Genomic DNA, 72,089 nt, shown 5'->3' on the forward strand with positions numbered 1-72,089 from the left:
CCTCTTCAACTTTCGCCTCCACAACCGCCCCTTTTCCATTGACACTCAATGGCTCTAACACCATTTCACTTTCCAAACGGAGGGAGGCAGATCTAGTTGGCCTGACGGCGTTGTGGCTCATGAGTTTTGGGCCTCCATTACGGGGTCCGATGACTATCACGTCTCCAACCTCCGCCCATCTCTCATCTGTGACCCTATCCTCCAACTTATCCACCGCTTCATTTCATTCTACTTATCGGGGAAGTCCGAGGCATCTAAGGTCAACAAACACGAACGGTTGGCCCTCTACTGTTGTGTCAATGGGCTCACCTATGACCTTGCCTATCACGTGGCTGTTCACCTCCACGCCACACCCGTCCGGAAGCGGGCCAAGCTCGGTTTTGGTCACCTCGTCACAATCTTCGCCCTCACTGCTCTCGGTGAACCTGCCCTCGATCGTCTCCCGAGCCTTTTGCCTCGGCCCGTGGATAAAAATGCTTTTAAGTCTCTTAACCATTCGACCTCCGACCCGGGCGAGACCTCGGGGGCAGCCAACTCAAATGCGGAAGGTGACTCGGACTCGAGCTTGGGTCTCAATTTTAGTCCTCCACCCCTTCACGACTTGAATGCCTTTTACGCTCGGTTGGATATCTTGGAGGATAACCAACATCATGATCGGGCCCATTTTGACACCCGCTTCGACACCATTGAGGCACAACAACGTGAGGACCGGGCTCATATCGACTCTCGTTTCGATGCCCTCACCGCTTCCTTCGCTTCCTACTTCAACCTCCATGGCAGTCCACCTCCACCTCAACCATACTTCCATTTCTTTTTGTTTTTCATTTTATTTTGATGTTTTGATGTTTTAATGTTTTGATGTACTCTCTTTTTATTTTCTAATATATTAGTAATTTCCGTTTATGTTTCGTGCTCTTTGTGCATTTATTTTTGCTGTTGATAATAAATCTACGCAGGGCGTACCTCATGGAACGCCCCGCGTACCCCTCATTTTTCATGCGTAAAAAAGTTCAGAAACTCAAACACGCGGGGCGTCCCCTGTTACACCCCGCGTATTTGAGTCTCTGACTCTAAATCCAATAAAAACACCACCTTACGTGGGGCGCCCTCCCTATTACACCCCGCGTCTTTGAGTCTTTGACTCAAAACGCATTAAAAATGCCGCCTCTACGCGGGGCGCCCCCCTGGGCACGCCTCGCGTAGGGCCCCTGACCACTAAGGGTCTTCTTCTTTCCCTTCCTTAGCTTTATTTTTGTTTTTTGGTTTAGTTTCTTTTTACGACGCCCTTGGAATAGGCCTCATTTTAAATAACGCGGAGGGACGTGCAATCCCGCACTTAACGTTTGTTATGCACTACCAAAAACAAAAAAAAAATTTAATAACAACAAAATAATTAAACTAATTTATTGACTCTTTTAAATTTTCCCAACACGTTATCCCTCCCTCGGAAATTAATCAAAGTTCCGTTATTTATCATCAAAAATAAAAACGTTGGAACATAAAGGAATGATTCGATTAAGAAATTTTAGTCTTAATCTTAAAGTTAGGGAATTTGTGCAAAGCTTAGGTTAGTACTAAACTAAGGCATTGAGTCTTAACCCAAATATTATCTCCATAATGAATTTTAAAAAGGCAATAAAAACGGGATAGTTGAGAATTTAGCGAAAACTTGATAGTACACAATTTAAACCTGAATCTTTGTGAGGTATTTTTGAGCCTAAAAGAGTTCGTACGAGAACTCTAATTCTTTCACAATTTTTCGAGAGCTTTGACTTCACTCGACTCATAGAATTTGCATCTAATACCGGGTTAAGTACACTTATTGTGGTAAAAAGGCAATAGATGATAAACCGAACCCACTTAGGCTAATTTTTCGTAATTTATTTTTCTCGTTTTCATTGAACATTAGGAAACCCCTTCGAGCCTATTAACCAACTTTTTTGTTAATACCCTCTTAACATTTAACCCCTTTTCCTCTTGTTCAATTACCGACATAATCAAATTGCACCCGAATTACCCGAAATGAGTCACGGCCTTAGCAAATGAGCACCATTAGTTCTCAAAATATTGTTTTTGTGCCTCTATCAAAACAAAGGATACAATAAAAATAAAAAGGCATTCTCAAGCTCCACCCGAGCAATTTTGAAGTATATTATGTAAAATTCGCCAAGGCCGAAATAAGCAATGATACGATGCAATCATAAAACGGTATTTTTGAACTCGAGTTTCTTTAAAATAACCACTAAAGAAGCCACCCACATTACAACCCCCCTCCGGGTTCATTTTTAATATTGCCTAACCATATTTTAGGAGGAAAAACCCGGATAAAAATGCAAATTCAACATGATCTCGAGTAAGTGCAAAGAAGAGTGCTAAAACACCGACCCACCTAAAATTGAGCGTAAGAGCGAAATCCCTTGGTGAGGTACTATCGGGTTCTCAAAAGATAATCAACCCCCGTTAATATTGCCTATTAAATCTTGATCATGGAGGTTCCAAACAAGTTTTTGTACTCAATTGTTTGCGTAGGTACTTACCGAAACCTTTGCACAAAACCATAAGTTTGAAATCACGCACTTGGCAAAACCAACCTTCGGTTTGTTTCTTAATTTTCTCAATCCCTTGTCTTTCGATTTCTTTTACTTGAGGACAAGTAAAACTTTAAAGTCCGAGGAGGTTTGATAGGGGTATTTTACCCCTATCTTTTAGCGTGATTTACGGGTTGATTTTGGATAAAATAAATAAGTTTAATTACAAAAATAAGGTGTTTTGATAAAATAAAGAAATAAAAATAAATCTCGTACTTTCAGTTAATTTTCCTCGTTTTTGATTAGTTTAGGAAATAAAAACGTCAAGCTAACTCGGCTCTCAAGATTTGTATTTCAGGTACGAGAAAGGAGCAAAAAAATCCACTCCATACGCGGGGCGTATAATCCTCTACGCGGGGCGTGAAACATGGTGTTGGTAATGATTGCCTTATCCGCAGAAGCCATGTGGAACTGACTCAGCATACGCGGGGCGTATGCCACTCTACGCGGGGCGTATGACACATGTCGGCAATAATTGGCCTAATCCTGAAAGTCAGACTGCATTGTCTCCCAGAGTCAACTCTCCATACGCGGGGCGTATCACCACATACGCAAGGCGTAAAAGGCAGTTCTTCAAACCTAAAAAGATCAGAGACTCTTTTACGCGGGGCGTACTTCAGCTACGCGCGGCGTAAAAGCACCAATTCAAGCAATAAAACTTCAGAGACTCAAACACGCGGGGCGTACAATCCTTTACGCAGGGCGTGCTTGAGACAACAAGACAACGAATTGGTCCACATGCAGGAGATTTCTGACGGAATGGGCATTTACGCGGGGCGTATCATGGGATTTCTGCACCAAATGATGTTGCTCCATACTTGTGCTTTGTGAAATTACAAGCTTGCCCTTTGCTTGATGTCAATAAATAGAAAGCTCTTGAACTTCATTTGATACCAAGAAATAATTACACACTAGAGAGCAAACTATACTTGTTTTGTTACTTGTTGTAGATTCAGTTTTTGTAGCTAAACTCTCCACCTCGAGAGCTTGTTCGGTTGTTCCGGCATTCCATCAAAGTTCCGCTCCACCATTCGTCACCAAGCTCGAGAGTTCCACCTCCACGACCTAGGAGACGGCTTTGAGTCCGGTTAGCTAGTTTCAAGGGCGGATTCTCCCCTTTTACGTGCTAATTAGCTTGTACTCTTCCTATGTACTAGGCTTGGTTGTATCCCATTTATATACATTTCATATTTATAATTTCATGATTTATGATCTCTACTTCCCTTTACGTGTTAGTATTTGCTACTTGTTTTGATATTGATAATTGACTATTGTGTAGGAGAACGCGATTTCCGACGCCATTCGGGTTATCTTTAGGGAGTTATATAGGTGTTGCCCTACCGGAAGTGACAAACCGGAAACCGTAGGAATTGACAAGCCACGGAACTTACGGGCCCTAGTTTCTAATTCCCCCGCATTAGACACGCCGTGACTAGGAATTACGTAGTCTAAGTGCTTCACGGGTCGGTCCTACTATACTTAGTCGTCTTTGCAAGAGTAAATTATTATCCGTATACATTTAGAGTCATTATTTATCGTGGTTATAACTTATCAATATTCATCCCACTTCATAGGGTTTTAGCTACACAAATCTGAGTCGCCAATAGTTAGGATAGTGTGTAGTTGTGTCTTACTTCACCCCCAAAGTAATCGCCGCCTAAATAACATACGAAACCGAGTCGTCTAATACTTGTAATTATAAATCCCATGGATTCGATACCCGGTCTTAACCGGATTATTACTTGATACGACGGGGTACACTTGCCCCTAAGTAGCCGTAGCATCTAGTAGAGTTAAGAACATTTGAAAGATCACATCCATATTCATAGCACATTCACCGCAATACACATTTAATCGTCATTAGAAAACTCTACCTAGGCGCCGCGCTATCAGTTCGAGACCCAAACAAGCTTAGAAACTGTTGATGATAACAGTTAGGACCCTCAACAAGAAACTGATGTTAAACTTGAGGGAGAGGCTGAGCCTAGAAGGAGTAAGAGAGCTATGGTAGAAACATCATTTGGCCCAGATTTTCTAACCTATATGGTAGAGGCGGAGTCTTATGCCTACAAGACAGCTGTAAGCTCAACGAAAATCCGTTTATAGAAAGAGGCTATAAAGAGTGAAATGGACTCCATCTTGCAAAACCATACATGGGAATTAGTGGACATGCTTCCGGGAACGAAACCACTAAGCTCTAGATGGATTTTCAAACGGAAAATGAAAGCAGATGGAACAATTGATAAGTATAAGGCCAGATTGGTTATAAAAGGTTATAGACAAAAAGAAGGTTTTGACTACTTTGACACGTACTCTCCCGTGTGTACGATAATGTCTATTAGGATGATACTTTTCAATCGCTGATTTGTGGAACCTTGAAATACATTAGATGGATGTTAAGACAACTTTCTTGAATGTAGATCTTGATGAAGAGATCTATATAGAACAACCTAAAGGTTGTGTAGTTCCAGGTCAAGAAAGAAAAGTCTATAAATTGGTGAAGTCTTTATATGGATTAAAGCAAGCACCAAAACAATGGCATAAGAAGTTTGATGGTGTCATGATGGCAAACGGCTATCAAATAAACGAGTGTGACAAATATATTTATGTCAAAACTAAAAATGAAGGATATACCATTTTGCGTTTGTATGTTGATGACATACTTGTTATTGGAAGTAATGACAAGATGGTAAAGAGTACCAAGGACATGTTAAACTCACGGCTTGATATGAAAGTTATGGGACTCGCAGATGTATCCAAATCAAACGTTCACCTAATGGTATCATCTTGACTCAGTCACACTATGTGGACAAGATTCTTGGCAAGTTTAGTAAGAGTGATTCCGGTATCGCCAGAACTCCAATCGACACTAGCCAACATTTGTGTAAAAATAAAGGTGAAAGCGTTGACCAAGTAGAATACGCAAGAGTTACAGATAGTCTAATGTATCTCATGAGTTGTACAAGGCCTGATATTACTTTTACTGTTAGCAGTTTAAGTAGATACATGAGTAATCCATGTGAAATCCACTGGAAAGCCATATTAAAAATACTTCGATATCTACGGTACACTCGTGATTATGAATTGCACTATGGAGAGAACCTTTTGGGTTAAGGATTCTCTAATGCAACTTGGATATCTGATATAAAAGATTCCAAAACAACGAGTGGATATGTGTTTACTCTAGCAGGAGGAGTAGTATCTTAGAAACCCTTAAGGTAAATGATTATAACAAGATCCACTATGGAGTCTGAGTTTGTAGCCTTAGATAAAGCAGGAGAAGAAGCCAAGTGGCTATAAAACTTCTTGGAGGATATTCCTTTATGGCCCAAACCTGTGCCCACAATTTGGATACATTATGATAATCAAACAATGATTAAGAGAGCACAAAATAAGATATATGACGGTAAACATCGACACATGCATCATCGATATAACTCCATTAGACAACTGATCTCAACAAGTGTTATTTCTGTTCATTTTGTTGGATCAAAGGATAACACATCGGATCCGCTACCCAAAGGGTTAAATAGAGATCAAGTTGAAAAAACATCGAAAGGAATGGGACTAAAGCCCATAAGAAAATGCGTTATGTGAAGGAAACCCCTACCTAGTTGACTGGAGATCCCAAGATCTAGATTCAAAGGGACAGCCTAATTGCATAAACCTTGTGCGTTCACTGTAGGGGTTAAACCCAAGTCCATTCCTAGATGTAAATAGTGACAAAAAAATGGGAAAAGGGTAAGCTATATGCTTTTAATGATACATTGTGCGTCAGTATTCTGAGCAAATAAATCACCTATGTTAGAGTGAAGTGGGGTCGCTTCAAATAAGATTGGTGGGGCCTAGTTTTCTAAAACTCTCACAGAACCAGGCGATGTTCATGACCATAACAAACATAACCATGAGAACATATATCGTGTTATGCTGGTGTCGGTGTGGATATATCATCGTTTACACAAACGGCGGAATGGTTCAAAGACATCGCGTCTACTAGTCTGCCAATAAAGTAAATATACTTTCACAAGAAAAGGTTCAAGTCACATTATCACCACGTCCTAATCGTTTACAATTTCATTTATGTGGGGGATTGTTGAAAAATTTATATATAAATGAAATTAGTATAAATTCCAATAGTCGTCTTTTTTCATGAACAGTTATGTTCATTCATGAATAATCGTGTCAGTTCGTGAATAGTCGTGTTCATTCGAGAACAGACATCTTCATTCAAGTTATATATATATGATGGAGCTGATAGATTTAATAACTTTGAAACATTACTCTCTGAAATATGTTTGCTCTCTGTACGTTGTTGTTTTGTTCTACTTCGGTGATATCTAATACACACTCGGTAAGAGTTCTCTTGCATAATCTGTTGTATCCTGGGAAACGATCGTCAATAGCGACGATATTTGTCTTAAGAAAACTGCTAATACAAGCCTCAGATTTTTCTAAACTCTATTCTTTATTTTCCTGTTTACTATTCATACTTCCTTTCTATGTTCATTTTTGTTTTTTGGATTAATCATTTCTAACAATTTCGACTATCACATATGGAATGTTAAGGGGTTGGCAAAAAAACACGCACTCCTCTATTGTAAATCGTCAAATTAACAATTCATCTACCTTCAGCTAACCTTAAAACTAATCAATTTATGGTTAGATCTTTCCTAAATTCCTATGCCGAAAACGATGACCGCACCACTGCATCAAAGAATTGCATCGAAGTGCTTGATAATTTGCATTATCCTCTATGATTGATGAAAAATGCTTTGATGCTCGAAAGAACAATGATGTTCGATCTTGGATGAGATTATGATTGCTCGAATTCTTTGAAGTACTCAACACGACGACTCGAATTCTTTAAATTCTTTATTATATTTAATTATATTAATTTAATATAAATATCAGATAATATTTGTATTCTTTCAATTAATAATTTTTACAAATAGATATATTAGTAAAGAAATAAAAAACAATTATGAGCATTGCACGAGTCTAAAGCCAGTATCTCATACATGAGCTTCTTATTTTGGAGCTATGGATTATGAGTTCTATTTTGGCATTTTACTTTTTCAATATTGTAGATCAATCTAATCCAATCTCAATTGAGTTTGATGATAAAAAAATTAATTTGAAAATATTTTTTTTATTAATTTATTAAACTGATGTAATCAACCATACATGATTTAGAATTTTTTGCAAACAATTCGACATGTACAATGTCGATGATATAAATAATATCATGCTTCGGGTTTTTTTGGATACAGTTTAGCAAATATAATTCTTTGGCTTAGTACTTGCTTCGAACTCTTTAATAAATTCTTTTACACATGTTTGAGATGCACCTTCACATTCACCAACGAATGAGTCTTGCTTCATGCACCGTTTCAAATTCTTTTCTATACAAAATCAACACAAGTATGTAAATTATATATACATATACTAAATTTATATATATAAAAAATTACCTTGAGCAAAGATAGACGCACATGGTATAACCATGTAAAAATTGAGTCTAAACGATTTCACTATTAGTTTCACCATTTTGACTGCAATGGTATTTAAGTTTTATAAATTCTTAAGGCAACTAGCACAATTTATAAGAGGCCAAATAACTAATATTAGTATAAATCCTATTGGATTTTCTATATCTTTAAGTAAGATTTTTTTTTTTTTTTTTAATGTATGGGTTAATAAACTAAATAAGATGGGATTCAAGGTGTACATAAGATTTTATCCCTTTTTTACGGAACTATCTCATAATAAGGAGGAACTCAAATTGTGTGAATACTTCTGATCAAATTAATTATATTCGGTAAATGAAATGTATTGAATGGCTCATGTACTTTTAGGTAACAACTCAAATGGCCTAGTTGGAAGCAATTTAGGAATTTAGCTACAGAAATTCAACAACTGGACCAGCTCTTCCATTGACGGCTTCCCATAATCAAAGGGCACCTCAATCCAATTTCTAGCAACAGCAAGCCATTTATCCCATATTATGAAAACCGGATCGGACTGGCTGGTTCGATCGTGAACCAATCAGATCTCCGGTCTGGTTGATATTGGTTTTTAATAGGTTCGACAAACTGGACTGAATCGCTTAAACAGGTCTGGTTGATATTGGTTTTTAATAGATCAATCGTGAATAGGGCTGGTTGAGCGATTTGGTTTGGTTAGTCATCCACCTAGGTTTAATTAAAAAAAGCTTAATATATCATTTGCCCCTTGAACTTGTCCAAAAAGCTTGTTTGGCTCTCTGAACTTTCAAAGTATCCTGATAGTCACATCAACTTGCATAAAATATTTAGTTAGCCCCATGAACTTGCTTAAAATGTAATCAATTGATTTATTGGTTGCAAAAAAAAAGTAAGTTAAATGCGAAAGGCATATTCTATACATCTTAGAATGTTATTATATACTTCAAAAAGTGATTAAAAAGGAAGTTAATTACTTGCTCAACTATAAAACTTGTCTTCTCTAATATTATAACAACATACCCCAATCTTGGTCGTTTTACTTTTTTTAAGACAAATGTAATAATTCTTACATATTTAACTTACTTTTTTTTACAACCGAGTCATTAATTGATTACATTTTATGCAAATTTAAATGTCTAATTAAATATCTTATGCAAGTTGGGGGGACTATTGGGACACTTTAATAATTCATGGGATCAATCAAGTTTTTTGGACAAGTTGAGAGTGCAAATGATATATTAAGCCTAAAAAAATAAATATGTTAAAGGAAAGATTTGAACCTAGTCCATTATGACTATATATATCTTGTCACTAAGGCTACCTTTCAACTTTTGATTAATAACAAGAATGTATAGTTATATATTATGCTAATACTTAAAATTTAAAATATCATTTACTATTTATTTTTTATATATTTTGACAAGTATTATTAAAAACTTAATTGATGTTTGCAATATAAACAAAATTTAGTTAGTATTTAAATTTTAAATATACATGAAATCTCTTAATTTAAATTAAAAGGCTTAATGCTCCTCCAGCCTCCTTAACTTGTCCAAATTAATCATTTTACCTCTCCAACTCATCGAATATTCTGTTTATCCCCTTAATTCCATAAAAATAGTATTTCTCACCCCCTTAACTTGTCCAAATTGGTCATTTTACCCATTCACAACTCATTGAATATCCTATTTACCATCTTAACTCCATAAAAGTGTTATTTCTCATCCATTATGATTCTGTTTACGTCATTAACTCTATAAAAATAGTATTTCTTACCTCTTTATAGTGCAAAATTAATAGGACTTATTCAAATGAGTTTGAAAATATTTTTTTTAATATCAACTTTTTATTTTGTTAAACAAGTTAAAGACATTATATGTAGGGATAATGTACCAAAATAGGCTTATGGTTTTTGGGGAAGTATCAATTTAGGTTCCACGTACAAAATAGCACCAATATAGGTTTAACGTTTAAAAAGGGATATCAATTTAAGCATCGATAACGGATTGTAAGGAGTGAGAAATACCACTTTTATGGAGTTGAGAGTGTAAATATGATATTCTATGAGTTGGTGGACTAAATGGACAAGTTGAGGGGTGAGAAATACCACTTTTATGAAGTTAAAAGGGTAAACATGATATTCGATGAGTTGAAGGGGTAAAATGACCAATTTTCACAAATTAAAAGGATTGAGGAAGCATTAAACCAAATTAAAATAAAAAAAATATATATTATTTATGAGGTAGTCTGGTTCAACCAATATGAGTTAACTGGTTAAACCAATTGATCCTGATCCAATTGTGTTCTACTTCCGACCTGATTTTTAAAACATTACATTTATCTAAACTACCATTGGAGAAATAATCATATGCAATCATCGTCTCTCTTTTCTCGCAACACCATCCTCGAATTGAAGCTAATTTCAGGATATTATTTTCGAATTGTGCTTATTATAAGCACAGGTCACTGAAAATGATAAACAAGAGCGGCACCTCGTGGCTACAGTGGGCAAGTTCAGAGTGATATGGGATTTCTAGGAGGTGATCGAACAGTGGGTTTTTTTTTTTTTTTTGTGTATAGTATTAGTGGTTAGGACTGAAACTTTTTTTTTTCCTTTTTTTTTTGGAGAAATTTTTTTTCCCCTAAAATGTAGAGAAATTGATGATTCTTATTTGTACAGTTTGCTTCTTTTTTCATTTTCATTTTTAATATTGTAGGATTTGGGTAGAGATTTTTAGCAGAAAAGAGAAAAAGATGAAAGAGAGAAATGAAAGAGGGAGAAAAAGATGGAAGTTGTATAAAAAAAAAAGCAAGCCAGAAATAAAATAAGAAGATAAATAGTAATAAAAGTCAAGAGTGTATAATGTACTAAAGTTTAATAATTTTTATATTAGACTAGAAAGATATTCTTGCTTCGCTTCGAAAAAAAAAACAACTTCATAAATTTTATATCTAAACTAAAATTACAAAAAAAAAATAAATTTACACTTTTTCTAAGTTATTTAATCAATAAAATCGATAAAGTTAACTTGTTTATTTCGGGTAAATTTCATCAATGGTGTACAACCTTTGCCTCATTTCACACTTTGGTGTACAACCTTCAATTTGTCTCACTAATATGTACGAACTTATAGGTGACCTCCCACTTTGGTGTACAGCAGGTAAAAATGACCGGTCAACACAAAGTCAACGCGTCACGTCAGCATTTTGACCGGTCAAAAAGTCAAAAATTGACCCACCTAATATAAAATTACTTTTATACCCTTATTTTCCTCTTTCCCCCTTCCCCTTTCTCTCTCTAACTCCTCTCTCTCTCTAATTATATGCACAAACAAAAACAAGAAAAGACATATGCGACAGTCCAAAAGAATGTTACAAAAATTCTCAAATTGAAGTCACTATTCACATATGAAGACTCTCTGGAAATTGATTTTTCCACACATTAATATTCTAAAAAAAATTAACTTATTTCATCTTCTAAAAAGTATGAGGTTGAATCACAACACTTGGGTTCATATTTCTTTTTACATCAATATCAAGGTTGTTTATTCAAACCCAAAAAAAAAATATCAAGGTTGTTTATGCATATGGATGAAGCTCCCCAGCACAGCACCACCATAACTTAATGTTTACTGCAACTGCAAGCTAAAAGCTGAACCTTTGAACTTACTGTTATAATCATACAACTACATGAATTTATCATTTCTCGCAAGGATTAAAAACATCTAGAAGAAGAAGAAAAAAATCAGTTTGATGTGAAATAAGGATCAATATCACTTATTTTGCGATAGTCTGAATAATGTTACCATGGTTTATGTTCCTCTAGAAAAACGTTCGACCTCGCAACCTTGGAAGTCTCCCACTGTTTCAGGTCTAGTAAAATTGAAGCTACCCAAGCTTCAATAAGAAAGTTGCTGACAAAACTAAATGTTGCCATTAGAGCTATTGATGTTGTATCTATTTACATCTCTTTCACTGCCTTACATCTCTTTACATTCGTTGTAAAAAGAGAAAGAGAAAGAGAAGGATAAAAGGATTCGATCCTGAATTTGTCAATTTTTGTTTTGATTTTTTTTTTTTTTTAAATTTCGGAAATCATTTGAAGATGACGAAGGTTGTTTTTAAATTCCAGAAATAGACCAACCCAAAAGGAAGGAATTCTAGACTTTCACAATTTATGCAATGTGAATATGAGAGAGAAAGGAATAAGATTCAGCAATCAAGGAATTAGTTCTTAGATCTTCTTTTTCTTAGAGAAGGAGGAGTAAATGAAGATACATAAGGTAGTGAGAGAAAGAGAAAGAGAAAGAGAAAGAGAGAGAAAGAGAAAGGAGGAAGAAGGAAGAAGAGGGTATAAAAATAATCTTATATTAGGTGGGTCAAATTTTGACTTTTTGACCGGTCAAACTGCTGACGTGGCACGTTGACCGGTCATTTTTACCTGCTGTACACCAAAGTGGGAGGTCACCTATAAGTTCGTATATATTAGTGAGACAAATTGAAGGTTGTACACTAAAGTGTGAAATGAGGCAAAGGTTGTACACCATTGATGAAATTTACCCTGTTTATTCCAAATGAAATGATGGATCATACTATATAATAGAAATACTTTAATTTTCATTAAAATATTTTTCAATAAAATATTTTTGTATCAATCAAATAACGTGCAACTTCATTTCTCTAATAGTACAAATTTACTATTTCGTAATTTTAATTTAAATATGTTCAAATATATGAGTCCTAAAACCAGAGTAAAGTAAGATTTTAACTTCTATTTCTTTTTTCTCATAAAAATCAAACGTCCCTATTTTTAACTAAAAACCGATTCGATTTCTAAAGACCTCTATTTTTTTTGGGAGAGAACGTTTTCTCCACGAAGCCTACTTTAATCAAATCAATGTCAAAATTAAAAATTTGCTCTATCAAAATGGACACTCTTATTTTTTTCAGCACAATTTGAATTAGGAATTTCTATTTCTCTCATAATAATACAACAAAATAAAAAAAAAAACAAATCAAAATAACATTTATTACTTTGCTTAGATTTTTAGGATTTGAATGATGTGGAAAGTAAGGGAATAATAAGGAAGAAGGATGTAGGCCATAGGAATCAGGAAAGTAATTAAGGGAAGAAGCCAAACGGTGACGTTTTGCTGCTAGTTATATGTGCAGCACCAAATTTGTTAAAAAGTCAGAATAGCAAGGTTATAAGTGGAACCAACTTTTAAGGGTAAATTTGGAAGAAATTGGAAAAAAAAAATTGAATTGGCACTGTTCATGTCTTTCACTGTATATATAATTTTGAAATTCAGTAACCATATAAAGTTTGATGATCAATGATGTAATTTAGCCAATGTTTTAGTGCAATAGACAAATTTGCATTTTTTTTTAGCATATCCCAAACTGTATATATGTTGATTAATTGAATGGTCTCTTTTTAAAATAAAAGGCTTATTACAACATTTACTCATTAAACTTGTCCAAGAAAGTTGATTGGTTTTTAAATTTGTAAAGTGTCTCGATAGTACTTTCAATTTCTATAAAATATTCAATTAGCTCCATAAATTTACATAAAATGTAATCAATTAATCACTCTGTCTAAAAAATAAGTTACACGCGGAAGATATGTCGTATATGCATTGGAATGTTATTACATAATTCACATAATAAATTAAAAAATGAATTTTTTACTTGCTTAATTGTAAAACTTGTATTCTAAAAATAAAAAATAGAACCGCATACCCCAATCTTGGTCGCTTTACTTTTTTTAAGACGCATGAAAATACATATTCTGCATTTAACTTACTTTTTTACAATTGAGTAATTAATTGATTACATTTTACACAAGTTTAGAAGCTAACTTGATATTTTATGCAAGTTGATGAAACTATCGAAACACTTTGAAAGTTCAAATGGTCAATCAAGCTTTTTGGACAAGTTCAACGTGCAAAATGATGTATTAAGCCAAAATAAAAGTAAAATAATGGGATAAAGTGTAAAAATATCCACTAACATATACCGCCAAGAGCAATTTTACCATCTATCTATATATAATCTAAATCTGTAGATACAAATGATGATGTGTCACTTTTTCCTAAGCACATAGCTGATGTGTTTTTTTCTCCCCCATTTAAGCTTAAATGGTTTTTAATTCATCATTTATTTTACTTTTTGTTTGAGAAATTGATCATTTCTTATATTAATTAATCCTAACTGTTGATTACGTGATAAAGAAAAAAAACTGTAATGATCGTGCATTGATTATCCATTACTCCCAACTGCTACTAAAAACTGTAATGATCGTGTATTGATTATCCATTACTCCCAACTGCTACTAATTTATCAGTGTGGTTTGTTCTTCTGTTCAGTATCTTTTACTGGTTCAATCCGCTTCCATCAAGTGCTTCTTCTTTCAAATTCAAAACTTTTCCGGTGAAGATGAGATTATATATTCTGGGGAAAATGCCAAGCACCTTGATTCTTTGTTCAATTACCGGTCAGTTTTATTTCTCTATATGCGTTTAGTTAGGGTTTCTAATTATGCATTTTCATTTGGCTAACATTTTTTTATTCAACTGAAGTTAATTCTCATCTACATCTGATTTTTTGAATTATGTTTGCCATTCGCGATCCATTATGAAGATGAGGTATTTCCATGTCTCTCAATTTTCGATCCAATCTCCCTAAACTATTTCACTTTGACTGAAATCTTATGTATTCTTGCTATTGCTATTGCAGTTGATTTTCATTAACTTTGTTCTGGTGAATTTCAATATTTCTGTTTCTCAAGGTTACTATCCATTTCCTACCACATGAATGTAGGTAAGTATGGAATCTTACTATCATATTTTTTCAGTAAAAGCCAATCTGAGTTGTATTTTAATATTCCAGGAATCTTATTTTTTAGAATATGACTTGCTCAACTCAAGAGCATAGATTAACTTTGTCAATCTTACCTATTGAAGTTTCCAATTCTTTTAACATAGTTTAAACTCTATTAGGATAATTACAAGCTTAATTTACACTTTTCATCCCAGTCCTTGCGGGGTTAACTGCATTAGAATCATGAATTTTGGCTCTCTTATCCAAGTCCTCAAGCTTCTTATTATCTGGATCATGAATTGTCTTGGGAGGAATTAGATCAGGTTCAAAATCATCTTATGACAGGAAATTTGCCTTCTTTTTCTCTTCTCCATCAACTAAAATTTCCCCCAGAATGGCAGTGTATACATAGTTTGTATGATGGAACAGATGGGTGGAACTTGAGATGTGTTCAACGTAATCCCCAACATGGAGCTAATGAATGAGAATGTGGAGGACAATGAGGCAATGCAATGAGTCCATGTAATGATGTGAGCAGGGTAGTTAGCTATTGAAGAATTTTCAATGCCTATCACATGAACAAGGTCAAGAAGTAGTATGGCTTTATCACAGATATGAATAATATCCAACTAATCCCCATGGGAAAGAAAATGAAGCAATAGGAGAAATTAACTATGAAAAAGCTATATAATTGCAAAAAATTAAGCTTATATTCATGGGTTAATGGTTGAAGGGTTGTGTCAATGCAGGTATCATCTGTTCGTGTGAAATTTTCTTAGGAGCAGAGCAGCAAATGTTGATGTGAACTTTCCATTTGCAATAACAGCAAAGAAGAAAGGTTTTTCGCAATAGGAATAATACAATTTCACGTCTTAATATCTCTTTGTATTTTCCTGTTCTATCTCTTCAAAAGATGCTCTCTATTTCATTTTTCAGTTTATTGATGAAGTGAAATTTTCAATGAACTGAAAAGTGACGTAGAGAAAAGGATGGAAAATGAAAATTCAGGTTAATGTTTATTGAAAAAAATTTCATTCAGGAAACTATTTCTTTTCCAATGCTTTAATCATGCTAGGTTTTCCAATTTCACTGTTTGTTTTGGCTCCTTTCAACGCTGTGATGGTCTTCATTCGATAATTTATAGTGAGTAAATGTGGTTTAGGGTGGTAAACAATGATGGTCGTTTGTTTGTAATTATTTAAGGAATATTACGTTGAAGTTGTTCCAAACATCAATTAGACGGGTTGAAGTTCTGCATAATTATTCAAACAATTTTGTATGTGGTAAAGCAAAGTCGAGATTCAACAATTTCTTATCACTTTAAGAAAGTTTAGGTTAATAAATCATTTTAAACCATTAAAAGACTAATAAATCAGTTTAAGCAAGTTTCAGAAACCTAACAAGACATCTCCAAATTTAAAGGGTTAATCAAATTATTTGTACATATACATGCCCATGATCCTGATGTATTAAGCCTAATTCTCTTTCACTTCTATTGTTATAGTTATAAGTTTATTTGTCTGTCATGATCTTAATATTTTTTATTGCATGATGTAAATGCTATTTTTTCGCTGCATGATTTTTTTTTTCTTTGGCAATGGATGTTTTCTGGGTTTGTTGCCCTAAAGTGTGTCTCCTATATCTTTGTAACTCTTTTTAGCATTTATTTTGTTTTGTTATTTGACATGGTCGGTTATGAGATTTCCTATGTATTTTATACGTAAAGTCTTATGCTTTATCACATATGTATTTCAAGTGTAATTTCTTTTTCTTTTGCTGATGCTTTTTATTAGCTTAAATACAAGTCCATTCTTACACAAACATGAGATAATATAAAATCAATGAGTACATGTTTGTACATGTTGTCTACTTAGCCACGAGAATAAGTATGCTATTAAAGTTGTGCTATTTCAATTGCATAATTGAAAATGGTTTATCTAGCATATATGTTTAGACTCCAGATTTTTTAATAATATAGTTTCATCGGATTTGCTGAATCATATTTTGAAATGGAAGATTGAAATATCTATTATGCTACTTAATGTAGATCAAACTTTAAGTTTATGTAATAACACATGTTTTAATGGTAGCTCAATTAAGAATCATATGATTGAAGCAAATAAAATTAGAGATTGTAATATTGGAGAAATTTATTGCTCGATTTGCTTTGACTCCCTAAATATCAAATTTATTGATCGATTTATTTTGTGATTAGTAAAACAAAACACAAATTGTACTCAAATGTATTTTCAAAAACGCTTTTGAAGATATTGACTAAATCATTCATAATTTGAGTATACTACTGTAGTGTTAATTTCAAATGATATTTTTAACTGTTTCCAATTTATATATGCATGGTTGTTTGAATAGAAATATTAATACATATATATAACATTAAAATGCATTTACTATATAAAAAAACATCCGTGCAAAGCACGGGTCTAAAACTAGTTAACATCTAAAATGATGCAATTTTATCATTAACATTGGTAGACAAGAGTAATTTTATCCCACCGTTGGCAAATTATGTCAATTTCAGACATTATCATAAAAGATAAATATTTTGCTCTTTATTCTGAACCAATTGCATATCAGTTTTTTTTTGTAATCAATTGCATATCAGTTGGTTCTGAAAAAAGATTTCATATTTATTATGACTTAATAATATAATTGGAGGTTAATATTTATAAATTCGGTGAAATATTTGAATTTTTTTTGTCCAACTCGTAAAAAAAATTATTTATTTTTTTAAAATTCACGTCTAATCATATATTTGTGTTCTATTACTAATAAGTGATAGAAATAACGCACATTGGAAGTGTAGATGATCAAGATTTATGATCGAGAAGACAGTTTGATAAATTATTTTTCAAATTGACACAACTTATCAACGTTATGGATAAAATTACTCTTAGATGCCAACATTGAAAGTAAAATTGCATAATGTTAGATATTAAAGATAAATTTGCTCCTAACGTAAACGTTAAATGTATTATCCACAACAACAGTATACCTAAAATAATAGTACAAGACTATGAGAATGACCAATTTTATTTTGCGAATGCTTTTGATCAAATTAATTACTTTGTGTAAATGAAGTAATGACTCATTTGTTTTTAGGTAACAATTCAAGTGGCCTAGTTCTGGGCAATTTAGGGATTTGGCTACGAAAATTCAACAACTTGACCACCTCTTCCATTGATGGCTTCCCATTAATTTTAACCAAAGTGCACCTCAATCCAATTTCCAAAACCCTAACTGCCTCCTTCAAATTCACACAACTTCCTATCCTTTCATCCACCATTTTCACTTTCTCTCCTCTCTCATGCATCTCCCAACCCAACCCCATTATTTCTTCTTCATCCCCTCTTTTCCCTGCAACAATTTCCAAAACAAAAACCCCAAACATGAACACATCATGCTTTTTTCCTGCATCACACGTCTCCGTCAACATCGAGAAACCATAATCACCCAGAATTGCTCTTTTATTAACATCAAAAAACACACTGCTACTTCTTATGTTTCGATGTGGGATATCTCTTGAGTGAAGAAAAGATAGTGTCTCTGCAATTTCTTTTATAACTTCCAATCTAAGACTCCATGGAAGAACACCAAATCCAGGAACAGCAAGCCATTTATCTACACTGCCATTGGGGAAATAATCGTAGGCAATCATCATCTCTCTTTTCTCGCAACACCATCCTCGAATTGAAGCTAATTTCGAATGTTCTGTACAACTTAGAACAGAGATTCTGTTTAGTAATTGCTTATAATTACTCATAATCTCAAATCGCTTCAATGCAATACATCTATTGGGGAGAATTGCTTTGTAAAGAACCCAATTTGAACCTTTACCCAATTCATGTTCTTTGCTGAAACCGTGAGTAGCTCTGTGAATTTCCATGAAATTGAATTGATGAGGTATGTTTGGTAAGACAGGTCTCTGTTTCTTCAAAGGGGAAGCCTTTTGTCTTCGTTTACTGCTGAAGTAGAGATTGATTAGGACCACACAAACAAGCCCTAAAACGCAGAGAAAGATGAAGAAACTACTTGAAGTAGATTCAGAATCAGCTGAACCGGAAAATTTTGAAACTTGTCGAGCAACATTTTTTCGACAGATATGCTTGGATGGGAGATGAGAAAATGATTGAACAGAAGAAGAGAAATTCCATGAGAGGATGTGATGAATCTGTGTTGAATTTTCAGATGAAGCAGAGAAACCCACGAACATATACTCGTTGAAGATGTGATCTAAATTGAGTGAAGATGATAAAATTGGAATTGGGGGTTTTGGGTTTGCATCTAATCCAAAATAAACATCAATCCATTTCTTATCATTGTTATAAGAAATCCAAACTCTGTGAATTAACTGATTATGCAAAGATAATCCATTTGGGGACGATGATAAATTAGCTACCTTGGAAGAAACAATGGTGCCCACATTTATCCCAATATGATCATTGCTCGAATCCCCAACTTCTGGGTCTTGAGCAGTGTCGAATTCGACGGCGAAAACCTTGTAATGTGCGCAAGCGTCGTTTAAGATGCCCATCCAGGGACCAGGTCTGCCGACGGCGAACTCATCTGGAACGATTACAAAGGCCAGCCCGTCTCCGATCAAAGTTCCATTTGTGGGGGTGGAGAAGTAGAAAGAGAAGGTTGTGTTGAAGGAAGCAGAGGTTAGGGTTGAGGGATCAAAGAGACGGATAGGGGAAGAGAAGATTGCTCGGCCGGCTTGCCGGAGATTATGATCATCAATGTTAGGGATGTGAATTGAAGCTTCTTCTGATGATATTTTTGAACTGCCGAGGAGTTTAATGTGGTCGGTAATGGGATTAGGGTTGAAATCAGGGAAATAAAGGTGTTTTGCAATAATATTAGATTTGCCTTTACTTTGTTGAGCAACAACACTTAAAAGTAGAGTGTGGTGTAAGAGAAGGAAATATGGTGTCAAAGAATAAATTAACCTCCAGAAATTGCTTGTTAAATTACCCATAGATGAGTGTTAAAGAAGTGCATATGGTGTTTCTTATTTATACACCAAATTCAAATATCAAACTGATTTAAAGGTAACTAGTGTTATTAAAATATGCTATAAGGTATAAAATTATGTGTAACTTTGTTATTTTTAACAAAAAAAAAATAAATAAATGCAGGGGAGAAACGGTATTTCTTGGAAAAATTTCAACGATATAAAAGGATATATGAGATGACTTATATATTGTTTCACCTATTCCAATAACGACAGCAAAAATCAAATTCGGTCAGATGCTACAAAAGATGTTTCTTTACCGTTGAACTTACCTCCATTTGCTTCCCTGACATGGTTAACTAAGATTAATTTTTACTCTTAACATCATAAATAATATAATTGAGAGTCTAATATTGGCAAGTTGAACCAATTTTTGATATTATTAATGGAGTCATTTTCTTAATCATGAGGGCCAGTCCTCGACCTAATTTTTTTTTTTGTTATATGTATATATAAAAGTTAATTTTTTTTAATATAGATAGTGATAAAATCATATAGGATGACCTAATTTTTTCGAAAAGTCCATTGATAAAAAAAATTACAAAATCGTACACTTTAATTAGTAAATTTTATATTAAAGGGACCTTTATTGCTTATTTTACCTAAGGCTCCTAAATTGTTAGGACCGACCCTATTAATCATAAATCGTGTTATGTAGAGTGCATGTGTATGTCCGGTAGTTTTCATTTGGACAGTAACTAGTTAAATAGTTTTGGTTAGCCACTGTTACATCTGAACTTATTAGAATATTAGGGGAAGATTGTTAGAAGTGTTTTTTTTTTTTTTTTTTTCTTCCTTGATTTCTAAATGTTTCAATTGATGTCTAGAATGTGCCGTTAGCCCTAGATGTGTATCCATAACCCCTATTTCTTCTATTCAGCAAGAAGATAATCATATTACAGATTATGTAGATCATATTAAAATTATGCCCACGTGAACTTACTTCATTGTAGAATGAAATTTCTTATTTACTTGAGGTTTTCTTTCCATCTATTTATATATTGTCATTTCTCAATGTTATTTGTTGGAACTGGAATATAAAAACAGCAGGAGACCGAACAAAATTAAATGGGCAGAGTCGTGGATAATGTCGTTTTCTTTAAGACGTTCACGGAACTGTCGGAAAATTGCAAGCAATATGAACTCTGGTCGCCTCCAGGATAAAACAACCCTCTGTAATACGAAATTGTATTGCAACCGTACAATTTCATTTCTATCTATACTCTCAGTTTGCTCAGTTTCAAAATATTGAATGAATGAAAATTAATGTTACTGTAAACCAGTCTCTCACACCTATTTGTAGTGGAAAAAAGAGCTGTTGAGCTCTGATTCAGTGGAGAAGATGGTGGGAGAAAAATCAGGGAAGGTGGGTGAGACTGGGTTTAGCTGAGACACGTTCAGGAAAATAGACGTTAAAAATAACGTTCAGAAAGACTAAATCAGAGACTAATAAATTAAATAAAAAATAAAATCGAAATTAATAATAAAATAATAATAATAAATATTATTAGTTTTTTCAATAAAAAATTATAGATTTTACACCACACCAACCCAGTGGCGGAACTAGGGGGGTTGGCCGGGGCTCGAGCCCCGGCTGGCCGCCCGAGAATTGAGAAAAAAAAAATTAGTAACGGTGTCTCGTAATATTTTGGAGAGAATTATATTGACTCTATGTAGTATTATTTCAATATATAAAGGTAGATGAGATGGTTAAGTATGTTTGCTTTTGTTTAAGAGGTCCTGTGTTTTTTTTTTTTTGGTAGAAAAGGAAAAGAAAAATGAATAACAACAAACTACCCAGGAATTAGCCTAGGGAAGCTAACCCAATCCTATCTTCTAAGAGAAGATGAGAGATGAAACTAGGGGAAACAGGAAGGGTAGTAACGCCTAACGTCCCTTCATGGCCCGCCGCCGCCAAGCGATCAGCAACACGATTCTGCTCTCTAAAAATGTGTCTGAACTCTACGAACTCAAAGGAGGAGCAAAGCCTTATAATAGCTTTGATGAGGTTGCGACTGTTAAGACCCATAGAATGATTCTCAGAAATCATTTTGATTGCTTCCAAATTATCAGACTCATTTTTGATTCCCTTCAGTCTCATTTTTTTTTATTTATTTTATTTTTATTTTCATAACACTTTTGAATTCATTTTTAACATGTCTTTAAAAAAATAAACATATTTAATATTCATTTTTATTATGTCATTACCATTAAAAAAAGTAAACATGTTTAATTTTCTATTAGTTCAATGCTAGTTTCTAAAAAAAAAATGATAACATTTTTACAGTTTTAATGCGTTGGAGGCTAAAAAAAATTTACCGAGTCCTAACGGGCTGGACTTTGAAAATTTACCGTCAATTGCACAATTAATTTTGATTTTTTTTTACGTTTTGAAATTTTTTTTATTGATATGTTTGAGCCTCGGGTCATTCGGGGTCCTGGTTCCGCCACTGCACCAACCCAACCCAATCCGGTTCGGACAGACGGCGATGCGCGCGCGCGTGTGGTGGTCAACCAAGAGGTAGGTCCTCACTTTTTCACAAAAGTGGGTACCCCTTGGGGCACACGCCAAGCATGTGAGAACCTCCTTAATAAGTATCTCCACCAAGTGCTTTGAAAGTAACGTGTGATAATTTCCATCTTGAAAACTCAAAAGCATGGACTCTTTTCATAAATTATAATTGGGCCAAGTCAACATTATTTGGTGACAAATATTATATAATATAATCTAAATATAAGCTTTCGATCTTAATGATATTAAACATATGCATGTTGACATACCCACTAAAATTGAAGAATTTCAATTTCGAAAACTTAATATAAGATATGATATCACATATATACCTAACAAATCTTTAAATTATAGATTAAAATATTGTTGTAGGTTAAGCATAACAATGTATTTTCAAAAGAAAAATTTGATCATTAAGTACGCGATTTTCATTATTTTAGTAAAGGTTTTGAAATAGACGACTTGAGGGGAGGCCGTTCTGTTTAGAAGGGTCTTCGATCCAAAAAAGTTCAACTTTTTTTTTAACAATAATAGAGATGAATTACAAATTTAGTCATATGATTATTGAGGGAAAAACAATTTTAGCATCTACGTACAAAATAGTGCAATTTTAAGCCTAAAATTCTCAAATGATATACTATTTCACCGTCATTAACGAATGATGAGTTTTTTTTATAACAAAAAAAACTTTATTGGATAGTCAGAATGATATAGGTTGAAGGATAACCAGAACATAAAATTGCACATGAAACAAAACTTATTTTTCATTAATGAAGCTTGAAATTGGATTTTTTTTTGCATAAGGGTTAAATCAATTTTCACCCAATGGTTTAATCTGACAATGATATACCATTAATTGTTTCGTTCTCTGCAAATTGCCAAAAAGTTTAATCTCCAATGGTTATTCTTGTTGAATCAAGAATTAATTATATTTTATATAAGTTAAATTTAAATTTGTAAAAAAAAATTGAGTATGATCGTCAACCAATAAAGATGATACATTTTTCTAGTTACTAGAAGGGAATAATCTCATTGAAGAAATGAACCTTAGCTCCAATGGAGAAAATAAATTTTGATTGATGAAAAGTTCTCTTCTTTACAAAACATTAGGTTTATGTACTTCCCTAATCTTGCGTGAGAAAATACCTAATACCCCCTGTATAATAACAACATCATCTAAGTAATAGAGGTAAAATGAGTGGAAATAAAATAAGGGCAAATTAGAAAATAAGTTCAGATGGCAAAACAGTAAATACAAAATGACGAAACAGTAACATCACTTGTGTAGAGTTGTGGCAGAATCGTAGGACTTGCTGAGGAAGTAATGTCAAATGGCGTGTGGGCTGAATTCTCTTGCAGCATGTGGTTTCCTTCGGTAGACTTAGAGGCCTAACATCTTAATGGTTATACAGCGTGTGACATTCCTTACTCTGTTTCTTAGATCTTTTGATTGCCCACATGATGTATTGTTATCTTTCCATATCATGTGACCTCAGCTTCAAAAAAATTCTAGATCCTGAATATTGATGCCCTCGTCGTAAAATCTTACCTATAAAATTAATGACTTTAAAATGATGATTAATATTAATCAAAGTAACTAATGTAGTGAAGGATGTGTGCTCTTTTCACAAATACTTTAATGTTTCACTAACATAATAAATTTTGATTCTTTACAGAATTTGATTGAATATTCTCAAAGATTCTTTACAGAATTTGAGCAGAAGTAGAAGAAAACCCATTTCCCCTAAAATTTCTACTTCAATACCATGAAACAAAATAAAGAAGAGATGAATCAATTCTCCTTGATTAAAATATATCGGCAGATACAAGTATTTATTGCTTGATTATAACCTTGGAAGAGTAATCAATGATTTGATTGATTACAAAATAAATAAATAAAATCTCATAGGTAGGAAAATTACAGGATTATTTTTGGCTAATCTTAGAATATACAATATAAAAATACAATATTAGCAAAAAGAATTTATTTTCTGTACGTGTCAAAAAAATTATTAGGAATAAACCATATGCCTTCTTCTGTAAAAACGAAAAGTCATACTTAAATAGTGTTTGATTGCTGCTTTTTAATCTCATGTTTGTCTTTCAAGAAAGGGTTTCAGGTATTTGGTTAGACACATTCTGTTTTGCTTTTTGTAGCTAAAAAATAGTTTGTTATAAACGCATAGAATCCCTACTTTTTTTTAAAAAACAGCTTTTTCAAACAGTAATAAGAAATAGCAAACAACAGATAAAACAAACGTACTTTATTAAAATCGATTTTCTCATATATTTTTTAATTTCCACTAGCTAGTTTAATTATTATTTCTAGGTGCATCCAATTGCAAAATGTGAACAATAGGCACTATAGTTGAGATTGATTTGAGATTTTGTGTATTATGTATATGTGATTATCATCCACTATGGTTTCAAGTTACCCAAGGCATCTTAATTGGTTATGATTGGTTCATTATCTAATCATGCTATCAAAATAATTAGTAACGTGTTGATTTCTTATTGGTGAAAGCGTGAGCTTAGTCCTTAATTAAGTATTTCTTAATCATGGCTGCTGCTAATTACCAGAAGGATTATTTGTACTAGTACTTTTCATTATATATAACCAAACGTGGGGGAAAGAAATACAATGCCGACCCATTTGATCATAAATATTGCATCTTGTTTTTCTTTTTTTTCTTTTATCATATTAAAGGAAAATAGAAAATTATATATACTAATGAAATATTTATGCATTGCTACCTGTTTGATTTAGTTGTTGATTTTTACTGTTTGTTGTTGTTGATATATAATATTATATGTTAGTTGATTCTTCTGCTAAAACCAACTATTTTGAAATTTTACCAAACAATTTTTATCTCTTGTTTAGAATTAAAAAATAAAAAGCATTCCTGAAAAAAAAGAAAATATTATATTGATATTGTACTTTTCTTAATATTTTTTTAAATGGGAATGAATGACTTTTTTTTATATATTATTATTATGGTAGATATATATTGATGTGATAAAATATGAACCAAGCTTGATGAGATATTTTAGTGTTTGAAATAAGATAAAAAAAATGATCAATAATGGACCGGGGGTGACCTCACTCTGAGTAATATATAAAACTTATCTAAGCAATGTGAATGAATTAAGTACTTTTTAGTGTACTGTATACCTTGTATTTATAGGAGAATCAGAGTGTCTACCTTAAATGAGGGCAAGGTCCACGTGGCAGATAGTAAATAGTGAGGTCCTGCTGTCAACTAGAAATAGTTATAGCGGTAGCACCTAATACCGGTAAGAATGTGTGTGACCTTGAGGTCTCATTTTACAATCCACGTGCCTCTAGTGGTTGATATTGAGGAAAGAGTATCCCATTGGTTCACATGCATTAAGTTAAATTGTATGATATCAGATGTCTCCTCCACATCCAGATTCTCTAGATTGAAGTGCTTTAAGGTTTTGTGGTGATGGATGAATGAAGATCGAATTCATATGGGCTTTGGCCTGTTGAAGGTAGCATTCAAATAAGGATGAGCTTCATCTTATGATTGGATGAAGTTACCATTTTATTTGAGAGATTTCTTGCTGATGTATTTTTGGATGCCTTTTGTCTTAAGAGGGATGTAGCTAGAAACATGTCATTGTAGCTTAAATTAATGACAGGCTGCATGAAACAAAAATGTGATGTTGCTCTTACTGTATTTACAATTGACATTTTGAGTTTTTTTACAAGTGCTGCTTCAGCGTGTTGTTTCTCGTCAATCAATGCCATTAAATGTTATTGTTTATTTGACCTTTGGGTTTTTTTGGGATAACGTAAGGATTAATTTCAAATAAATGCTCCGTGGTTTACATTATTTGCAGATCGGTACATGTGGTTGGTAAAATTTTCATTTTTCCAAATTTGACCGATAACAATCTCAAAATGAAAAATTTCAAGAATTAAAGTTGTTTAGTATCATATTTAATATAGAACCATATTTTTTATTTTTCAAAATCATCATTTGTGGAGTTTTTTGTCTCTAAACATTAACTTTCTCTCTCATAGAAAACAACATCTAAATGACCCCAAACCTAAAAAGTGGAAGAATTAAAGTTGCTTAAAATATCATTTAATTCTTGAAAGTTTTCATTTTGAGGTCGTTATTCGTCAAATTTGAAAAACTGAAAATTTTGCTAACCACAGATACTGATCTACAAAAAAAATGTGAAACTACGGAGTTTTATTTGAAATTAACCCATAACATAATGATTAAAAATCCTATTATTAATTGCGATGTCTCCTTATCTTTCACCAGAAGCTATAAAATAAGGAGAACACGCTCCAAAAGACTTTTCTACTTTCTTTCGCTTGCATTTGCCAATTTCTTCAAAATTTGAAACAATTTTGTTCTCTCTTTCTTTTGCCTTTTTATTTTCTTTGTTATATGGAAAGTCTGAGACAAGAAAACTCTAAAAAATCTCCCCATCTTGGAAATCTTAAGGATCCAACCCCTTTTTTAACATACACGATATAGTAATGATCCCTCGAAAATTAAAGTCCACCAAAGGTGTAGAAAAAACCCAAAACACAAAAAAAGTTGTCTCTTCCAAGCAAGTGAATCTCTTGGTCTATGATCAACCTTCAAGATTGATTATTGGGGAACTAATAAGAGTTGTAGCCTCTTATTCTGAATTAAATCAAAGGGACACCAATCTTTCTTTGGAGGAGTAAATGGAATTTTTGCCTCCTTAAGGGTACTTAATGGTGTTTACCCATCTTTTGAAGTAGGATTGCGATTTCCCCTTTATGATGAGATGTTGAATGTGTTAAAGGAGTTCAACCTTTGCCTCTGCCAAATTGCTCCAAATGCTTGGGTAAAGTTTTTTGAGTTTGCCAAAATATGTGAAGGTTTGGGTATTAACCTAATTGGACCATTGTTTTCGTCATGTTGGAAAACCATAAAGAAGACAATGGGATGAGATGGTCTATTGGCAAATGAGCAGTTACCGAAAGGATTTTACTATTGGAAAGATACAAAACATGCAAGACTTCAAGCCAAAGTGGTTTTGGCTAAAGGGTGACCCTGCCATTCCCGAAGGCATAACCTTCATGTTTTCAGGATTTTTTGCTAGACTTTCTAGTATGACCGTCGATGTGTTGCCTTACATCTATGCCATTGGTTTTCCTTTTCAAAGCGAATGGAACGAAGATCTTTGTAACTTAAGTACTTGGGAGGCAGCACAATATCTTATCAGAGAGGAAGAGGTCAGTCTCAAGCTTCTATGAGAAGAGATTCACTGAGCTTCCGATGTCCACCAGAATATGATGACTCGTGAAATTGTTGATTGGAAGGAAAACTATGAGGTCTTCACTGTGGGATGTTCGCAATAATTAGTAAATATTTGGAATTTGGCAACCTAGTATTTTTTTATGTTCAATTGAGGGGTTTTCAATTACCTTGGACACTCGAGGAATGTCTGTGGTAGCATGCTTGTTTGAGAGCTGTCCTCCCATGGGGAGGACATCAATACCTTCAGATGTGTTGTCCGGTTACACGCGAGCAACCTTTTGTGTGAGAGGGTTTTAAGCTTGCAGGAGTTTTGATAGTTTCATGTTATCCCTTTACATAGCTTTATGAGTTGCCATCAGTTGTCCTTGTGCTTTTGCTTAGCATCCTAAAAGCCTAGCAGAGTTTTCATTAATCTTGTCACGCTACAAGAAAATCATTTTTTGGCAACGCAAAAAGTCGTTGCTAAAAACATATTTTGCAACGACAATGCATTATTTGCAACGACAACGCGTCGTTATGACTATGTCTGTTGCCAAAGCTTTCTGCAACGACATAAGTGTTGTTGCCAAATATATATATTCAGCAACAACATCGTTGTTGCGAAACGTTCTACGTTGCCAAATCTGTAACATATCCGAGTAGATGAAATATATCTTTTGCAACAACATTTCACGTTGCTATATATATTTTTAGTTCATCAACAAATTCCATCGTTGGTATAGTTGTTAATATTTAGCAACAACATAGGTCATTGCTATATATTTTAATGTTTAGCAACGATATTTATCATTGCTATATATTTTAATTTGTCGCAACCTATGCTGTCGTTGCCATATATATTGTAGTTCAACTATGCTGTCACAACTTATTATTGCCAAAAAAACTAATACCTGAATACATATACATATTATTGCTTTTTTTATTTTGTAAATTATACATATATATATATATATATATATAACACAACTAAATTAGAATCTAATTTATAATAAATAGCTTAATAGCCATAATTAGTTACCAAGTCAACATATATTCTTCTTTACAAAACGAGTTATATAATTACATCAAAAACTAACTTAACGAATCACCATCACATGATCCAAAATCTATCAAAGATGGCAAAAGCTTGAGTATGAATTTCACAAAAAATTATAACCACGGACAGTTAGCTATACAAAATGTGGTCTATTCTCAAGCATGTGGATTCCTCTTTATGCTTCACTTTCATTCATCAACACTATCATCATCATGAAACTCCGACCTAAATAAGAAAAAGAAACAAACTACATTATGCATTATGTATAGACACTACAAGAAAATTGATTTTTTTATCGATCAAATATAATCTATCTACTATTCAGGATTTGGTTTTTTTTTTATCAATCCATGGTATTTCGCTCACCAATTATAACAAATAAACTATTTCGTGAGAGAAAAAAAAATTCGAAACCCTGGACAATCAATGAAGCAATTAATTATGGATTTAAAACTTTACATAGAGGCACCCTCCTTGACTTGGTGATGCTAAGAGCCTCCATAAATCTCTCCCGGTGATGCTCCTCTTTGCAACCTATAATTGCAGAACAATCAAAGAGAAACAGGTTAGCATTATTAGCCATAGTAAAAGCTGAACAGATGCTATACTGAACATTCTATCTGTTCAGTAAAAAAATCAAAGACCATTATCTACATGACGAAAGACAATTAACGCCTTTGACTGCCTCACCTTTAAAATTTCAAAAACAAGTCAAACATGTTTGAAATTAACTTTAAAAAGTAAATGCATTCATATACTAACACCGTTTAGATCTCCTTTTCGCTACTCAACTGCTGGGTTTTTTGGTTCCTGCCTGAGTAGTTGTTCCAAAGAGAGATGCTCAAATCTTGTATATCAAACTGAATCGCGCATAGACAGAACGGCAAGCCAGCTTCACTGCCTTAGCCACAAAAAATTGCATGTGCAACTGTCAAAAGCAATTCAGAAGAGAAACAAAAATGGAAATTGATAAATGTAATTTTTGTATTATTGGAACCAAACAAAAGAAAATGCAACCTCATACTGAGAGTTTTTAAGAGGCTAAATTAGTCCTATGAGCACATGTAATGAGTCGGGTGTATATTAAAACAATAGGAAAATAATTAGGAGCTAGACTTACTTTGACAATAATATGTGCTGGCTTAACACGCAAAGCTATCAGTACAAGTCACTATAATCCTATGTATTTCCAAAGGAAAATTCATTGAAATCAACATACTGATAGACAAACATAATGATTGTTTCATGTGGCTGAATAAGCAGCACATATAATATAATAATTGCCTCAATTATCAAATCACAAATCAGACGATCCAATAGAAACTTTTGAGTTCAAAACAATCTAAAATGACAATTGGCAATTTTGAACCATAATCCAAAGCCATGATCTAACTAGTATTCTCAACGCAAATTAACATAATTCTTCAACTTAGCCAAACAGTTTAATTAAATTCAAGGGCTAAGGTATCAAAATAAATATAAAAAATAGCACAAATATAGGCTTAGCGTTTAAAAAATGTACCAATTTAGGAATGACGTGTTCAATCCGTTATCGAGGACTAAATTGATATTTTTTTAAACCTTACTCCTATATTTATGCTATTTTGTAGGTTGAACCTAAATTGATACTTCCCCTAAAAACCATAGTCCCATTTTGGTACATATCCCTAAATTCAATTGAGTACAAGCTTGCTCTCCCTAAAACCTGAACAACATTTTTCATTCCCTTCATTCTAATATTATTGCTGATATAATAATAAAAGATAAAATCAAATCCATTTACTTGTCAAACCACCCAAAGTCCAATACTAGACGAAATCATGTTAAGATAAACATTCAAAACGAAATAATAAAAAGAAAATAAGAAACACAAACTTACTTCAAACTGTCGTTAACGAGAATTGTGCAAGCCAGGGCAACTACCATCTACTTCCAATTTAACTAGATATCGAGAAATAAGGACCATGGCCATTTCTCTAGTTTGAGTCCTTACACAGAAACAGTCAACTAGAATTGTTATTAAAAAAATATAGCTAGTACACGGAAATGGAAATGAAACCGAAACATTTCTGACATGAAATGCGACTAAAGAGGAGTTTCCATGCAACATAGGGTCTTGTAATGCAGAATTTTCATAAATTACCAATACAGAAGAAAGCCAACCTTTCTCAATCAAAATCATTGAACATTTATAAAAATATGAACTGATGAGGTCACCTCTATGATCAAATACTATCCCTGTAGGAGAGTTTTTAAACAGTCAGACTCCACCTTCATCTACAAGGTGATTATTGGGTTCATGGATGGGCTTGCTCACTATCTTTATGGTCTTTTTTAACATGTTATCCAAGAGCTTTTGTGACTGTTATTAAGCTTCATTAGTCATTACACAGTCAAAATACAGAAATGCAATTGAAAAAGAAAACATCCTAACCCGGTCATATATTGAATAAGATTGAAAAATCAATGCTGTAAAATATGGATGTAGAGAGGTATACACAGGGTTGATAAGAAAAAAACCCGATAAAAATCAATTTACTTCCTAATCCACATTTAAATACCAGTATCTGCATGGACCAACAGGGCCTGATGTATTAAGCTTTACAAAGTTTCAACATCATTTACATATTTAACAATCAGGCCTCTTGTGTTCATAGTTTCAACATTGCAGTTCATTTGAAAGCAAAAAGAGCAACCATTTCTATAAGGAACTGAGTCTTAAAAAAAAGCCAAGAAAAGATCTTATAGGGACATGAGACACTCTTAGCATCAGTAGCAGGAAGAAAAGTGTAAAGCAGAACAAAAGTACCTCATTGGAGCTCATAAGCAATAAAGTTAGCGAACTGGTAAATCTGGAAAATCCCAATCCAAATTCAAAACCCATCACACGTATAACAACAAAACCCAAGCCCAGGAAAAGAAGATCAACATTAAAAACTTAATTAGGTAATGTCGAATTGCTAGCAGAAAAGAATTAGAGGCAGTAAGAAGCCTACCTGACCAGCAGAACCAGGACGTCTCCTTTCCGTCATCCATCTCAGGCCTCCTCCTTTACCTCTCGATCCGTTTTGTTTGTTCCTTCCTCTCCCCCTCAATTTATTATTTAATTGTTCATAGTTGTAATTTGGGGTATTGGGTGGACAATCTGCACTTTCCGCCAATTAAACAAAAGTTAGAAGAATATGGGCTCAACCATCATGAAAAGAGAGAAGAAAAAGACATTTACCTGCATTCAAACAAAACACACAGAAGGAGGAAGAACCACTATGGCCGTTTAGTGAAGATTCACCAGCGGCACTGGAAGCTCTAGGGTTTCACCGTAGAGTATAGAAAAGAAAACAGAGAGAGAGACCAGCAAGAAAGAGAGAGTGAAAAGAGAAAAGAATTACCGCTTTTGTCTTTCTTTTCTTTTTTTAACCCATTTTATGGACAGGCACGTGTTTCAATAGAAAATGATGGTGTAAAATTGGCGGCAATTTTGCCGCCCAATTTTTAGACAGCAATTCACCTTATCGATCGAATTAATCACTATTCATTCGCTAGTTAGCGACCGAACGCTAATGGCTTCCTTTTTTGTAGTGGTTGACCAGTAACCACGAAATGCAAATGAGTGCACTCCGTCTAACACCGAAATAAAACTGTTGTTGCAAATTAATAATTTTAAACAATAAATTTATTGTTGTAAAAAACTAATGATTTCATAATATAAAATAAAACCTTTTAATTAAATAACTACTATTATTATTAATATTTATAATATAAATAAAATAGTATGTTATATTTTTTGCAATTAATTTGAATTATATAATTTACTAATTTTTAAAATTTATTCTATGTATATTTAAATTTTAAATATTAACTAAAATTTAAAATAAATTAAAAGATACATTTTTATAATATTTATTGAAATATAAAATAAAAATCTTGAATTATATTATTTTAAAAAAAAGTTCTTATTTCATTATTTTTTTTTTAATATACTCAATTATCATTTTGTAAAAAAAAAACTATATAGAGACAAATGGAAAAAAAATTTAAACAACAGTCTCATTGCACAAAGTTATAATTAATTGCAACAAACCAAAAATAGTAATTTTCTGCCACAATAATGTTATTGGAAAAACTTATTATTCCATAATAAAATAAAACCACATAAATAAAAAATTATAATGATTAAATTTACAAGTATATAGATTACTAATTTTTAAAATTTATTCTATGTATATAAGTTTAAATATCAATTGATTTCAAAAAAGTTTAAATATCAATTAAAATTTATTCATATTTAAAAATAAAATAAAAAAAACTTTCTTATAATATAACGACAATATTTTATTTATTTATTTAATAATTTTCTTTTGCAACGATCTGTTTGGTTGCTAAAAGATTCTAGTTTTACGCAACAAATTGTTTATTGTTACTGTAAATGCTGGCATTTACAGCAACAACTAACAGCCGTTGCTGTAAATGATCGCACTTACATCAACAACTGACTGTCGTTGCTGTAAATGTTTCATTTATTATAACAACTTTCAGTCGTTGCTATAAATATTTTCATTTACAGCAACAACATTTGTTGTTGTCATAAATACTTTCATTTACAGCAACAACATGTTGTTGTTACTATAAATGCTTGCATTAATAGCAACGAACATATTGTTGCCAAAGCTAATACATATTTTCCACAAATCCTACCTTCCGAAATTTCTTAAAGGAGAGGTATAAGAAATTTACAGCAACGAGCTTTGGTAACGACATAAAAAAAATCGTTGCTGAAGTTCATTTTTAGCAACAACGTTTTTTTGCTGTTGCCAAAACTTGTTGCCAAAAAGCAATTTTCTTGTAGTGTCATAGGGTATCGAGACTCATCCTGAAAGTCTATTATGTGTTACTATTTCTTCAAAGTTGATGTTGACGACCATCGTCTCGATCTCCCTTTGCTTGGCCTGATGGCTACAATGACCTCCTTTGTGGGGGTAGGGCCTACTAGTGGAGGCGTTTCTATCATCTTTTCGAGATTGCTTCAGATGTACGAGAGGACTTTTGATGTCAGCAGTCCACACTCACTACACCAAATGATGAGTTGTTGGAACTGAACTGTGTTCTCCTTTTAGGTGGTCCACCTGTATTAGGAGCGGTTCTTGAAATACGTTCTGATGATCAAGTTAGTAAATAAGTGATAGAGAAAGAGTGCGTTTTGTATAGTAATAGAGAGAAAAACTCCTCTACTTAGAGGTTGGTTATTCATATTTATAGGCATTGATTTAGACCTATATGACTTTTGTACAATTGACTTTTGTACAAGCTTAAGCAGCCCCTTCAGATAGTATCAAAGGTAACCTTGAATCCTTTGAATTTGTGCGACATACTTTATCTAGCGGGTTGAGGTTGGGTTTGAACCCAATGTTCATCAATTAATATATATATAACGAAATCCATGAGATTTAGAAATAAAAACAATTTTAATTTTTCGTTGTGTTGTATAAACTATATATACATGTTCTATTTCTAACACTTTATTGGTCAATGCATTCAGATTAATCCTTTATAATTTTTTTTTTATAATTTTTATTAGTTGAGATGTGTTTGTGGATTCATGTAACATACTATTTGTTTGCTTATCTGTTACAAATTCAATATTTATTTTATCTTTATTTAAAATTGTACTCTTTTTTTGAAACATAAAATTGTACTTTTTTTGTAGGGATAAAATTGTACTTTTAACTATTAGAAAATAGTTTTTTTAAATATTTAGTTTAAATTTAAAGATACATTAAAATATAGGTTTTAGATAAAATAAATTGTTAACCATAATTCATGTTTAAATATTTGTTATCTGAACATATATAATATATGATCATTATTATCACTATTGTGTTTTTTTTTCCTTTGTAATTAAAACTCAGAAATTTAATAAAAGTAAAAAAATCAGGGTGTGAATATGTTTTCTTCCCTATAATTTTTAGAATCCAGGCTGGCAATCCGCCTCGAGAAAATTGAATCAACTGTTAAAATAAAGCAAATCCAGTGACGCGGATCGAGTCTCTAGACCGTCGATAATATTAGATCCAACGGACATTAAACAAAATGAGATAAAAGATCTGGCGCCGCTTGATGCAATTCCAGCGCTCAAAAATTGAAATTTTTTGAAATTCGAAAATTGAGGAACGACTTCCGTATAAAAACCCCAATCCGGCATGGTTCTGAAATAAAGTAGTTATTCTCCTCTCTTCAGCTAGTAATTTCAAAAATGTCAGGAAGAGGAAAGGGAGGGAAAGGGTTGGGAAAGGGAGGAGCCAAGAGGCACAGGAAAGTGTTGAGGGATAATATTCAAGGTATCACCAAGCCTGCTATTCGTAGGCTTGCTCGAAGAGGAGGCGTGAAGCGTATCAGCGGTCTCATTTATGAAGAGACTAGAGGTGTTCTCAAGATCTTCCTTGAGAATGTGATCCGTGATGCTGTTACTTACACTGAGCATGCTCGTAGAAAGACTGTAACCGCCATGGATGTTGTTTATGCACTCAAGAGGCAGGGTCGTACTCTCTACGGCTTCGGCGGTTGATCTATTTTTCAGATCTGTTATAATTCCTTTCTTTTGGCTCTATTAGAATTACATTAGATTTCAGATTCTAGTGAGATGAAACATTTAGTTGTAAATGTAGTTACAGATCTGAATTTGAAATCGAATTTCTGGAATTTAGATTTAATTGTGTCAATTCTTATCCTTCGATTGTTGGAATCTCAAACACTCTTATTTTCCCCCCTTAGATTTAATTTAGATTTTATATTTACTAATCTTGCATTGTTGTTGAAGCTTGATTGGGACCAAAACTACACTGATATCTCAAAATTTAGTTTCTATGATTAGATGATAATTTTGAGTAGACATGCTGAATCTTAAGGCTCTACAAGAAATATATAGATCTCGTTAATCTGATAAATCTCTCTGCTGCAGGTATTATTGGGTTTTGTTGCTCTTGATGAATTTTGCACTTTGTCATTCATAAATGGGTTAGATATTTAACAGAGTAAAGCATCGAAAAATTCCGAAGGAGCTTGTCAACTTTTCAGGTAATGACTTGATCCACTTGTAATGAATTGTTAATAAGTTCAATAAGCAATTTAATTTGTTTTTGAATCTCTCTTTTTCCAAAGGAAGCATTACTTTTACCATGTTAATGATTTAAAAAAGTAATCTCTGGTTTGGTTGATTTGGCGTGGAATCTGTGCTATTTGTTTTTTTGCAAATACAATCCTTGTTTGCAAAATTTTATGTGTTTTTTTACTTTATCAAATTTGACTCATAACGGCCCGAAAATGAATGAAAATTTTCAAAAATTAAACTTGGTTATCTTTCTCTCTCATAAAAAATAATATTTAAATGATATCAAACCTAAAATGTTGAAGAATTAAAGTTGTTTAAAATATGATTTAACCTTTGAAAACTTTAATTTTGAAGTCATTATCGATCAAATTCTGACAAAGTGAATTCAAATACAAAATTTTGTAAACCATAAAGTTGTATTTGCAAAAAAAAAATACCAGATACCACATTACAAATTAATCAAAATCACATGGTATTTTATTTTTAGTGATTAACCATTTAAAGAAAGGATTCGGTAGTTAGTACACCTTCAACATGTTCATTGTATGTTATTGTCTACCAACTTGATCATGGCATTTTCAACGGGTTTTTATTAGTTGTGCTTTTAGGTTAAGACTATTGCTATGATTGTCCCATAAGTGGATAATTTAAATTCCTATTAACTATTTAGACTATAATTATTTAAATAATAGGTAATTAAAATTAAGATAAAATATTTTATAATAATAACTTATTTTTAATATTTATCAAAACAATTACAATATTTAATATTAATTTCAGAATATTAAGAATCTTTATAATAGTTGTAAGAAAAATATATTAATTTATGTTGGAAGTCTTTTAAACAAAGTGTTCTTTATATGAGTAAAAACTATAATTTCCTATCCATAGCACTTTAACAAACAAAATAAAAGACAGACAAAACAAACAAGACCTTATTAGAAACATAAATCTAAAAGAAGTGTTATTGATAGATTAACCTTATTATAATATTATATACATAGAAAAAGAATTGTAGTTTTAAGAATCCAATGATATACCGAATTAATTGTATTATAAACTTACAATCACATTAATTTACTTAACTATTAAAAGAAATATTAAAGCTTTAATGTAAAGTTGCTCTTTTTCTTTCATTTTGTAAGTAATTGTAAACTCACAAGTTGCTTTAAAGAAAAAAAAAACAAATCACTTATTTCTAATAAATAATTAAAATTTATATAAATGAAATTCGATCTTTTGTCCTCATAGTATATAACCGATTATGAAAATCGCTAACTAGCAAAACCACATAGAGTAGCTAAACATTGAAGTAGAATTTGAACATACTGGAACCCATCCATTAGGAATTAATGTTTTTTTTATTGCGATTATTTCAAATGAAAAATATCAATTTTTCTCTATTTCCTTCGGATACATTGTTTATTTGTTTTGAATGAAAAAATCACTTTTATATGGACATAATGTTGGAACATTTTTCTCAATTAAGTCACTTAATTAATAATTAATCTTACTGAATTAATTCATATTAATGACAATTAAAACCATTGTAACCATTAAAATATTTTAGAGAATTATGACAATTAAAACTATTGTAACCATTAATAGTCATTGTTAATTCTCTAAAATGTTCTAATGGTCACGATGGTTATAATTATCATTAATGTGGATTAATTCAGTAAAATTAATTATTCATTAAGTGAATTAGTTGAGAAAAATATTTCGACGGAATGTCCATATAAGAGTGATTTTTCATTCAAAACAAATAGACAATGACAATGTTTGGTAAAGAGCGTTTTGGGATAAAAAGAGAGGTTTTGACCAACTTTAAAGGTTTGACCATTGAAACCGCTAATTGTAGTGTTTGGTGGAGAGAGTTTTGGGATGAAAACGCTAATTTAGAAAAAACTCTTAAAATAAGCTTTTTCAATTAGCGTTTTGCAATATTAGAATTAATGGACTTCTTTAACCATAATAGATAGCCTCTCTCTTCTCCTGCGCCAAAATTAATGCCTTTATTCGTCTTTTTGCACAAACCGCTATAATCAATCAGCTAATTTTTACCAAACAGGTCTACACAAACAGCTAATCAAATCAGCTAATGTAATCAGTTAACAGCTAACAGCTAATATAATCAGCTAACAGCTAATTCCCAAACAGGGCCAATGCATTCGAAGGAAATAGAGAAAAATCAGAATTTTTCGTTTGAAATAATCGCAATAATAAATATCAATTTCTAATGGATGGATCTTAGTATGTCTAGTTTCTACTTCAATATTTGGTTGCTCCATTTTTTCTTGTTATATATAAAAGACATGAGTTGACCAAATGAAAGGACGTGCATTACTATTCTGTACATTGATTCCAATTTATAAAGTTGGTACGGATGTGTAGTCAGGCTCCTTGATGGTGATTATATACTACGAGAATAAGAGATTATATTTCATTTATGTTAAATGCAAGTATTTATTAGTAACATCTGATTTTTTTTTTTTTTAAAGAAATGAGTGAGTTTACAATTATTTACAAAATGAAAGAATAGAGCAGTGTCACATCATAGCCTTAATTTTTTGATAATTAAATAAATTAATCTAATTATATGTTTGTAGTTCAATTAATTAGGTAAATTATTAGATTCTTAAGGCTCTAATTCTTTTTATGTATATAATATTAGAATAAGGTTAATTCTATCATTAACATTTTTTTTTGGATTTGTGATTTTAATAAGGTCCTACTTGTTTTGTCGGTATTTTATTTTTTTATTGGATTGCTATGTATAAGAAGATAAAGGGGTAGAATTGAAAATGAAAGGATAGTAACTAAGACTGCAAAACGGTAAAAAAGCATGGATGAGTTTAAGTTTGGAAGAAATTGGGACAAAAAAATGATGGGTGTGGTAAAGGTAACATTGGAATTTTTGTGACATAAAATTGTAATTTATACTATTTGGGCTTTTAGTTTTATATGTTCATATAAGAGCAGTTCTACTTCTACTTGGTGTTATCTACATGTTAGTTTGAAGAAAATATTGTTACTATCTAGTAGAGCTCCTGTTACTTTTATTTGTGTTACTAAAACTAGTAAGATTATGTTCTTTATTACTTGATTTCAAAAACAATCCGTTCAGTTCAGTAGCAATCTGTTCAGTTTAGTTCAGTATTTAGTTTCAAAACTCAGTTCAACATTTAATAATTTATTGTAATAATTAATATTTATAATTATAATTATTTATGTATAATTTATTATTATTATTATTTATCTATAATTTATCATTATTTATTATAATTATAATTATTTATAAATAATTTATAATTTTTTATATATTAATTTATCAATTTTTATTATAATTATAACTATTTATATATAATTTATGCTTTATCATTATATATATCTAATTTATCATTATTTATTATAATTATAATTATTTGGTACAACTTGTTTTCAAATCTTACGAGAAGTAAATAAATATTATCAATATGTTTACGTTACAATGCTCTAAAAAATTAATTGTCCAACTATATTTTAATTGTTTTTAATCATTTTTTATGTCATCTTCATTCTACGCTCTTACTTCATTCTCCGCTAGACGCGATTGAATGGAAATTTGTATTCATATGGAAATTTGTATTTGCATTTAGTTTCATACGCTTTTATCAAGCCAAGCTTTTATTTGATATTCAATTTAGTTTTATCTTTAATAATTTATTTATTATTATTATTATTATTATTAGAACCATTATTATTATTATTATTAGCTCATCAATGTTTATATGATCATTAAAATTATTTTAAAGTCTAATATCATTATTATTGTTAAGTTCAGTTCAATCCAATATTCAGTAACATTCAGTTTAATTCAGTAATATTCGGTTCAGTTCAATTCAATTCAGTTAGTTTAGTTCAGTTTTTTCAGCGATAAGAACACAGCCTAACAAAGAATTAATATTCTTGTCGGAATTCAAAGCCTTCATTATTGGTATTGTGCCCCGCGAGGCATAATTGCGTCTGCATCTGGGTGCGTGGATGACATGCGCCAGATGTGCACAATGTAGCGCTTCAAATGGCACAATACCAGATATATTGAAATACAAACTATTTCTTTTATATATTTTAAAACCTTTTAATTTCTTTAAACGGTAATAAAAAGAATTTTTATACTTGTATGAAAAAAGAGATTTTATATTTAAACGATAATCTGCACATTTTTTTCAAAATTGGTAATGAATTCAAACGGTAAAATTGTAAAAATACACACAATTTCTCATTTGTTAATAAAATGGATAAATTTTCTTTAGAATTAAAAACAACAAATTAAACAAAAAGATTTCAAAATTCTCGACAAAGATGTTTCGGGAATAGATGCAATGCAATTAATACAATGCAAATAAAAATTGCACACACATCCAATCGAAGTATTAAAATGTTGAAGAATTAAAGTTGTTTAAAATATGATTTAACCTTTGAAAACTTTAATTTTGAAGTCATTATCGATCAAATTCTGACAAAGTGAATTCAAATACAAAATTTTGTAAACCATAAAGTTGTCTTTGCAAAAAAAATACCAGATACCACATTACAAATTAATCAAAATCACATGGTATTTTATTTTTAGTGATTAAACCTTTAAAGAAAGGATTCGGTAGTTAGTACACCTTCAACATGTTCATTGTATGTTATTGTCTACCAACTTTGATCATGGCATTTCAAACGGGTTTTTATTAGTTGTGCTCTTAGGTTAGACTATTGCTATGATTGTCCCATAAGTGGATAATTTAAATTCCTATTAACTATTTAGACTATAATTATTTAAATAATAGGTAATTAAAATTAAGATAAAATATTTTATAATGATAACTTATTTTTAATATTTATCAAACCAATTACAATATTTAATATTAATTTCAGAATATTAAGAATCTTTATAATAGTTGTAAGAAAAATATATTAATTTATGTTGGAAGTCTTTTAATCAAAGTGTTATTTATATGAGTGAAAACTATAATTTCCTATCCATAGCACTTTAACAAAAAAAAATAAAAAAATAAAAGACAGACAAAACAAACAAGACCTTATTAGAAACATAAATCTAAAAGAAGTGTTATTGATAGATTAACCTTATTATAATATTATATACATAGAAAAAGAATTGTAGTTTTAAGAATCCAATAATATACCGAATTAATTGTATTATAAACTTACAATCACATTAATTTACTTAACTATTAAAAGAAATATTAAAGGTTTAATGTAAAGTTGCTCTTTTTCTTTCATTTTGTAAGTTATTGTAAACTCACAAGTTGCTTTAAAGAAAAAAAAAACAAATCACTTATTTCTAATAAATAATTAAAATTTATATAAATGAAATTCGATCTTTTGTCCTCATAGTATATAACCGATTATGAAAATCGCTAACTAGCAAAACCACATAGAGTAGCTAAACATTGAAGTAGAATTTGAACATACTGGAACCCATCCATTAGGAATTAATGTTTTTTTTATTGCGATTATTTCAAATGAAAAATATCGATTTTTCTCTATTTCCTTCGGATACATTGTTTATTTGTTTTGAATGAAAAAATCACTTTTATATGGACATTATGTTGGAACATTTTTCTCAATTAAGTCACTTAATTAATAATTAATCTTACTGAATTAATTCATATTAATGACAATTAAAACCATTGTAACCATTAAAATATTTTAGAGAATTATGACAATTAAAACTATTGTAACCATTAATAGTCATTGTTAATTCTCTAAAATGTTCTAATGGTCACAATGGTTATAATTATCATTAATGTGGATTAATTCAGTAAAATTAATTGTTCATTAAGTGAATTAATTGAGAAAAATATTTCGACGGAATGTCCATATAAGAGTGATTTTTCATTCAAAACAAATAGACAATGGCCCTGTTTGGTAAAGAGCGTTTTGGGATAAAAAGAGCGGGTTTGACCAACTTTAGAGGTTTGACCATTGAAACCGCTAATTGGAGTGTTTGGTGGAGAGAGGTTTGGGAGAGAGTTTTGGGATGAAAACGCTAATTTAGAAAAAACTCTTAAAATGAGCTTTTTCAATTAGCGTTTTGCAATATTAGAATTAATGGACTTCTTTAACCCTAATAGATAGACTCTCTCTTCTCCTGCGCCAAAATTAATGCCCTTATTCGTCTTTTTGCACAAACCACTATAATCAATCAGCTAATTTTTACCAAACAGGTCTACACAAACATCTAATCAAATAAGCTAATGTAATCAGTTAACAGCTAACAGCTAACAGCTAATTCCCAAACAGGACCAATGCATTCGAAGGAAATAGAGAAAAATCAGAATTTTTCGTTTGAAATAACCGCAATAATAAATATCAATTTCTAATGGATGGATCTTAGTATGTCTAGTTTCTACTTCAATATTTGGTTGCTCCATTTTTTCTTGTTATATATAAAAGAGATGAGTTGACCAAATGAAAGGACGTGCATTACTATTCTGTACATTGATTTCAATTTATATAGTTGGTACGGATGTGTAGTCAGGCTCCTTGATGGTGATTATTCGATTATATACTACGAGAATAAGAGATTATATTTCATTTATGTTAAATGCAAGTATTTATTAGAAACATCTGATTTGTTTTTTTTAAAAGAAATGAGTGAGTTTACAATTATTTACAAAATGAAAGAATAGAGCAGTGTCACATCATAGCCTTAATTTTTTGATAATTAAATAAATTAATCTAATTATATGTTTGTAGTTCAATTAATTAGGTATATTATTAGATTCTTAAGCCTCTAATTCTTTTTATGTATATAATATTAGAATAAGGTTAATTCTATCATTAACATTTTTTTTTGGATTTGTGATTTTAATAAGGTCCTACTTGTTTTGTCGGTCTTTTATTTTTTTTATTGGATTGCTATGTATAAGAAGATAAAGGGGTAAAATTGAAAATGAAAGGATAGTAACTAAGACTGCAAAACGGTAAAAAAGCATGGATGAGTTTAAGTTTGGAAGAAATTGGGACAAAAAAATGATGGGTGTGGTAAAGGTAACATTGGAATTTTTGTGACATAAAATTGTAATTTATACTATTTGGGCTTTTAGTTTTATATGTTCATATAAGAGCAGTTCTATTTCTACTTGATGTTATCTACATGTTAGTTTGAAGAAAATATTGTTACTATCTAGTAGAGCTCCTATTACTTTTATTTAATGTTACTAAAACTAGTAAGATTATATTCTTTATTACTTTTATTCTTTATTACTTAATTTTAAAAACAATCAGTTCAGTTCAGTAGCAATCAGTTCAGTTTAGTTCAGTATTTAGTTTCAGAACTCAGTTCAACATTTAGTAATTTATTGTAATAATTAATATTTATAATTATAATTATTTATGTATAATTTATTATTATTATTATTATTATTTATCTATAATTTATCATTATTTATTATAATTATAATTATTTATAAATAATTTATAATTTTTTATATATTAATTTATCAATTTTTATTATAATTATAACTATTTATATATAATTTATGCTTTATCATTATATATATCTAATTTATCATTATTTATTATAATTATAATTATTTGGTACAACTTGTTTTCAAATCTTACGAGAAGTAAATAAATATTATCAATATGTTTACGTTAAAATGCTCGAAAAAATTAATTGTCCAACTATATTTTAATTGTTTTTAATCATTTTTTATGTCATCTTCATTCTACGCTCTTACTTCATTCTCCGCTAGACGCGATTGAATGGAAATTTGTATTCATATGGAAATTTGTATTTGCATTTAGTTTCATACGCTTTTATCAAGCCAAGCTTTTATTTGATATTCAATTTAGTTTTATCTTTAATAATTTATTTATTATTATTATTATTAGAACCATTATTATTATTATTATTAGCTCATCAATGTTTATATGATCATTAAAATTATTTTAAAGTCTAATATCATTATTATTGTTAAGTTCAGTTCAATCCAATATTCAGTAACATTCAGTTTAATTCAGTAACATTCGGTTCAGTTCAATTCAATTCAGTTAGTTTAGTTCAGTTTTTTCAGCGATAAGAACACAGCCTAACAAAGAATTAATATTCTTGTTGGAATTCAAAGCCTTCATTATTGGTATTGTGCCCCGCGAGGCATAATTGCGTCTGCTCTGGGTGCGTGGATTACATGCGCCAGATGTGCACAATGTAGCGCTTCAAATGGCACAATACCAGATATATTGAAATACAAACTATTTCTTTTATATATTTTAAAACCTTTTAATTTCTTTAAACGGTAATAAAAAGAATTTTTATACTTGTATGAAAAAGAGATTTTATATTTAAACGATAATCTGCACATTTTTTTCAAAATTGGTAATGAATTCAAACGGTAAAATTGTAAAAATACACACACAATTTCTCATTTGTTAATAAAAGGGATAAATTTTCTTTAGAATTAAAAACAACAAATTAAACAAAAAGATTTCAAAATTCTCGACAAAGATGTTTCGGGAATAGATGCAAAGCAATTAATACAATGCAAATAAAAATTGCACACACATCTAATCGAAGTATTATTTTCTTTAATTATGTAATTGTTTCTTTTATTTCATTTGCAATGTCATTAATTATATATTTTTTTGTAATATCATGTATTTAAATCAAGTTGTGTTATGGATTTTATAGCATATTTAATTTATTCACATTACATTAAAAGTACACTACATTAAAACATTGAATGAAATTAAAATTTATAACTTAGAAATATGAGATACAAAATACATTGAAAATATATAATCAAGTATTGAGTTAATTATTTACAAAAACATCATTCGGCCCATGGTTCATTAAGCTTCTAATTTTTTAGTCATGTTACACATCCAAAATTGCTTTTAAACAATGAAAAAAGTACAAATTTTGAATGCAGATGTAATGAATTATTTTTTTGGTCGTCAATTACTTAATGAGACAAAAAATAAATGACCAGTGGCTTAATATATTCAAATGAAAGATCAAGGGCCTAATAATGCTTTTTTCTGTAATTATTTTGTTAAATACATATTGTGTTGGGTAAAAATTATTAATTATGTATTTTTTGAGTAAATATATAATGTTTTATAACAAGTTGGTCCTATAAAAATTGAAACTCAGAGAATAGTATAGTGATATGTTATTTGTATGTATTATTTCTGTATATGCAACTCCACTAGAGTTGCTCTAATATTGCTTGAATTTTCGAAATTATAGTTTTTACTCATAAAAAAACAATTTGATTGAAAGACTAATATGGTATATTTTTCTAAAAGGGTATATTGCTCTAGTATGGTATATTTTTCTAAAGGGGTATATTGCTCTAGTATGGTATATTTTTCTTCCCACTACTGCAAATATTCTCAATATCCCGGAACTAATATTAAAGGTTGTAACTGTTTTGACAAATCATAAAAACAAAGTACTAAATTTAATGATTTTAAGTTTTTATTATTGGTATTGTAACTTAATACGTATTTTAATTTTACCAGAATAAGTGTTGAAGAAATTTATTTTTAAGTGATTTTTTAGTTATCACACAATGCCTCAATTAGTTATAAAAAATAAGTGTTTATGATTCTCCTTTTAATATAAACTATATGAAATTAAAAATGAATGATATTTTTTGTAGTAATTTATTTTCATCACTATTATAATTTAAATTTATATTAATTTTAATCACTTACGGGGTGTTTGTTAGAAGAGATATAGAAGGTGGGATAGGGATAAAAAACACGAGATAAGTTATCCCGTGTTTGTTTGTGAGATAGGAGAGTGAGACATCCCTCGAATTCTATACCCAGGAGGGGGGTGGTATAAGGAGGTGGGATAAGCTCCTGTGATTTTAATAGGATGGAAAAGCCCATTTTACCCCTCAAATTAATGTTATGTAGCTTAAATAAGGTTAAAATAGTAAAATGTATTATATTTTTATCCCTATCCCTATCCCACATACCAAACATTGAATAATAATTCTCGAATTATATTTTTATCCTTATCCCAATCATTTATTCTTGTCATTATCCCAACCTTTATCCTTATCCCCATCCCAATAGAATACCAAACGTCCCGTTAAGGAATTTAATTTACTTATCGCGGGGGCATACGCTTGATATCTGTAATATCTAAACTTTAAAAAGCAGGGCACAATGTTACCTCATAGATAAAGTCTAACAAATTAAAACAATGAAAACAACCATTTTATCCTATACCTTAATAGAGTTTCCAAACTTGAAAGCTTTCAATAAAACTCTTTATTTTTAATGAAATGTTGCCCAAATGTGCTTTTCCTTTTTTTAAGGCTTAATATCTTCTCAGCCCCTCAAGTTGTCCTAATGCTGCAACTGACCCCATGAACTTAGACTTGTGACAACTAACCCCCTCAACTTGCTTATTTGAAACAAATAACCCCTCAAATTGCTCAGTTGGAACAAGTAACTCCTCAAGTTACTTATTCAGAACAAATAACTCCTAAACCTAAAAAAATATTCAACATAATATTATATCATAAATAAAAGATTTCATAATATCGGTTGCTACACCTAACTAATCTACTGATACATTAACTAAATGGCAAAAAAACTCCTGAAATAACCTATTTAAGGGGTTATTTGTCTCAAATAAGCAAGTTGAAAGGGTTAGTTGTCACAAGTCTAAGTTCGGAGGGTCAATTGCAGTTGTTAAGCCCAAAATATACCTAAAATATCATCAATGTTTATATCAGTTTTGCTATGAATTCGTGCTGATTATATCTATTTAGAGTACTTTTACGTCCGAATATGTTTCTTTCATGCAAAGTACCTAAATACTTGGTAAAATCCAATTAGGAGCGAAAAGAGGTAAAAAACGAAGGAAAAACCCTACGAAAAGAGTCAAAGACGAAGAAAACCAAACGCACCGAAACAAAGACGGAAGACAAAGTTAGATCCGGGAATAAACACCTGTGTCGTGATCGAGATTCCATATTCTCGGGCGCGACACGCTGATCCAAGCTCTTCCTCCTTTGCGTTCCGAACACTTAAAACTGCTTCCCTAATCTCGGCTGAGATTCTTGAATCTCGGTAACTTCAGATTTCATGTCAGCACTCATTTCACATGTTTAAACTCAAAAAAACGCGTCCGTTTGGGTGGATAGAAACGTCTCTTCACAACGGATACGATCCTTCAATCACGACTCTTCAACATCTATAAATAAAGAGTTGATTCGGAGTTGAAAAATATTGGAGAGTTAAGATTTAGTACAAAATTTATGCAGAAATTCCGAGTCAAACGATTCAGAGTTAGAAGTTTAATTTTGTAAAAACAATCTGATGTACACACATTGTTTACTAATTAATTACAAACACAGTAGCAATTAGATTTAGAATAAGATTAGTTCAATATTAGTTTACATTTTGGTAGTAGAAGTTGTTGGTCCCGTGTGATTAGTTCCAAGGGGGGGGGGGGGGTTAGGAACTAATATAACTTTTTTTGCTTAATTAATCTTGCTGACTTGATAATTTTGGTGAGTTTATTAACTCAGCTTTGGTCAGCTTGGCCGATCTTAATGTAAGACAGCTTTAGTCAGATGCTGACTAAGACTGTTTCACTTGAGAGTTGGGAATTGACACTTTTGAGGTCAGCTTCCAACTCAGCACTCTAATTTACTCAGTGTCAGCTTTAAACGGTTTATATGCTGAGTAAATATAACAAGCAACACATGCACATATATATATATATAATCAAGAGAGTTAGAAATTACTCAGTATCACTTATCCTGGTTCGGTCTCTCTGCCTACGTCCAGCCCCAGACTCGTTCGGGCTTTTAGAATCCAATACTGAGCTCTTTAAGGGTAGAGCACAAACCGGTTACAAGGCAGTTGAATATGCAAGAGTACATTCCTCTATTCGTCTACTCAACTCCTACTAAGTGCTACAACCCAGCACCTAGATTTCTCTACCACTGAGTATTTACAACCAAACACTCAGCTTAACACTCTCAATTCACAATTGATACAACTTGCTCTTTTTGGGATAAAGAACACTTTAGATGATTATAAAACAATCAATCTAGCATTTACACAAGGAATAGAAAGTGGGTGTAAGATTTCTTTCTTGTTTTTGAGTGCTTTGAACTTGTATTTTTCTCTTTTGTATTTTCTATATTTCGGGGGTGATCCAAGAGGATTGCTTGTCCTTTTATAGTTGAACTTTGAGGATCAAATGATTTGAATTTTATTTGACTGTTGAATCCAAAACGGATCTTTTGGGGGACAAGCTTCTGGTCAGCTTCAGATGTGCAGGCCTATCATGTTTTCTGATTTCCTCAGATATTAGGCTTGTCTTCTTCCTACAGGCTTTGTCTTCTTGCGGCAGTTTATCTTATAGCAAAGAACAGTTGACCCATACACCTCGGAATTTGGCTTTTGCGTAATTCCAAGGCTTCTATTATTGGTGCAGACAGTTGTCGAATTTGTCTTTTAGCTAACGGATCATTCATGTTGTCCTGAAGATCACTCAGCTTCACTTCGATAGTCATTGTCTTTGATTGTCACCAATTCTCATACTGAGTTCTTTTTCACTCAGCTTCCATGGTCAGCTTCGTTCTGCAAGATCTAGTTCTGAAGCAAACTTCTTTTATGCTGAGTTCCATTCCACTCAGCTTCTTTGATCAGCTTCTTTCTTGAGCTGTTGTTTTGAAGATGACTTATCTTCTCTTATGCTGAGTCGCTCTTCACTCAGCTTGTATTGTGTTCTCATGCTGACTTTGTCCTATCTTAATCTTTATTTCCTTTTGCATTTATACTCAATATTGAACAAACGGATTAGTACAATTAAATCAAAGCACTTAAATTTAATTATCTCTTAATCATGGTTTAAACTTAAATGATATTGTCAAATCAAAATCTTGTGGAAAGGTGTTTCAACAAACTCCCCCATTTTGATGTTGGCAAAATATTTAATTTATGGAACTCAGTATTGAAATTCCCCATGATTGAATTACATTTTATTCTTCTGAAATTACTCCCCCGTAAGGGTTGCATATATTGTCTTAGCTTAACTCTAAACCTTTTCAAGATTTAATTGAGTAATTAGGGAAGACATGTTTATACTGACTTAGTTCAATCCTAGACTTTCTAAGATCTAATTCAGATGAACCTAGGTCAACTTTCAGAAGGGTTCAATGTTTACTCAGTCTGATATATGAATAGTTTTGGTATCAGAGTTTATGTGTGGATGTATCAGAGTTGATGTGTATTGAGTATATATTTTGAATTTATTTGTTTGTTCAAATTTTTAGACAGATCAGCATATAGTATAAAAATAAGCATCACTTATCAACAAAACAGTATGAATGAAAAATGCTTAAGTTGATATAATTGGTCAGCACAAAATACACAAGTCAATCTTTAAAGCTAAGGGCTAATCTATTTCTTATTGACTTGAGCTATCCCTTTGCCTTTGTCTTTGGCTTTCTTTTGCTGACTACCTGAAGTTTCTCCTGCCGTTGGCTGAGTTGCATCAGCTTGTGCTTTCTCCCCCATTTTGCCACCATCAGGCGGAGGAGGGATGAAGGTATCATTGAGAGCAGCACGAGTCAGTTTGACCGAATATGCCTTGAGACGTTTCGTTCTTTCAAATAACCCATCAAGCACTGCAACTCCATCATCCAGTACAGTACTTGGGACGCAAATAGATGAGCTGATCATGCTGAGCATGTATTCTGTGACTTAACTAGCCATGACATTGCTTCCGCTAGCTGGGCATAAGATTGATGGTACATTCTAAGTACAGCCTTGTCGTAAATGTCACGCTGAGCGTTTGTGTGACGCACATGGCGAAATAGGCTTTGAGTGGTTTGGAGGATAGTATTGGTTTTGACCACATCAGTTTCCATCTCCTCTTTACTCAGATTCAGAAGACGGACATCTTCACTAATTTCATCCATCGTACATTGGGAAGATGAAGAGAGAAGGTCACGAGTACCAGTCAGCTCAGAAGACAACTTGGTAAAACAATGATCTAACTCAGCAGAGGTAGCGTACCCCGTGTTGACTGTAGGTAAAGCATTGATCTGTCCTTGAAGTGAATTCATGTGATTCACCATCATCAATATCAGCTCAGTCAGCTTGACAAAGGATTCTTGCTTGGGTTGCTGGGTTTGGATTGAGGTCATGACACTTACTAAATCTTTGAGATTCTTGATCTCATTAAGAAGCTGAGTGACAGACGAAAAGTCTTGTGATTCAGCATTTGCGGACCCAGCAGCATCGGTATGAGAATTTTTTAAGTCCTGGAGAAGATGTTGAGCAGAGTCAATGATGCGACGTCCGGACTCAGTTGCATGAAGATAGGCAAATTGTGCCTCAGGATTTAACTCAGTGGCTGGAATTCTAGTAGCACCTGATTGAGGAGGTGTTTGGTGCTGTCCTTGAGTAGAAGTGCCAGTATGGTCAGCAGCTGGACTTTGATGTTGATGAGCAGTAGGAGCTGATTGCTCAATGTTCTGCGAAATAGGATGGGAAGGAGGTGGATCTACAGAGATAGTTACCTACTCAACATGGACTTGAGTTGGTGCAGGGAGAGGCACCTCAGGTTGAGCAGGATTTTCCTTAGCTTGCTTGTCTCCTTGAGCATCTAGGACTTCGAGCTCTTGCTCGGCTTGGTTTGGATTTTCTGCAGTATTGGCATGTTGCTCGGTATGAGTAACATAGGCTTGTTTTTCCTGTGTAGAGGGCTTAGGATGCGATGAGAAGAACTTAAATTGAGTATCTGTAAGGTCTGTGATTTCATCCCTCAGAGGCGAATCTTCCAGGAGGTCAATAACTGGAGATCTGTAGGCCTTCTTCTTAAGCCTTTTCAACTTTTTGGTCTTTGGGGGAGACGGGTCAGCAGGAATGGAATCAAGAGATGATTCTACACCGAGATCAGTGTTGAGTCCTTCATTGACCATCTCGTGTTCTGAGAGCTCATCATCAACTGTCTCATTTTGTACAGCTGGACTTTCAACTTCCTCAACATTCTCTGTTTGTTCTTGATCAGGATAAGCTTCTTGATGTTGCTCAACATCCTCATCATGATCATGCTGACCTTCATTGTCGCTTTGTTCTTCTGCTTCTTGATCAGCAGGAATTTGCTCAAGCTCAATCTCTTGGCTTCTAATGAAGTGAGAATCATCAGGAACAGCAAAGCCAAGAGGGACAACTTCAACTGGACTCAGCTCAGAAGTTCTCTTCTTCTTCTTCAGAGGGGTTTCCTCACTTTCCAGTTCATCAGGCTCATCTTGCCTCTTTTTTTTCTCTGCTGACTTACCCTAATCAGCATCATCTTTCTTCCCCTTTGAGACAACTCGAATTTTCTTGGGGACATCATCAACATCCTTTGAGCTGGTTTGGATTGCTTTGTGTTTCTTGTCTCGCTTAGTTTGGACAGCAGCTTCGGCTACAACGATATTTTCTTCCTGAGGTTGCTCATCATCAGCTTCCTCCCGTGCTTCCCCCTGAGCTTCCTCGATGACCCCTTTTCCCTTCTTGGGCTTGATAGGTTGGTCATATACTAACCCAAACAACAACGCAGCCATAATTTCAGTTCCCATGGTTTCTGTTTCATTTATCAAGTCGATTTGGTGATCTTCAAGGATTCTGGTAATAAGAGAACCCAGCCTGAGCTTGATAGTACTCCATTGAAGTGCTCCTACCAGAAATACGGGCATGTTAAGAGGGTTGTAGGTCAGCATGTGCCAAATGAAGCACTGCTCGAAATTTGAAGCTGATTATGCTGAGTTGATTTTTGGAAAGATGAAGTTAGTGAGGAGACAGTGAGCCATCTTTTGGTTTTGACCCATACATGTATTGGGTATTTCCCCTTTGTGACTTTCTGGTTTACAGAATGATACAGTGTGGTCAAGCTTTTCTTTAGTGGTCCTGAATTCCATTCCGGTGTTTGGAAGGTTTAGTAAGGTTGCGAGATAGGAAGGGGTAATGGTGAGCTTCTTACCTTTAACGTGAGTTACTAGATGGTCAGCATCACTTCCATCAACACAGAGGTTGGAGTAAAATTCACGTACTAACCTAGGATAGGTTCTTCCAGCAAGCGAAAAGAGTCCAGCCCATTCGTTTTTCGCAATCCATTCACAGAATGGTTGCTCATGTGTTATGAAGCTTGGAGAGAACCATCGACATCTGAGCACTTCATGATTCTTGACACTTGGGTACACCTTAACGAAGAATTTCTCATTCAGCTGCTTGTCCTTTTTCTTCTTCTTTGAAGAGGTTGCGAGGTTAGTTTTAGTGTTCTTGTTTGGAGTTTGGTCATGCTGACCTTGTTGAGGAGGAGATTTAGGGTTTGCGTCGGTGTGGTCGTCGTTGTTACCACCACCGGAAGGATTTTGGGATTTCGTCATGATTATGAATTCTTTGAGAGGATTTTGGGATTCAGAGAGAAAGATTTGAATGCCAAGGATTTCGAGTGTAAAGAGTGATAAGTGGGGATACTTCCACTATTTATAGGGGTGCTAATTGATCCTATTCGTTGAACTAGCCGTTTAACCTCGAGATCATCAACCGATAGAGATTCTGGCATTTATGACACGTTCGGCGCATGGGTTTTCTCATTATTGCTTATGTTATCCTAGGTGGCTATTAATGCGTGTGCTCGCATTTAATGTTTTAAATGGGTTTTACTCATCATTTAGGAATATCAAACGTTTGTGATTCTGAGTAGTCAGTTTTACGTAGGATAGTTGTTTGTGGATTTAGTAACTCAGCTTAGGAAAATCACTCAGCATGTATGTCTACTCAGCTTAGGGTGATTTCATGTCATTTTTAACTCAGCATGCAACAATTACTAATTTATCACAAATCACTCAGCATGGTAATCACTCAACATTCAATTAAGCACATAGAATTATTGAAGAGGATTAGACATACCGATAGCTTCCCTTAATATGTTAAATTGCTCACGAGCCAAGGGCTTCGTAAAGATATCCGCAAGCTGTTCATTTGTTGATACGTAGGTCAGCTTGATCTCACCCTTGAGTACATGATCTCTGATGAAATGATGTCTTATGCTGACATGCTTCATCCTGCTGTGTTGGATTGGATTCTTAGATAAGTCAATGGCACTCTTGTTGTCACATTTGACTTCTATTGTTTCTGTTTTGACACCATAATCCTCAAGCTGTTGCTTAATCCATAGGACTTGGGCCACACAGCTTCCAGCAGCAACGTACTCAGCTTCAGTTGTAGACAAAGCTACTGATGACTGTTTCTTACTAAACCACGAAACCAGACAGCTTCCTAGGAATTGACATCCTCCTGAAGTGCTTTTTCGTTCTAGCTTATCTCGTCCATAGTCAGCATCAGTATATCTAATCAGTGTGAAGTCACTTGTATTTGGATACCATAAACCTGCATTAACTGAGCTCTGCAAATATCTGAAAATTCTTTTTACAGCTATTAAGTGAGATTCCCTGGGGTCAGCTTGATATCTTGCGTAATAACATACTGAATACTGAATGTCAGGTCTACTGGCAGTAAGATAAAGTAGAGAGCCTATCATACCTCGATATAACCTGCTGTCTACAGACTTACCTTGTTCGTCAGTACAAAGGACAGTGTCAGTACCCATTGGGGTTGATATGGGTTTACATTCCTCCATATCAAACTTCTTTAGCATTTCTTTGGCGTACTTAGACTGACTTATGAAGATGCCATTCTTACCTTGCTTGATTTGAAGTCCAAGGAAGAAGTTGAGTTCGCCCATTATAGACATTTCGAACTCATTCTGCATCTGTTTACTAAACTCTTTGCACATAGAATCATCAGTAGCACCAAAAATTATGTCATCCACGTAAATTTGTGCAAGTAGGGTATTTTTACCCTTTTTCTTAATGAACAAGGTTGTGTCAGCTTTGCCTCTGACATAATTCCTGGTCAGCAGGAAGTTGGTCAACCTTTCATACCAAGCTCTTGGAGCTTGCTTTAGCCCATATAGGGCCTTTTTGAGTTTATAAACGTGGTTTGGAAATTTTGGATCTTCAAACCCTGGAGGCTGACAGACATATACCTCTTCGTTTATAAAGCCATTAAGAAATGCACTCTTAACATCCATTTGATATAATTTAAAGTTCATAAAACTTGCATAGGCACACAGTATACGTATAGCTTCTAACCTAGCAATGGGTGCAAAGGTTTCACCATAGTCAATGCCCTCTTGCTGACTATAGCCTTGGGCTACAAGTCGGGCTTTATTTCTGACTATGTTGCCTTGCTCATCTAATTTATTTCTAAAGACCCATTTAGTTCCTATGGTCTTTTGATTCCTAGGCTTAGGCACTAAATCCCATACCTCATTTCTTGTGAATTGATCAAGCTCTTCTTGCATAGCATTGATCCAATATTCATCGTGCTCAGCATCGGCAAAATTCTTTGGCTCATGCACAGAGAAGAAGGCAATGTTGGTCCCTTGTAAGGTTGCAAATATAGTTCCAAGGGGGGGGGGGGGGGGTTAGGAACTATTTTACCTTTTTAAAATAATTTGGGCAGATTTCTTTTCTTTAAGAAAAGTTTATAAAACAGCGGCACTTAACACTCAGCAAGACACTGGCTTAGTCAACTAGTGACTAGGACAGCTTCGTTGCTTAGGTCAGGAAATAGCACTTAGAGTCTATTCCTGAACCTGCTTGTTTGTAGCGCACAACTCAGCTTGACCTCTTTTACTTGGTCAGTTTTAGTTTGTTTTAAGCAAGCAATATAAATAAGGAGTTAAGGTTTAAGAAAACTTCACTCAGCAGATTTATCCAGGTTCGGCTTCTTCTAAGCCTACGTCCTGTCCCCGGAACACTTCCGAGATTTCAAATCCTCTACTGAGCTCTTTAAAGGTAGAGCCTCAAACCTTTTACAATATCAGCAATTGAGTATGACAAGAGTACCTTCCTCTATACTTCTACTCAATCCTAATCTCTCCGCTGAGTACTTAAAACCGAGTACTCAGCCTCTCCTTTCTACTTCTAGAAATGATAAAGATTTTGTCCTAAACAACAATTGCTAGAACAACTTAGATGATTGAAAAACAATCACTCTAGACTTTTACACAAATGAATAGACTTTGTAGTGTAAGAATTTTTCTTTGCTTTTGATGGAGAACTTTTATATACGTTTGGTCAGCGTAACGACTTTTGCTCAAAGTTCTCTAAAGAATGTGGATTCTGAATGCTCTATTTATAGAGAGCTATGAGAGCTTCTGGTTATTTCGAATTTCGAAATAACCATTGGAGGGAAACGGCTACAAGTCGCTTTCACTGAGTCTGCCAGCAGTTCTCTTTAGCCAATCAGATTCCAGCGTCTTCTGTTCTTCGGTCAGTGAGTCAGTATGTTCCACCATTTTGGGTAATGTCAACCAGACAGCTTGTTGTGTCTTCTGACCTTTACCTAATGAGGAAATACTTTGTCTGGAAGCTGTCTTATGGTCAGTAGCTGTCCTGCACGCTTTGTCGAGACAGCTCAGCAGCTTCATACCGAAGTTGTCTACGTGGATCTTCTCGATCCTTCTTTACTCAGCATGCGTTTCATCACTTTAACGGCGACGTTTTGGAGATACACGGGCTGAGTGATCTTTGGCTTGTTTGACTTGGGCCTTGATTTCCATATAGGGCTTGAGCCTTATGATCTTTATGTCTTATGATAAATTATAAACTCAACATTGAACAAACACATTAGTAACACTAAATCAAAGCATTTAAACTTAGTGTGTTATAGAATATTTACTTTCACTTAATTAATTTTGTCAAATCAAAATCCTGTGGAAAGGTGTTTCAACAAACTCCCCCATTTTGATGTTGGCAAAACTAATCAGCAAGGAACTCAGTATGTGCTCCCCCATGATAGTTGACCTTTTCAATTAAGTGAACTCCCCCGTGAGGACAGAACTACTGACTTAGTTTTATTCTAAACATTCTAAGGTTTAGCTGAATAAGCCTAAGATCAGTTTTCAGTTATAGGTCAGCTTATGTGTCATATTCTATTTTACTCGGTATTCAGCGGAAGTGATGTATAGTGACGGAGCGCTGAGTAAATCATTTGTTCAATGGTCAATAGTTTATATTTGACAAGTTCAAACATTTATATGCAGCATGCATTTATATAATACTTGGCATTTGATGGATGAATAATCAATAATTTAAATTCGAATGCAAGTATTTCAGAAGTTAGGCATATTGTTTAAAACAAAACAACAAACAAGAAAAACATTACAAAACAAGATAACGAAATAACAAAATAAACTTCTTCTTCCTAACTTCTAACACTCTAGTTTCTTTCACTTAGAGTCTCTAGTTTCTTTCACTTAGAGTCTCTAGTTTCTTTCACTTAGAGTTCCTTCTCCTTAGTTGCCACTTTTCTCCCCCGTTTTGCCAGCATCAGCAGTAGGCAAATCAACGGTAGGGGTAGGAGAATTGGCCTGATCCTGCAGCACACGTATTTGACCCTCCAAGGAATTCATGTGACTGACCATAGTCAGCATGAGTTCGGTCATTTTGGTCAATTGAGCATGTGGTGGCGGCTGCGGCTGGACAGAGGAGAAGTGATTGATCAAATCATGAATTTCACGCAGAATATGGTGAGTGACAGGTGGATGAGAGGACTGAGCATGAGTTGGTGGAGGATGGGCTTGTTTTTGAAGCAGAGTGTTAGCTGAGGCGATGACATGCCGTCCTGACTCAGTGGCACCTAGATGTGCATATTTGGCAGGAGTGGGCTCACACTGAGTGCCTTGTGTAGTGACAGGACTACAAGGCGTGTTGACCTCAGGTGCTGAGTTGCTTTGAGCTTGAGGTGGGAGTGGAGCTTCTTTTGGACTCGCAGGGGTTTTGGCTTGTTTCTCACTTGGAGGAACAGAGGCTTGTTTTTGTGGAGACCCCTCTTGGGTAATGTGGGGCTCAAGAACAGATTCTGATTCTGTTCTCAGTTTCTTCTCAGCTGACTCAGCTGGGTCCTGATCAGCTTTCCTCTTGTTTCTTTCCACCAGCCTTACCTTTCTCGGGACAGTACGAATATCCTTCGAGCAGACTCCCTTTTTCTTCTTCTTCTCAGCTTCAGCAATCTCAGATGGCACAGTAGAAGGATTCTCAGTTTGAGGTTCATTGGTTGGTTCTGTACCCTCAGCAGTGTGTGCAGCTTCAGCCATAACATCATCTATAATGGCATCCAGGTTTGTCAGATTTTCCATTTCTCCAATGGGTTGCTCACCCTCAGCCATAGGATCCTCCTCCTCAGAGGTTTCATTCTCATCATACCCTTTCAGGGGTTGGCTGTGTGATAGTCCATTCAGCAGACGTGCTGTGATAGCAGTTCCTGTTGAACTTATTTCATCAACAGTTTCTATGTTCTGGTATTGTATTATCCGGGTGATGAGAGAACCTAAACGGAGCTTCCTTCCACTTCGTTGAAAGGCTCCTACCAGAAATACAGGTAGATTGAATGGAGTGCTGGTCAGCATATGCCAGATGAAACACTGTTCAAAGTTAGAGGCAGATGAGGGAGAACTGAGTTTAGGGAAGATAAAGTTGGTCAGCAAGAAGTGGGCCATCTTCTGATTTTTGCCCATGCAGGTGCTGGGTACTTCTCCCTTATAGTTTCTGGGTTTACAGAACCCCTTCATCTTTTCTGCGATGGCTTTTGGTATCGGCTCCTTTGTTGTCCTGAACTGAATCCCTGTATTTGGTATCTCTAGCAATGTGGCTAGATATTCAGGGGTTATCACTATCTTTTGACCCTTGACTGTGGTCTCTAGGTAGTCAGAGTCATCTGCATCAACATGCAGGTTGGAGTAGAACTCTCTCACCATTGTGGGATAGGTTTGACCGGAAAGAGAGAAGAGACCTGTCCATTTGTTGTTTTTGATCCATTCACAGAATGGAGTCTCTGAAGAGATGAAATCAGGATGGAAGAATTGACTCCTTAGTACCTCTTGATTCTTGGCCCAAGGGTGTACTTTGATCATTTTTCTCATTAGGCTAGTTGAAGGACCAGCTTGGTCAGAGGATTTGAAAGTTGGAGAGAAATAACTTTCGTTATAAGACATTTTTGAAGTTTTGAAGCTCTTTGGAAAATTTAGAAGCTTTCTTAGGGTTCAATGTATATGTGACGAGGGTAGTGGGTTAGTATTTACTATTTATAGATTTTATGGTTTAGGGTTCCGTTTGAATTTTATCCAGTTTTGCTCTGGGTTGTCCAATCGGCAGAAACCCTGACACTTATGACACTATTAAGACGTTATTCGGCGCATGCGCAGTACAGGTGTCACTTTGCGTGTAGTGACATTAAATGCTAATAAGTGCTTTTACTTAGCGTTTGTTGATATAAACGTTTCATATTCTAAGTAGTCAGTGCATTCATTAAGGATGGTTTTTAGTTCAAGTTCGAAAACTAATTTACTCAGTGTGCAAGATTACTCAGTATTGTATATTCAGTCAGTTTCAATGACATACTCAGCAAACAATAAATCATTCAGCATGTAATTCATTCAGCATTCAATCATCATTTATTGCACATAAATTTACTGAAGAGGATTAAACATACCAATTGCTTCTCTCAGTATGCTAAATTGCTCTCGTGCTAGAGGCTTTGTAAAGATATCAGCAAGCTGCTCGTCTGTTGGCACATAAGTCAGCTTGATTTCTTTCTTGAGTACATGATCTCTGATGAACTGATGTCTTATGCTGACATGTTTCATCCTGCTGTGTTGAACTGGGTTCTTTGAGAGGTCAATTGCACTTTTGTTGTCGCATTTGACTTCAATTGTCTTTGTTTGAACACCATAATCTTCAAGCTGTTGCTTAATCCAAAGGACCTAAGCAACACAGCTTCCAGCAGCAATGTACTCAGCTTCAGTTGTGGACAGGGCTACTGACGCCTGCTTCTTGCTGAACCAAGATACAAGACAGCTTCCTAGGAATTGGCATCCTCCAGAGGTGCTTTTTCTTTCCAGCTTGTCTCGTCCATAGTCAGCGTCAGTGTATCCGATGAGTGTAAAGTCATGAGTATTTGAATACCACAGACCTGCATTTACTGAGCTTTGCAAATATCTAAGGATCCTTTTTACAGCTATGTAATGGGATTCCTTAGGGTTAGCTTGATATCTAGCACAATAACATAATGAGAACTGAATGTCCGGTCTACTTGCTGTTAAGTAAAGTAAAGAGCCAATCATACCTCGGTATAACTTGCTGTCTACTGACTTACCATTCTCATCAGCACAAAGGACAGTGTCAGTGCCCATAGGAGTGGATATTGGCTTACAATGTTCTAGTTCATATTTCTTCAATATCTCCTTGGCATATTTAGCTTGACTTATGAATATGCCATTCTTTCCTTGCTTGATTTGAAGTCCGAGGAAGAAGTTGAGTTCTCCCATCATTGACATTTCGAATTCAGTCTGCATTTGTTTGCTAAATTCCTTGCACATAGATTCATTAGTAGCACCAAATATAATATCATCTACATATATTTGAGCCAGCAGGGTATCTTTACCCTTTCTCTTAATGAATAAGGTTGTATCAGCTTGACCCCTGACGTAACCTCTAGTCAGTAAAAAGTTGGTCAGCCTCTCATACCAAGCACGTGGTGCTTGCTTGAGTCCATACAGAGCCTTTTTGAGTTTGTAAACGTGGTTTGGGAACTTAGAATCCTCAAACCCTGGAGGCTGATTTACATATACCTCCTCGTCTATTACTCCATTAAGAAAGGCACTTTTGACATCCATTTGAAACAGTTTAAAGTTCATGTAAGATGCATATGCACATACAATCCTAATAGCTTCTAGCCTTGCCACTGGGGCAAAGGTCTCACCGTAGTCTATACCTTCTTGCTGACTGTAGCCCTGAGCTACAAGTCTTGCCTTGTTTCTGACTACGTTTCCTTGCTCATCTAGCTTGTTCCTGAAGACCCATCTTGTTCCAATGATCTTTTGGCTCCTAGGATGTGGCACTAACTCCCATACATTATTCCTCCTGAACTGATTGAGTTCCTCTTGCATGACATTCATCCAGAATTCGTCATCTTCAGCTTCGGCAAAGTTCTTCGGCTCAAGTACTGAGACAAAAGCTACATTGCCGAGATATTTCCTTAGTTGATTTCTTGTCATCAGCGTATTTCCAGCTGAGTCAAGAATTGCATTTTCTGAATGCCCTCTTGGGACTCTTATCTCCTTTGGTAGACTTGTGTCTTGTTCTATCTGTGTTTCAACATTCTCTGCAGAAGTAGATAGGTCAGTGAAAGTAATTTTAGGTTCACTCTTACTCTTGGTCAGCCGTTTTATGAAGGACTCAGTAGCTGGTTCTTGATCAGCAGGTGCTGAGTTTGGTTCATCTTCTGTCAGCGGCTGGTATCTTCCTGCAGGGTTAGTTTCATCGAATTGCACATGTATAGATTCTTCTAATACTTGAGTTCTCTTATTAAAAACTCTGTATGCTTTGCTGTTTGTTGAGTAGCCTAGAAAGATAGCCTCATCATCTTTTGAATCAAATTTGGCTAAGCTATCTTTGGTATTTAAAATAAAACACCTACAGCCAAAGGCACGAAAGTATCCAATGTTGGGCTTTCGTCCTTTCCAAAGTTCATATGGGGTTTTCTTAAGTATAGGTCTAACTAAAGCCCTATTCAGAATATAGCATGCTGTGTTGACAGCTTCTCCCCAAAAATACTTTGGAAGCCTATGCTCATCCAGCATTGTCCTGGCAATCTCAACCAGAGTTCTGTTTTTCCTTTCAACAACCCCATTTTGCTGAGGCGTTTTAGGAGCAGAGAAATTGTGGTCAATGCCGCTGGCTTCACAGAATTCAACAAACTTCTAGTTCTTGAATTCTCCACCATTATCACTACGGATATGAGCTAATTTTAGGTCTTTCTCATTTTCAATTTTTCTAACCAAGTTTGAAAATGTCTCAAAGGTCTCATCCTTACTGGTCAGCAGGATAACCCATGTGTACCGAGAGAAATCATCTACAATAACCAAGGAAAACCTTCTTCCACCCAGACTCAGCGGCTGGACTGGACCAAAGAGATCCAAGTGTAGCATTTCTAACGGACGCTTAGTTGAGACAATGTTTTTACTTTGAAAAGATTGCTTGGTTTGTTTTCCAGCTTGGCAGGCATGGCATAATTGATCTTTTTGAAATTTAAGTTCAGGCAGTCCCTCAACCAATTGCTTTCTTGCTAATTTGGCCAGGAGGTCCATGCTTACATGACTAAGTCTCCTGTGCCATAGCCAGGAATTTTCTTCCTTTGTGACTAAGCATACAGTTTTTGAAAACTTCTTTTCGAGGTTTAGCATAAAGACATTGTCTATCCGAGGGGCAGTTAAAATTAACTCATTTGATTTTCCCTCATATATTTTACATCCAGTTTCGTCAAATATAACTTTTCTTCCATTATCACATAGCTGAGCTACGCTGAGTAAGTTATATTTGAGTCCGCTGACTAGGGAGACTGATTCAATAGTGGGATTACCTCCAACGGTGCCTGATCCTACTATTTTACCCTTTTTGTTGTCTCCAAAACTTACGCTTCCTCCTCGTTTACGTTCGAACGTGATGAATTGAGTTTCATCACCCGTCATATGCCTTGAGCATGCGCTATCAATATACCACATTTTTGACTTCTCGGCACATCTCAGGCTTACCTGCATTGTAATCAGTTTCCTTTAGGTACCCAATTCTTTTTGGGTCCTGACTTGTTAGGTTCAACAGGTAAAGCATCATATTTTATTTTGTGGCGACATACATTAATAGTGTGGCCACTTTTTCCACAGAAGTCACAACTGACTTTCTGTTTAGGACTCTTTACTGACTTGTCAGCACCCCAGTGCTGAGCGTGCCAGCACACCTTAGTGGTGTGTCCTAACTTCCCACAAAAGTCACACTGGACTCTTCGCTGGGGATTTCATCTCTGCTGAGTACCTTGGTACTGAGTACCTTGATACTTAGTTCTCAGAGGAAAATTATTTTTGTTTGGAACCTTTAGTTGGTTCTGAATGGTTGTGACATCCTTCCTCAGTTTCTTGGAAACTGACTGGACTTCAACTACAGACTCATGAATGGTTTTCATATTTTAATGCAAAACTGAGTTGTCTTGAAGAAGGTATCTGAGGTCACTCAGTTTGACCTCTTCCACCTCATCACAGCGCCGGCTGAGTGTTTTAATCTTTTTGTTACACTTTTTGACAAGTGTGTAAAGATCACTCAGGGCATTACCCATTTCATTTCTGAGTTGAGAGAGTGAGATTACCTCATTGGATTGCTCTTCATTGTCTGACTTATCAGATTGGTCAGCATGCTCAGAAATGCATGGCTCAGCAAGTTCGTCAGCCATGAAGCATATCTTCGCTGACTCGGTGGCCTCAGTTTCTGTTGATGAAGATTCATCACTGTTACTCCAAGTAGCCACCATTGCCTTCTTCCCACTTTTCTTGTCTTTCCTCAGCGTGGGGCAGTTTGACTTAATATGGCCATCTTGGTGGCACTCAAAGCATGTAATGGGCTTTGAGCTGTCCTTTCTGTATTTGCTGTCGCTTGAGTCAGCCTTATACTTATCAAACTTTTTGTAAGGCTTTTTGGAATATTTGTCGTTCTTCCTGAACAGCCTCTTCATCTTTCTTGTGAACATAGCCATCTCCTCATCATCAGTTGAACTCCCGTCAGTGGAGTCAGCCTTCATGACAAGTGACTTCTGCTTCTTGTCATCAGATTTTTCCTTCACCTCAAAGTTCTTCATTGATATCTCATGGGTCAGCAATGAACCGATGAGTTCGTCATATTTGTAGGTGGTTAAATCCTGAGCTTCCTCAACTGCTGTCTTCTTTGCTTGCCAGTCTTTTGGAAGACTCCTGAGTATCTTTTTGACTTGTTCTTCCTCAGTGAAGATTTTCCCAAGTCTCTTGAGCTCATTAATGATGTTGGTGAACCTTGCGTTCATGTCTGAAATGCCCTCATCATTGTTCATCTCGAACAGCTCGTACAGTCTCATCTGCTGATTCACCTTGGATTCTTTTACTTTGTTTGTTCCCTCGTAGGTGACTTCCAACTTTTTCCAGATCTCTTGTGCCGACTCACAACCTGAGATTTTGTTATATTCTGCAGCATCGAGCGCACAGTGAAGCATATTGATAGCCGAAGCATGGTTTTGAAGCTTCTTAAGATCATCCTCTGTCCATTCAACCTCAGCTTTAACAACTGACTGGCCATCAACAACTTTCACAGGTACAAACGGGCCTTGGACTATAGATAGCCAGGCACTCATGTTTGTAGCTTGAATGAAGTTTTTCATCCTATTCTTCCAAAAGGTATAGTTTGACCCGAAGAATAGGGGAGGCCTGGTAATGGACAGCCCCTCAGGTAATATCTGAGTTGTCTGGTTTCCAGGGAGAAACCGAGTGCTGTTTTCGCCCATGGTATGGATCAACTCAAGGTTGTTAGACCTTTAGTAATGAGCTTTTAGGCTCTGATACCACTTGTTGGTCCCTTGTAAGGTTGCAAATATAGTTCCAAGGGGGGGGGGGGTTAGGAACTATTTTACCTTTTTAAAATAATTTGGGCAGATTTCTTTTCTTTAAGAAAAGTTTATAAAACAGCGGCACTTAACACTCAGCAAGACACTGGCTTAGTCAACTAGTGACTAGGACAGCTTCGTTGCTTAGGTCAGGAAATAGCACTTAGAGTCTATTCCTGAACCTGCTCGTTTGTAGCGCACAACTCAGCTTGACCTCTTTTACTTGGTCAGTTTTAGTTTGTTTTAAGCAAGCAATATAAATAAGGAGTTAAGGTTTAAGAAAACTTCACTCAGCAGATTTATCCAGGTTCGGCTTCTTCTAAGCCTACGTCCTGTCCCCGGAACACTTCCGAGATTTCAAATCCTCTACTGAGCTCTTTAAAGGTAGAGCCTCAAACCTTTTACAATATCAGCAATTGAGTATGACAAGAGTACCTTCCTCTATACTTCTACTCAATCCTAATCTCTCCGCTGAGTACTTAAAACCGAGTACTCAGCCTCTCCTTTCTACTTCTAGAAATGATAAAGATTTTGTCCTAAACAACAATTGCTAGAACACCTTAGATGATTGAAAAACAATCACTCTAGACTTTTACACAAATGAATAGACTTTGTAGTGTAAGAATTTTTCTTTGCTTTTGATGGAGAACTTTTATATACGTTTGGTCAGCGTAACGGCTTTTGCTCAAAGTTCTCTAAAGAATGTGGATTCTGAATGCTCTATTTATAGAGAGCTATGAGAGCTTCTGGTTATTTCGAATTTCGAAATAACCGTTGGAGGGAAACGGCTACAAGTCGCTTTCACTGAGTCTGCCAGCAGTTCTCTTTAGCCAATCAGATTCTAGCGTCTTCTGTTCTTCGGTCAGTGAGTCAGTATGTTCCACCATTTTGGGTAATGTCAACCAGACAGCTTGTTGTGTCTTCTGACCTTTACCTAATGAGGAAATACTTTGTCTGGAAGCTGTCTTATGGTCAGTAGCTGTCCTGCACGCTTTGTCGAGACAGCTCAGCAGCTTCATACCGAAGTTGTCTACGTGGATCTTCTCGATCCTTCTTTACTCAGCATGCGTTTCATCACTTTAAAGGCGACGTTTTGGAGATACACGGGCTGAGTGATCTTTGGCTTGTTTGACTTGGGCCTTGATTTCCATATAGGGCTTGAGCCTTATGATCTTTATGTCTTATGATAAATTATAAACTCAACATTGAACAAACACATTAGTAACACTAAATCAAAGCATTTAAACTTAGTGTGTTATAGAATATTTACTTTCACTTAATTAATTTTGTCAAATCAAAATCCTGTGGAAAGGTGTTTCAACAGGCAACGTTGCTGAGATACTTCCTAAGCTGATCTCTTGTCATCAGCTTGTTGTCAGCAGCATTAAGAATAGACTTCTCCGAATGTCCTCTTGGAATTTTTATTTCTCTGGGCAATGTTGAGTTGTTTGGAACAGGTGTTTCTACAATCTCTACAGAAATAGATTGGTCAGCAAAGGTTATTTCAATTTCTTGCTTACCTTTGGTCAGCCCTTGTATTGATGACTCAGAGGCTCCATTTTGATCAGCGGAAGCCGAGCTTGGTTCACCTTCAACGAGCTGAGTTGACTTTCCTGCAGGGTCAGCTTCATCGAACTCAATATGGACAGACTCTTCTACAACCTGAGTTTGTTTATTGTACACCCTATATGCTTTGCTGTTAGTTGAGTACCCTAAAAAGATCGCTTCGTTAGCTTTGACATCAAATTTTGCAAGATTGTCTTTTGTGTTGAGTATAAAACATTTACACCCAAAGGCACGAAAGTAGCCAATGTTGGGCTTTCGTCCTTTCCAAAGTTCATATGAGATTTTCTTAAGAATAGGTCTAACTAAAGCCCTATTGAGAATGTAGCATGCTGTGTGGACAACTTCACCCCAGAAATACTTTGGAAGCCTATTTTCACTCAACATTGTCCTAGCTATTTCAACAATTGTTCTGTTCTTCCTTTCAACAACCCCATTTTGTTGAGGTGTTCTAGGAGCAGAGAAATTGTGGTCAATACCACTGGTTTCACAGAATTCATCAAACTGTTGGTTTTTGAATTCTCCACCATTGTCACTTCTAATATGAGCTACTCTTAGGTCTTTGTCATTTTCAAGTTTCTTAATCAATGTGGTGAACATCTCAAATGTTTCATCCTTGCTACTCAGCAAGATGATCCAAGTGTACCGAGAGAAATCATCTACAATGACTAAGGAAAATTTCTTACCTCCCAAGCTGAGTGGCTGGACAGGTCCGAAAAGATCCAAGTGTAGTAATTCCAATTGTCTTTTGGTTGAGACAATATTTTTACTTTGAAATGACTTCTTAGTTTGTTTGCCTTGCTGACAAGCATTACACAATTGATCTTTTTCAAATTTAAGTTTGGGCAATCCCTCAACTAGTTGCTTTCTAGCTAGTTTGGCAAGAAGGTCCATGCTTACATGACCAAGTCTTCTATGTCATAGCCAGGAGTTATCCTCTTTAGACACTAAGCATATATTTTTAGAAAACTGTTTTTCTAGACTCAACATGTATACATTGTCTACACGAGGGGCAGTTAAAATCACTTCGTTTGTTTTTCCCTCGAGTATTTGACACTGAGTATCATCAAATACAACCTTTCTTCCACTCTTGCAAAGCTAAGCTACACTCAGCAGATTGTATTTAAGACCTTTAACTAAGGAGACTGACTCAATAGTTGGGTTACCTCCGATAGTACCTGTATCTTACCCTTCTTATTGTCTCCAAAGCTTACACTTCCACCTCATTTAAGCTCTAGTGTGATGAACTGAGTTTCATCACCAGTCATGTGCCTCGAGCATGCGCTGTCTATATACCACAGTTTTGATTTCTCCACGCATCTCAGGCTCACCTGTATTTTAGACTATTCATCTTTAGGTACCCAATTCTTTTTGGGTCCTCGTTTGTTAGCATAAACAGGTGCAAAGTCATATTTCAATTTATGACGACATACTTTTATCGTGTGGCCACTTTTACCACAGAAGTCACAATGAATTACCCTTTGAGGGTGATGTTGAGTGTGGTCAGCATTATTGTGCTGAGCGTGCCAACATATCTTAGTGGTATGTCCTTTCTTTCCGCAGAAGTCACATTGGACAGTCCACTTGTTGTACCAACACACTTCTCTTGTGTGCCCCTTTTTCCCGCAACAGTCACACTGTGTGAACTGTTTATGCTGACTAGTACTTGAGTACTCAGTATGAGATTTTTTTATTTGAGCCTCTTATTTGGCTCTGTAGGGTAGTGACATCCTTTTTCAGTTTCTTTGAATCTGATTGGACCTCCGAGACAAACTTATGCATAAGTTCTATGTTGCTATGCAAAGTTGAGTTGTCTTGGAGAAGATATCGGAGGTCACTCAGCTTGACCTCTTCAATCTCATCACATCGCCTGCTGAGTGCCTTTACTTTCTTATTGCACTTCTTAGTTAGCGCATATAAATCACTCAGGGCGTTTATCATCTCATTTCTAAGCAAGAGTAAGGATGTTACCTCATTATTTTGTTTCTCCTAGTCAGTTTCATCAGAGAGGTCAGCTTGCTCAGAATAAGTGCGGTCAGCATCATCGGCCATGAAGCATATATTTGCTGTTTCATTTACATCAGCTTCTGATGAGGTTGACTCATCACTATCACTCAATGTGGCTACTATAGCCTTTCTGCTGCCCTTCTTCTCCTTCTTCAGCATGGGACAGCTTGACTTGATGTGCCCAGTTTGGTGGCACTCGAAGCATGTGACAGGCTTTGAGTTGTCCTTCTTATATTTGTTGTCACTAGGCTCAGCTTTGTATTTGTCATTTCTTCTGAATGACCTTTTGTTGTTCCTATCATTCTTCCTGAATAGCTTCTTCATTTTCATGGTGAACATTGCCATTTCCTCATCATCTGATGAGTCAGCTTCGGTGGAGTCAGCTTTCATGACAAGTGATTTTTGTTTCTTGTCTTCTGACTTCTCTTTTTCTTCAAAGTTTTTCATTGATATTTCATGAGTCAGCAACGATCTGATCCGATCCGATCAGCTCATCCTACTTATACGTAGTCAGGTCCTGAGCTTCCTCTACTGCCGTCTTTTTGGCCTGCCAGCTTTTGGGAAGACTTCTCAAGATCTTCTTCACCTGTTCTTCTTCAGTGAAGTCCTTTCCAAGTCTTTTCAGCTCATTTATAATGTTGGTAAATCTAGCATTCATTCTCGAGATGTCCTCATTATCATTCATCTCGAACAGCTCGTATAATCTCATATGCTGATTTACTTTTGATTCCTTGACCTTGCTTGTGCCTTCGTAGGTCACTTCAAGCTTTTTCCAAATCTCCTGTGCTGACTCACAACCTGAAATCTTATTGTATCCTGCAGCATCTAAAGCACAGTGAAGCATATTGATAGCCGAAGCATTGTTTTGAAGTTTTCTAAGGTCATCTTCTGACCACTCAGTTTCACTCTTAACAACTTTCTCATTGTTAACAGTTTTATATGGCACGTATGGGCCTTGAACTATTGCAAGCCATGCACTCATGTTTGTGGCTTGAATGAAGTTCTTCATCCTATTCTTCCAGAATGTAATTGGATCCAAAGAATAGAGGAGGCCGACTAATTGATAATCCCTCAGGGAGTATCTGTGTTGTTTGGTTCCCGGGAAGGAAACGAGTGCTGTTCTCAGCCATTTATCGGGATCAGCTCTAGATAGTTATATCTTTGAGTAGTGAGCTTAGGCTCTGATACCACTTGTTGGTCCCGTGTGATTAGTTCCAAGGGGGGGTGGGTTAGGAACTAATATAACTTTTTTTGCTTAATTAATCTTGCTGACTTGATAATTTTGGTGAGTTTATTAACTCAGCTTTGGTCAGCTTGGCCGATCTTAATGTAAGACAGCTTTAGTCAGATGCTGACTAAGACTGTTTCACTTGAGAGTTGGGAATTGACACTTTTGAGGTCAGCTTCCAACTCAGCACTCTAATTTACTCAGTGTCAGCATTAAACAGTTTATATGTTGAGTAAATATAACAAGCAACACATGCACATATATATATAATCAAGAGAGTTAGAAATTACTCAGTATCACTTATCCTGGTTCGGCCTCTCTGCCTACGTCCAGTCCCCAGACTCGTCCGGGCTTTTAGAATCCAATACTGAGCTCTTTAAGGGTAGAGCACAAACCGGTTACAAGGCAGTTGAATATGCAAGAGTACCTTCTTCTATTCGTCTACTCAACTCCTACTAAGTGCTACAACCCAGCACCTAGATTTCTCTACCACTGAGTATTTACAACCAAACACTCAGCTTAACACTCTCAATTCACAATTGATACAACTTGCTCTTTTTGGGATAAAGAACACTTTAGATGATTACAAAACAATCAATCTAGCATTTACACAAGGAATAGAAAGTGGGTGTAAGATTTCTTTCTTGTTTTTGAGTGCTTTGAACTTGTATTTTTCTCTCTTGTATTTTCTATATTTCGGGGGTGATCCAAGAGGATTGCTTGTCCTTTTATAGTTGAACTTTGAGGATCAAATGATTTGAATTTTATTTGTCTGTTGAATCCAAAACGGCTCTTTTGGGGGACAAGCTTCTGGTCAGCTTCAGATGTGCAGGCCTATCATGTTTTCTGATTTCCTCAGATGTCAGGCTTGTCTTCTTCCTACAGGCTTTGTCTTCTTGCGGCAGTTTGTCTTATAGCAAAGAACAGTTGACCCATACACCTCGGAATTTGGCTTTTGCGCCAAGGCTTCTATTATTGGTGCAGACAGTTGTCGAATTTGTCTTTTAGCTAACGGATCATTCATGCTGTCCTAAAGATCACTCAGCTTCACTTCGATAGTCATTGTCTTTGATTGTCACCAATTCTCATACTGAGTTCTTTTTCACTCAGCTTCCATGGTCAGCTTCGTTCTGCAAGATCTAGTTCTGAAGCAAACTTCTTTTATGCTGAGTTCCGTTCCACTCAGCTTCTTTGATCAGCTTCTTTCTTGAGCTATTGTTTTGAAGATGACTTATCTTCTCTTATGCTGAGTCGCCCTTCACTCAGCTTGTATTGTGTTCTCATGCTGACTTTGTCCTGTCTTAATCTTTATTTCCTTTTGCATTTATACTCAATATTGAAAAAACGGATTAGTACAATTAAATCAAAGCACTTAAATTTAATTGTCTCTTAATCATGGTTTAAACTTAAATGATTTTGTCAAATCAAAATCTTGTGGAAAGGTGTTTCAACAGAAGTACCCGTCTCTATTCCGAAGATTCAGCGAGAAGATGAAGCAGTGGATTCGACCCACGAGCCTGACAAACTCTAACGAGGTTTGAGGAAAGGATTGACGACCCGGAACTCTCATGTCGTTTGAATGCTTCCATGCTTTTTATTCTCTGTAAACTTGTATCAAATTCATACTTCATCTAATAAAGTTCATGCAATTCAATAAATTTTTATGTAGCACTTCTGTAAATGATCGGAAGTGAGTTCTGGTATTTTCAAAGTCAATATCTTTACAAGGAAACTTTGTTGAATACTTAGGCAAATTCATTCTTCGAGAATTAATTTGGTTAAGGTAGCAATCTATCCCGACCGTAGGAAGATTGTCTGCGGTTCAAAGCCCTTTAATTGAAAGAGTTTACATTAGTACATTTTTATAGTTTATACAAAGTTTAAAGTCGTTTTCTTTGCTTAATGCAAACGAACACAATAAATCTCTTATTTTAAACACTAACGTTTCTGTTTTGTAATTCATATTCAAAACAGAATTGATTTCTAACATTCTACATATTCTAGCCTAATTCTTATTCTATCAATCTCAAAAGCAATTTCAAAAAACGATTATCTATTTCTATAAACCTTAAGTCGAATTTAAACTACACATAAATAAGTTTTTGTTGGAAAACGTTCCATGTGGGATCGATATCTTTTTATTACTACAAGCGAAACCGTGTACTTGCGGAAATCGCTTAACAAGTATTTGGCGCCGTTGCCGGGGAATGCCAGAATTTTTAACAAAAATTTAGATTTTCCGTGTTTTATTTTGAATCTAGGTTTATACATACTTATTTTAACTTTTGTAATTTATTAATTTTAGTTTACTAACATATTTATTTTTCAAATTCTGTTTTGAAGGTAGTTTCGGTTCGTGCGAAAATTTCAAGTTCATGCGCAGTTCTCGAAGTTCAGGCATTGCACCAAACCCAATTGACCCAGTAATTGAAAAGACCATTAAAAAGAAAAAGAAAGACAAGAAAAACAAAGAAAAACAAAATTCAGAATCACAACCAGAAAATATGGCAACACTTATGGATTATGCTAGGCCAGGAGTAGCCGGTGTAACAAATAGCATAGTTAGACCCCAAATAAACGCACACCAATTTGAAATTAAGCCTACTTTGCTAAATATGTTGCAAAATAATGTAACATTTTATGGGTTACCTAACGAAAATCCTAACACCCATTTAACAAATTTCTTAGAAATTTGCGACACTTTTAAAATAACAGATGTGACTGCCGAAGCAATCAAACTTCGCCTCTTTCCTTTCACTTTGAAGGATAGAGCCAAAGAGTGGTTAACTTCTATGCCAGGCGCAACATTTGAAACTTGGGACCAACTAGCCCAAGCGTTTTTATCAAAATATTTTCCTTTAGCAAAAACCACAAGAGTCATAAAAGAGTTAACATCTTTTTCTCAAAATGATAATGAAACTCTTTATGAGGCTTGGGAACGTTTTAAAGAACTTCAACGTTTATGCCCACACCACCAATTGCCCGATGCACTTCTAATACAAACATTTTATAATGGATTAAATCCTACAACTAGAGGTTCAATAGATACTATGTCGGGAGGGTTATTTATGAAGAAGACATCGTGTAACATCCCGATCCAATACCATGTAGATATTGTCCGCTCTGGCCCAATTCCAACACATTGGGCCTCACGGCTTTAAAACGCTACATGTATTGGATTCACATTTTACTAATAAGCCCCAATCACTCCCTCTCCATTTCCGATGTGGGATTCAGTTCATTCCTGCCCCCATCGCCATCCCTTAGGGCCGCTCCTTGCTCGGGCCTTCTACTCCGGCGCCACCCTCTCCGGACCGGGTCGTTACAGGCCCACCAGCTTCCGCCTGGTTCGTCCCCGAACCACATATCGTACGTGGAGAGTCGGCTCTGATACCAATTCTAACATCCCGATCTAATACCATGTAGATATTGTCCGCTCTGGCCCAATTCCAACACATTGGGCCTCACGGCTTTAAAACGCGTCTACATGTATTGGATTCACATTTTACTAATAAGCCCCAATCACTCCCTCTCCATTTTCGATGTGGGATTCAGTTCATTCCTGCCCCCATCGCCATCCCTTAGGGCCGCTCCTTGCTCAGGCCTTCTACCCCGGCGCCACCCTCTCCGGACCGGGTCGTTACACATCGGCCCAAGCAAGAGAACTTTTAGAGGAAATGGCAATCAACAGCAGTGTGTGGCCCGCAGAACATGGACACATACCGGTGGTGAAACCATCATCCTCAAACATATCGTCAGTTAAAGGTATAGTGAATCTTGATCCAGTTGCGATGATACAAGCCCAATTTTCTGCCTTATCGCACAAAATTGATAGGTTTATGGCACCGTGCGATGCCAACGGTAATCCAGTCCAAACGGATGTGGATT

General features: G+C 34.5%; 2 protein-coding genes, 1 long non-coding RNA gene and 1 other non-coding gene across 12 annotated transcripts; 1 reads left to right on the forward strand and 3 right to left on the reverse strand.

The window, feature by feature from the left end:
• Nucleotides 1–17,866: 17,866 nt before the first annotated feature.
• LOC136210688 (probable L-type lectin-domain containing receptor kinase S.7) lies at nt 17,867–19,960 on the reverse strand. Its single transcript, XM_066002061.1, has one exon. It carries the CDS (start codon nt 19,887–19,889, stop codon nt 18,000–18,002), a length of 1,890 nt encoding a protein of 629 aa, XP_065858133.1. The 5' UTR covers nt 19,890–19,960; the 3' UTR covers nt 17,867–17,999.
• Nucleotides 19,961–28,692: 8,732 nt separating this feature from the next.
• LOC136210693 (uncharacterized) lies at nt 28,693–32,143 on the reverse strand. 9 transcript variants are annotated; one of them, XR_010678171.1, is made up of 7 exons: nt 31,973–32,143; nt 31,743–31,891; nt 31,556–31,598; nt 30,626–30,734; nt 29,509–29,674; nt 29,206–29,280; nt 28,693–28,971 (listed from the first exon to the last, which is right to left on the reverse strand). It is a non-coding gene; the product is annotated as an uncharacterized lncRNA (long non-coding RNA). The 9 variants fall into 9 exon arrangements; XR_010678173.1 differs by having other exon boundaries at nt 30,626–30,753; XR_010678175.1 differs by lacking the exon at nt 31,556–31,598.
• A 2,829-nt stretch (nt 32,144–34,972) lies between these two features.
• LOC136210692 (histone H4) lies at nt 34,973–35,453 on the forward strand. The gene has a single exon (XM_066002065.1). The coding sequence runs from the start codon at nt 34,997–34,999 to the stop codon at nt 35,306–35,308; it is 312 nt and encodes a 103-aa protein (XP_065858137.1). The 5' UTR covers nt 34,973–34,996; the 3' UTR covers nt 35,309–35,453.
• A 35,621-nt stretch (nt 35,454–71,074) lies between these two features.
• Nucleotides 71,075–71,181, reverse strand: LOC136215897 (small nucleolar RNA R71). Its single transcript, XR_010682900.1, has one exon. It is a non-coding gene; the product is annotated as a small nucleolar RNA R71 (small nucleolar RNA).
• Nucleotides 71,182–72,089: the final 908 nt, after the last annotated feature.

The sequence above is a fragment of the Euphorbia lathyris genome, chromosome 1 (genome assembly GCF_963576675.1).
Source record: "Euphorbia lathyris chromosome 1, ddEupLath1.1, whole genome shotgun sequence".
In the NCBI taxonomy this organism is placed as follows: domain Eukaryota; kingdom Viridiplantae; phylum Streptophyta; class Magnoliopsida; order Malpighiales; family Euphorbiaceae; genus Euphorbia; species Euphorbia lathyris.

Bases quoted from the DNA above. Each gene is read 5' to 3' on its own strand.
- LOC136210692 (XM_066002065.1), top strand. From the start codon at position 34,997: ATGTCAGGAAGAGGAAAGGGAGGGAAAGGGTTGGGAAAGGGAGGAGCC.
- LOC136210688 (XM_066002061.1), bottom strand. From the start codon at position 19,889: ATGGGTAATTTAACAAGCAATTTCTGGAGGTTAATTTATTCTTTGACA.